Source organism: Cottoperca gobio, chromosome 9 (assembly GCF_900634415.1).
Source record: "Cottoperca gobio chromosome 9, fCotGob3.1, whole genome shotgun sequence".
NCBI classification, from domain to species: Eukaryota; Metazoa; Chordata; class Actinopteri; order Perciformes; family Bovichtidae; genus Cottoperca; species Cottoperca gobio.
This window is the reverse complement of record NC_041363.1, coordinates 26,211,105-26,283,193: the sequence shown is the minus strand read 5'-3', so window position 1 is coordinate 26,283,193 and position 72,089 is coordinate 26,211,105. Positions and strand designations below refer to the sequence as shown.

General features: G+C 41.3%; 3 protein-coding genes and 1 pseudogene across 5 annotated transcripts; 2 read left to right on the top strand and 2 right to left on the bottom strand.

Annotated features, from left to right (window-relative positions):
- Positions 1-208: 208 nt before the first annotated feature.
- LOC115013874 (latrophilin-like protein 1) lies at positions 209-5,006 on the bottom strand. Its single transcript, XM_029440426.1, has 6 exons — positions 4,870-5,006; positions 4,023-4,058; positions 3,654-3,704; positions 3,035-3,176; positions 1,473-1,627; positions 209-514 (listed from the first exon to the last, which is right to left on the bottom strand). The coding sequence occupies exons 1-6, from the start codon at positions 4,898-4,900 to the stop codon at positions 486-488; spliced, it is 444 nt and encodes a 147-aa protein (XP_029296286.1). The 5' UTR covers positions 4,901-5,006; the 3' UTR covers positions 209-485.
- Positions 5,007-13,386: 8,380 nt separating this feature from the next.
- On the bottom strand, positions 13,387-14,771 carry LOC115013943 (craniofacial development protein 2-like; annotated as a pseudogene).
- A 20,937-nt stretch (positions 14,772-35,708) lies between these two features.
- Positions 35,709-62,503, top strand: LOC115013672 (GTPase IMAP family member 8-like). Of its 2 annotated transcripts, XR_003832817.1 has the most exons (4): positions 35,709-35,722; positions 37,871-37,934; positions 40,395-40,448; positions 62,475-62,503. XR_003832817.1 is itself a non-coding variant. In XM_029440124.1 (3 exons), the coding sequence occupies exons 1-3, from the start codon at positions 37,916-37,918 to the stop codon at positions 43,333-43,335; spliced, it is 2,793 nt and encodes a 930-aa protein (XP_029295984.1). In that variant the 5' UTR covers positions 37,871-37,915; the 3' UTR covers positions 43,336-44,505. The 2 variants fall into 2 exon arrangements, 1 of the variants encoding a protein (XP_029295984.1); XM_029440124.1 differs by lacking the exons at positions 35,709-35,722; positions 62,475-62,503 and adding an exon at positions 40,616-44,505.
- On the top strand, positions 52,650-58,673 carry LOC115013673 (GTPase IMAP family member 8-like). Of its 2 annotated transcripts, none has more exons than XM_029440125.1 (3): positions 52,650-53,376; positions 55,226-55,285; positions 55,499-58,673. In XM_029440125.1, the coding sequence occupies exons 1-3, from the start codon at positions 53,358-53,360 to the stop codon at positions 57,895-57,897; spliced, it is 2,478 nt and encodes an 825-aa protein (XP_029295985.1). In that variant the 5' UTR covers positions 52,650-53,357; the 3' UTR covers positions 57,898-58,673. The 2 variants fall into 2 exon arrangements, with proteins under 2 accessions (XP_029295985.1, XP_029295986.1); XM_029440126.1 differs by lacking the exon at positions 52,650-53,376 and adding an exon at positions 55,023-55,038.
- Positions 62,504-72,089: the final 9,586 nt, after the last annotated feature.

Below are 72,089 nucleotides of genomic sequence, written 5' to 3'. Positions count from 1 at the left end.
AATACTCTGAATACTTCTTCCCCCACTAGAAACACATTGATCAAAGTTGCAATCTCCTCTCCCTGCAATGATCATTTTCGGTTCAATTAATAATCAATTATCCACGGATGTACAAGCTTGTGATGGGATGATTTTGTCAACTGAAGACGCAGCGTAATATACAGAAGAAAACTATTTATTTCACAAAATGCATCATTTAGGAGAAAAACATTGATTTTATTCATTTAAAATGCTTCTCGAGTAACTAAGATCAGATATATTTATTCAAACACTTTTGCCTTCTCTCAGAAACTGCGGGAAACTTGTATTTTAAGATCTAAAATATCAGATTGTTTCTGGTTGGTTAAACAGTAAAGAACAAGCAGATGTTGCTCAACAACATTTGGTTTTTAGTTCTGTGTCTAAACCCACTGATGTTATAAATGGAGGTGATGTGTCTTCATACTGTTCTGTGCACGGTGATGAACAATCACATTTTAAAAGCATCAGGCTTCATTGGTTGATTTATCTTCACCTGTAGAGAAAACAGAACCAGTGATGATTGTCAGGATCTTCATAGTTAGGAGAAACAAGGAAAAACAAAAACAAACACAGCACATGTAAGTAACGTGTATAAATAATACCACCGGGGGGCGCCAGAGTCAGAGAGTTCACATTTGTTGTATAACACCTTTCTACGACAGTGAGGTTCAATTTGGACTTTCTCTGAGATTACAACAAAAAGAGATCTGAACCAGAACCATACCTGTCAACATTGAAATGTCAAAATAAGGGACATTTTCTAGCGGACTCCGCCCATACCTTAACAGCTCTGAACCAGCCAGCCCCAACCCATATAATGTAAATGTAAACACATAAGGGACGAGTTCAGGAATTACATGTTTATTTAAAGTATGTATTACTTGTACAGACATGTTTATAAGATGTATGTATTTTAATTGCATATATACATTTTATTCAGTGTGGGAGTCCCTAGCATCTGCAAGGGACTTGTTGTAAACATAGGTTGCAGACTTTGCCTGCCTCAAGGCTAGCTGAAGGATACATTATTTTTGGCGCAAAGCATCGACATCTTTCCCTCAGTGTTGGTCACTTGGTCTGCCTCCGACACTTTACACTTTTTTAAATTAGGCCTATTTTTATTTTTGAAAGGTTAAAAATACGGGATAATCCCGGGAAAAACGGGAGGGTTGACAGGTATGAGCAGAACATCTGAGACCAGAACCAGAACATCTGACATTATGCACGTTGGGCATTCATCGAATATGTTGGCCATACGCTCTGATACGTTTTGTATAAGTACGTGATACGCTATCAATAGGCTCTGTATACATTCATATACGTTGTATATGCTAATTTCCATATATGCCAGCATAGGTTTCTGCCATACGGCACTGTGTGACAGGGCCTTTAGGATATGATAAAAGTGAGGACATGTGTGTGTGTGTGTGTGTGTATGTGTGTGTACTTACAGTCAGGTTTGGTTGGAGGCGGTGGTGGAGGTGGAGGAGGTGGTGGTGTGGCGCAGTTGTAGGCCACCTCCATGTACCTGGTCTGCTCCTTACAGGGATATTCACCAAACACCAGCTCAGTGACGGGGACCTTACAGGACCTCTTGTTACCACAGCTGGAGACACACACACACACACACACACACACACACACACACACACACACACACACACACACACACACACACACACACACATAGTATGAATCAGAGATGGACGGACTGCACAACACGGACTGTAACACGGCCACAGAAAAATGCTGAATAACGATGACGAGTCCGGCACAGTGAGCTGCTGAGGCCTGTGGTGCCACCATTAATATATCTGTTTTCTTTTCTTATCACTTACACATTAGTGAAGATATTAGGAATTTTTTACATTACCCTTTAAATCAGGGGTGTCAAACTCATTTCAGTTCAGGGGCCACATACAGCACAATTTGATCTCAAGTGGGCTGGACCAGTAAAATCATAACGACAACTCCAAATGTTTCCCTTCGTTTTAGTGCAAAAAAGTACAAGTACATTCTAAAAATGTTAAAACTTAATCTTTTTACAAATCATTAAGAACAACCTGAAATTTCTTAAGAAAACAAGGTGCAATTTCAACAATAGTATCAGTTCATCATTTACACATGTGTGTTACAACTTACTGATCACAGTGTATCTACAAAGGCTTTTACTTTATGATCAAAACAACTAATTTTTACACTTTGCAAAGTCATCCCGCGGGCCGGATTGGACCCTCTGGCGGGGCGGTTTTGGCCCACGGGCCGCATGTTTGCCACCCCTGCTTTAAACCTCTCTGAAATATGTTGTCTGCACTAGAGAGAGCCATGACATCCCTTCATGCATTTCTGTCAATCAATACAATCTCATACATTTTGTTTGGTCTTTCTGAAAGATAAAGTGTGTTCCTGCAGTTCACTTCATATATTCTCTGACAAATCAGCTCCATTACAGCAGCTGCTACTACAAATTGAAACCTTGATGATTTTAACTAAATGAAATAACGATCATTTTGTGAACAAACTAAAAACTAAAACTCCCATGAAAATTTAACAGCACAGGTACTTACATCATCTTAACTTCATCCAAATCCATAAATCTCACTATAAAAGTAAAAAAACCTCTACATCATTTGCTCCTCTCTGTCTGAAGTCTGAAAACTGTGACCCCTCTTCTTTATAGCCGTGATGTTTGGCATATAAAGGTCTAGGGCTTATGGCAAAGGCTCATTAAAGGCTGCTAAAATTTAATAAAAAATAAGATTATTATTTAAAAAAGGACTGCTGAAACTAGAAAATGACATATGGAAAGAACACACAAAGGCTCTATTTTAAGGCTGGACTTTTAGATATTAGCATTGTTCGAAATGTCAATAGGATGTTGACTGAGGTTAAACTACTGGACCAGAACCTGGAAGTTCTGGTTTCACGGCTCTTTGTTTTGTGGAGTTCTTCTGCCCTCAAGTGGACAAACTAATAGATAAATGATACAAAGATGAGAAGGAGTATTTCTTACAGATCCTCCACCACCATCTCAGCCCAGGGGAAGGAGCAGTAGGTGTCCGGGCCGTCGTCTGGGAAGGCTTTTCCCTCCCCACACCTCGTCCCCACCCCGACCTTATACAGGATGTGATCCAGCTTTATCTTAGCGCCAACATCTGGAAGAGAGGAGAAGGAGAAGAAAGACTAGTGTCACAACATGAACACCACATTTCATGAGCGGTCTGATTTAAAAGACTACATGTTACAGCCATGATTTATGAGCACCACCACTGTGGGGACAGGATGTCTCCACCAGTTTAACTGAATATTTTAGGCGCAAGTGCATTTAGGGAGCTTGCTGTTTAAATGGCTGATTCGGCAAGTTGGAGAAGTGAAGTGTTTTCTGCTGATGGAACGGATCATATGTTTGTGCTTCTGGGTCGGTGGACCTTCTGCCTCCGCCGTATCCCAATCCTCTGTCCCATCAACAACTCCAGTCTTTACCTGGGGGGCAATGCCTGTCCAAATGAGCTTTTGTGGCCCTATATTTTGCTCTAAGGTTAAAGTTAAAGTTAGGTGTAGGTCACAGTAACACTGAAGTGGGGACTATATGAACACAGAGTGTTTGAAGGCGTGTTTCTGTGTTTTCTTACCACATGAGATCTCAGCGGTTTCATTGAGACAGGCGTAGATCACTTCTCCCTCTGTCAGAACACACATAGGTCACAAACCATCGTCATCATCAGTGTTTCCTGGAGTCTAGCGCACTTTGTCGTTGTTCTCATTTTGTATTTAGAGTCAAACATCAGCAGTACAATGTAGAGAAATATTTTATTGTTTTGAGTTTAAATATCTGGTTTTAACAGCAAGTAGATTCATTTGTTATGAAACTCTGTAAGGAAGAACCTTAACACATACACACCAAACTTGTGGAGAAATAAAATACAAGTCATTCATTTAATTTAATTTAATGCTATGACATGACTAATAATTTCAGTTTCATGTTTCATTAAAAAACTTACCAGCAGCACGAGTGAAATACCAAGCGGCAGCAAGCACTTAAAAAACACAACACAAGTTTATTTGAGTTACAACTTTTATCAGTTCAACATTTACTGTAATTCACAACATGCATGTAAACAGGCATCACAAAGAACCAGTTTATAATAAATTAACCATGAAACGTTTCTGCTTTTGTGACATTTTGATGGCAAAATGAGATCAGAAAAAAAGTCAAAATGACGGCGGCCTTTAGTTGAGATGGTTATAAAAGCTGTTGTGAAGATCGGAATGTGGTCGGCACACATAATGTTTTCATAAAATCACAATCTGGGATCAGCTCACCTTCAGCTCATTTATTATAAATGTCAACATGGAAATGTAATTCAATGCCAAATAAAATTGAGTGCAAATAACAAAAGTCTTATAATACAAGTAATATCCTTTTAATTAGTATCAAATACTTTTTTGTAAAGTTTGATAAACATCTTATAGTTGAACATTTGACTAATCAGTAAATAACAAAGTGAAGACTCCATCAGAAAGTTTTAGTTTTAACCATGAAGTTAAAAGAAGAATGATATATTTTCATGATGATTTGTTATTTGTTTCCTGAGCCGTTTCTAGATTGCCCACAATTCCTGTTAATGTGTCACATTGTGGTACGACAGCATCCAGGGAATACATCTGCATTCTGACATTTATAATCTACTATACTACAACTATATTTTCCCAGCTTGAACACCCAAATGATTCCAAACACAGAACACATATACTGCATACTTGCTGAGATAGTATAAATGCCATGACTAAGAACCAAACAAACAGAAGCAGGGTTATAAAGCAGTATATTGCAGAGAGGATACTCACAGCCAAAGCTGACCAGCCTCAGTGGGACCATGTTGGCGTCTCTCAGCCTCCTCTTCAGTCTTCCACCTGCAGATAGTCTGACAGTGAAAGCAGAATCTGGATGTCCAGGTATTTATGTGTCCGTGCTGACAGCAGACATGCAGACGCCTGTCCCGCCGCTGCAGGCATGCAGGGCCTCCTGACCCAGATGTGATGAACATGTAAAACCCTGCGGAGCTGCAGGAGAGAGATCTATAAATCCACAGGTTTCAGGACCTTTAACACTTTAAATCCCAGCTGCACCTCATTCTCCTCCATGTTTCTCGTTAAGAAGCTCAAAGTTTAAAAGAAAAACATCTGGATCTGTTATCCAGGGGTGGAAACTGTGCAAGGTAACAGGCCCACATTTTACAAAGTGTGCATGTTTTAAGGACCCTATAGCCCTATTCATACCACAGTACATATACCAGGTGTAAATAGGCAGCTTTAATCTTTGATGCAGCTAAAAAAACAGACTACAGTGCACAAAGCCCTATTCCTAAAAACCTAGCTGAGTCTTATTGATCTAAAGCTCCCCGTCTCTGAATTTTTCAGCTATTCACAAAGATCTGCTGTTGCCCTCACTGACGTCTGTATTTTAAGGTGGGAGACAAGCAAGCCAATCAGAGCTTTGTAGGCGGGATTTAAAAAGATCATCTTCTTTTACTAGAAAAATAAGAACATTACAATGCTGACGATTGTGGACAAGATGTTTGCAGCTGTACAGGATGGTTGTAATTCGAGTCACAGAAATAATAACTCTTAAAGCAACATACTTATTTGACATTTTGAAAACATTTGGGAAAAACGTTACGTTACTGCTGCGAATAACTGCTGATTCATCAACTGAAAATGACGGGACGAATACATGACTGTATTAAAGCTGTTCATAATGATCCTTTTCATTATTCTGCTGATTGATTAACTGTCTGGTCTATAATTATTGTTAATCTATTAATTTCCGACCTCTTGATTATTATTTTATGTTTGAAAAAGAAAATGTCTGATTATTACCATACTCACATTGTGGACTGTATAATGTACATTACAGTAAACTAGAACATCTGACATTATGCACGTTGGGCATTCGTCGAATATGTTGGCCATACGCTCTGATACGTTTTGTATAAGTACGTGATACGCTATCAATAGGCTCTGTATACATCTGGTATACATATATATTACTTTCTATGATTTTGCCTCTCTACATTTGGAGGTGGTACTGCATTTTATAAATGCCCTTAAAAAATGAACACAGAATTAAATCAACTTGTCTCAACAACTGCCGGATAGTGCATTGCCTGACAGAAGAAAATTGTCGTCACTTTCACGATCTGCTTTTAAACTCGGAACAGTTTTGGGATTTTACAACTATGCACAACAACAAAATAAATATATTTTCTTTATATATATATATATATATATATATTTTTTTTTTTAACTGCTCAGGACCCACCACGACACCAAATGTCCCAACAGGCATCAGCAGCTTTTTGAAGAAGTCCAGGTGGCGGCCTGAGGCTCATAAATACCAGAGTTCAGTACAGCAGCTCCGGATCAGGAGGCCAACGTCATTATGATCTATCGTAACTGACAAGACGGATGTAGTTTTAATGATCAAGTTATGACCTGAGAGTTGTGCTGCATAGTGGTTGTTCCTGGGTTCAGTTATTTATGATCATGATGATTTATGATTTTTTAAAATTTGTATCTATGTATATATTCAGTTCAAGTCAAAAGTTTAAATATATGGCAAACGGACGTTTATATGAACAACATTTACAACAGTATCCAGGGGGTGGGTGAAGATCTGGTCAAGTTCCAGCACCATATACCAATAAAGCTGACCTCTGACCTGCAGTCTGACCTCTGAGTCTGTTCAGAGTCTCACTGGCCATTTTGTCCTCAGTCACAGAAGTGGCCGACGCCCTGCTTGGCTTCCAGCTGACTTTATACTGACATCATCATTTACCTTTGAAATGGTTCTTGATTTTATGTCAGAATACTAACAATTAATTTAACAAATCCCTTATAGCTGTTGAATCTCGGGGAAAGTATTCTCTGTGATCATTTGGTGTGAGTTTATTTTTGGTTGTCATAATATTAGGTTTTCAAACAGTTACAGTCACACTGCAGGTCACAGGTCTGAATTATTGCAGCTTGACTGCGTGTTGTTGCTTGACGTCTTCACATTCTCACTTTAATCATTACTCTATTTTCAACCATTTTCCAAAACCAGTGTCTGGAGTCTGGAGTTTGTCTGGAGCCGCAAAACATATTTGATAACACAGCTTATAGATTTAATATATAGTTAACTGTTGCTATGTTTAACTGTTTTAACAAAAGGAAAACACCAAACTCTTTTGAAGAGAAGGAAAAAATACAGTGGCATGTTCAGGCCTACTTTGAAATAAATGAAACACAGAACTATGCAGGTATATTTGAGTCCTCCCCATATTTGTTGAATAAAATAAAATGAATATAATATAAAAATACACAAAACAATAAAAAATACAATATACAAATGAAATGAATAAAAAAAGTATCCCACTTTGAAAAAAAACTGTATAGCTGCAGCCTAATATCTTAAAAAGAGTAAAAAATAGGCCAGTTTGTATTTAATTATGTTATGTGTGTTTTCATCCACATGGAGGTGGTGATCATTTATTTGGCTTTTCAACAATTCACAACAGCCTCCCAAATGTCCCACAAAATGTCTTTCAACATTACATATTCTGTTTGCTCATTTCTCGCCACATATCAAGCACACTGGTGAGCCAGCATTGTTGACAGGGAAAGCAAATGTATCTGTCCACGCAGAATTAAACAATTTCCCTCCAAAACTTATCTTTTTTTGGTTTTATCCATGGTTAGCATACCGAGTTAGGCGGGGGTCTGCAACTCAAGATAAGCCCCCTGCAGAGAAAGGCAGCGCGCCCGTAGACGCAGGAGAATGTGATGCATTTTTTAGTTGACGAAATATTCCAAAATATATTTTATTTCAGTGTCACAATATCACCTGGAACTCCAAGATAAGAGGTGTTCCCTTTGAAAGATTGTCCACTGTGCAACAAAAAATACATGTTCCATGTTTTATTTTTTGTCAAAGCTACAGGAGCCACTACAGAGGGGTTAAAGAGCCGCATGGGGCTCCTGAGCCGCAGGTTGCAGACCCCTGCTCTAGACCAATGTATTACTTTTTTTGAGACGTGAAACTTGATGCAGTTAACAGTTAACTTTTCTTTAGTTTAAACTATTTTTCCTGTGGCAATGCATTATGTTTCAATTAAAGGTGAACTTTAAATGTCACAACATAAAGTGTGAAAAGATATAACTTAGACAAAAAAAGCAGATATATTTAGCATATTGAAATTTCTGCTGGGACGTCAACGGGCCTTTTGATATTCATTATCAAATCCTCATACCTAAACAACAAACAGTGCCATTCACTGCTTTCTGGTCAACCACACCAAACTACTTGGCTACGGTTATATAAAGATGTCATGCTTAAAATACACTAACTTTCACTTTCGGAAAACGAAAATGTTGTTAAAAGTGTTTGACAGATTCTTTTAATGTTTCGGTTCTCTCGTAAAAACATTCTTATTGTTCAGGAAACTCCTTATTTAGTTATTCAAATGTGCCATCTAAACTCTTTCTGATTGGTTGGAATATTTCTGACTGATAAAAGCTGCACAGGCCTACAAACTTATTCCGTCGCACAAAATTAAATTTTACTTCTGGGTTAAAAAGCCATAAAATAGTTTTCAGTCCAAGTGATGTAATCCTCTCAGAGGGGGATTATGGAAGTGTGCATCTACTGATGGACGAGAGGCTCTCCTTAGCTCATCGGAGCTAGCTAACGTTACAGCTCAGCCGATGACGACGACATTAATGTTTACATCTCCCGTTGTCACGAAAATGAGCCTCTCATCCATGAGTCCAGTAGATGCAGGCTTACTTCTGCGCGGTGATACAATAAAAAGAAACTCCAATATGTAATTTGGATTTTGGGGTGAACTGTCCCTTTAACCACTCAGACACCAGGACACCTTGTAATCCACCTTTTGTGTATCTGTTTACACTGATTTGGATTTATGTTGAGATCTGTATACAGTACTGACTAAAACAACAAACGTTTGTCATGTAATAACAGCAGTTATGAAAGCATTATTTATGAAGGACTATACTTCTCAAAAGTTTTAATATAATTGTTACTGCACTTTTCTTTTTATGGATCATCTAACGTACTGGTCATAGATTGACATGTCTGTATAGGATGTCTCTCCTGATGACGCTGGCACTAAATGTTAAAATAACTTTGTTTTGCTGTAGAAAAAGGTCATCTCAGGTGAGCTCAGGTGCAGATATCTGCATGTCCACAGCATTAAAAAAAGAGGGTGTTTCTAAGAAAATCACACAGCAACAACTTCTGGTGAGTAGACGCATGATAAAATGCAAACTGGCCTTTCACTCATATCAGTTAGTTTTGAAATAGAGTCAGCAAAAGATGATCAAATTCAACGTAATCTCAAAAACTGAGATATGGTATATTGTTCTTGGTGTGATTTGGATGCTTAGTAGTTGAATGTAAAGGAGTATTAGAAATACAGGACAGCCTTTACAGGTGATTGATGCTGCCTTTCAACACGCCAAAATAACTGAAAGAGAATATTTGCTCCACGAAAAGACAAAGAAACTAAATAAACTTTTACTTTTAGAAGACAACATAACATAAAAACAGTTTCTCCACAGAACACATTGTGACACGTGATACAGTAGTTCTTTCTGTTCTCTATTATTGAGCCTTTGTCTTTGTTTCAGTCCCTTCACTTGCCTCTTTGGTCTACACCCCTCTGGGTGTGGTCTGCTGTACACCTGTGTTGAATTAGGTCACTGCTTTGATTGTCTTGTATGTAGTGACTGTTGAACTGTCACTGTGCATGCTCTTGCTCTTGATTCATGCAAGACAATTTTTTCTACGGACCGGTCATAACAAAACACACAATAAAGTGCCAAACATATCATTTATTTATTACATATATAAATGTAATTATTCCATTTTATATTATGCACTTTATTTCATTTATTTAAAATAAAGTACCCTGCAGACTAATGTAAATTAAAAGTTTACAATAAATATTACCAACACAAATGTATTATTTCTGTTTGGCCCAGTACCAAATGATCCGTGGCCCGGTGGTTGGGGACCCCGGCTCTAAAGAAGGCCTATGGCCATATTATTAAAGAATATTATTAGAGAAAAACTGGCTTTAACCGATAGATTTCATAAAACTTAACAAACTGGGTTTTGTTTATGAAACGGGAAGACTACCAAGAATGTGTAGCAAAGGGAGTAAACCAGTTGAAAGGCCACAGGGCCCATTGTTGATCTCATGCTTTCAAAATATGGCTCTGATAGTTTAAAACATTTACAAGAATGGTGTGATGAATGTGGTTTCCCGGCAGTAGGGTCGTTAATTACGGCACAGATAGGGAAACTTGGCATGATCTCCAATGTTATTTTATACTATTTTAATTCTGCTATTTTATACTATTTGTAATGCTACTTCACACTCATTTACATCAAATCAAATCAAATGAAATATTTATATATCCCAATATCACAAATTATACATTTGTCTCAGTGTGCTTTACAGACTGTACAGGTTACGACACCCTTTGTCCTTAGACCCTCGCATCGCACAAGGAAAAACTTCCTAAAAGGAACCCCATAATTAAAGGGGGGGAAATGGAAGAAACCTCAGGGAGAGCAACTGAGGAGGGATCCCTCTCCCAGGACGGACAGACGTGCAATAGATGCCGTGTGTACAGGATAAACAACATAGTACAAATACAACATTTGACAGAAATTATGTTGTGTTGAAAAAAAGAAAGTATGGATGAATCCAGGAAAAATGTCAAAAAGGCTTCCAGCAGGACCAGGGCAGCAAGCGCAGCCACGATTCCTGATCCTGACGTAAACTTTATCAGTGGCAACCTGCCACATGAGACACAGAAACTCTGGGGATGATACCCCGGATGCTGAGTTAGTAACATACATTTACATAAATGTATACAGATAGAGAGGGAGAAGAAGAGAGGGAGGGGAGGAGAGAAGAAGAGAAGGAGGAGAGGAGGGAGGTGTCCCCCGGCAGTCTAAGCCAAGAGCAGCATAACTAGGGGCTGATCCAAGCCAAGCCTGAGCCAGCCCTAACTATAAGCTTTATCAAAAAGGAAAGTCTTTAGCCTGCTCTTAAATGTGGAGAGGGTGTCTGCCTCCCGAACACAAACTGGAAGCTGGTTCCACTGGAGAGGAGCTTGATAGCTGAAGGCTCTGGCTCCCATTGTAGTCTTAGAGACTCTAGGAACTACAAGTAACCCAGTCTGGGAGCGCAATGCTCTAGTTGGTTTATAAGGTACTATGAGATCTTTAAGATAAGCTGGTGCCTGACCATTAATTGCTTTGTAAGTCAGGAGAGGGATTTTGAATCCTATTCTGTATTTTACCGGGAGCCAGTGCAGAGCAGCTAATACAGGAGTAATATGATCCCGTTTCCTTGTTCTTGTCAATACACGTGCCGCTGCATTTTGGATTAACTGAAGAGTCTTAAGCGACTTTTTGGGACAACCTGATAACAATGAGTTGCAGTAATCCAGCCTTGAAGTAACAAATGCATGGACTAGTTTGTCTGCATCATTTTGAGACAGGATGTGTCTTATTTTTGCAATGTTACGTAGATGAAAGAAGGCAGTCCTTGAGATTTGTTTTATGTGGGAGTTAAAAGACAGATCCTGATCAAAGATGACGCCAAGATTCCTTACGGTGGTGCTGGAGGCCAAATTAATGCCAACCTGACCTTCTATGTCATTAGAAAATGCGTTTCGGAGGCGTTTAGGGCCAAGTATAATAACTTCAGTTTTGTCTGTGTTTAACATCAAAAAGTTGCTAGACATCCAAGTTTTTATGTCCTTAAGGCATGCTTGAAGTTTAGCCAATTGATTGGTTTCGTCTGGTTTACTACTACTAGGTCTTCCTCAGACGGGCCCTCCATCGGTGCTTCCATTCATCCCGATCCTCCATGCATCTGGCTAGCTCGCAAGTATTTTCTGCTCCCGCATCTTTCCTGAGTACATCCATGTATGTTATTGCGGGACGCCCTCGTGATCGGTGCCCGTGTGTTGGCTCCCACAGCACAAGTTTGCTGGCTCTTGGTGTCTCTGGCAGAGACCTGCCAGCCTCATTCTCCTGACCGCTGTTTTCTCACCCACCCATAGCGCCCCCCATACAAGTGCGTGTTGGTGACATGCTCATCCTTGTTGATTGCAAGTATCACACGCAGCATTCTCGTGTAGCACCCATCTAGGGATTTCTGCAGGGTGGGCTTCAGGGTCCAGCATTCACTGCCATACAGGAGAACAGACTCCACTGTTGCATGGAAGAAGCTAAGTTTCATTTGTCGGGGGAGGTTGGAGTTCCACACACAAGTCATGCCGTTCAGGGCCCTCCATGCAAGCGCCTTCCTCACTTTAAGGTTTTGTTCGGACGAGTTGACCCACGAGCCCAGGTATTTGAAATCATTGACTTCCTTTAGAGCAGTGCTTCCTGTTGTTTTTAGAGGTGGATGGTCCGGGGGGATGCTATGTTATGAACTCAGTTTTCTTGGCATTTAGCTGAAGGTCAACCTTGGCGCACTCTGTCTCCACTCTGCCCAGGAGTTCCTGTGCTTGCTCTACGCGGTCAGAGAGTAGACTGATGTCATCCGCATAGTACAGATCCATTAGGACTAGAGCGGGGTGTCGTCTCGACCTCCTAGGTGTTATTGTGAGGTCAAGTTCTAGCTCCCATCCACTGATGGCCTTCCTGAGCGCATAGTCTAGGACTATGATGAAGAAGAAGGGGGCAAGGGTGTCCCCTTGCAACACCCCAGCCAGGATGTCTAACTCTTCACTGTTGCCATCTGGGGTTACCACCTTTCCTCTTGTACCCTTATATATGGTCCCTATGGCCCGGAGTAAATTGAAAGGGACACCTTAGGCCTTGAGTATCTTCATCATCACGCCTCTGTGTATTGAGTCAAATGCCTTTTTGAAATCGATGAAGCACAGTACTGCTGTCAGGTTGTTCTTCTTAACCTTCTCGATGATTCTCCTCAAGGCCAAGATCTGAGTCACAGTGGTCCTCTTCTCTCGGAAACCGTTTTGGTTCTCTCTCAGGTGGGGGTCGATGGCGCTCCGTATTCGGTTCAGTATCATGCGCTTGTACATTTTGCAATGACACAAGTCAGACTTATGCCACGGTAGTTGTCTGGCTTCGAGAGATCTCCGGACTTAGGCACTGGGATGATGTTAGAGAGAGACCACATATCAGGCTGGCTGTTTGTCACAAGGGCGCGGTTTCAGAACTCCAGGATGATGTCGTCAAGATCACAGTTCTTACAGACCTCTGGAGGGATGCCGTCCGGCCCAGCACTTTTTCGCCCGCAACCTGTCCCTCCTTTACCTTTTCCTACCACTCATCTCATTGATGACCCTCCATGCCTCCCCGTACTGCTGTTCACCATGCGCTGCCTCCACTCTCTGCACCTTCTCCATCAGCTCCTCCCCCCTGATCTTATCGTAGGTATCGAAAAGAAGCTGTTTGGCCATATTCAATACCATGCGATTCTCTGCAGTCGGCTCGTGCCCAAAGCCTTGGTGTGCTTCCTTCACTCCCTCACGTGCCACCATGACCTCCGGATGCCTGGACCTCTGGGATACTCCATTCCTCTCCATCACTGGAACACACATACTGGTCACCTCCACGTTCGCAGCAATGAACCGCCTGTACTTGGCATTAGGCTTCTCCTCCTCGCCCAGCAGCTGGAAGTGATTCCTTACCTCCACTGCGTACCTGGTTTGAAGGCCAGGGCTGGCCGAGAATGCCTTCCAGTCATACCGGGTCTTCAGGCTTGGTTTGGAGACTCTGAGACTCAGTCTCACCCTCATGGAGACCACTCGAGAGTTGAACGTGCTGCAAGGTTCAGCGTTCAAGATGGAGTTTCTCCACCTTCGCCTTACTAGTATGTAGTCCATTTGACGTTGCATACCGGTAGCCCGATTCTGGAAGGTCCATCTCTTGCCCATTCTTTTATGGAACATGGTGTTCGCAGCTAGTAGCTCGTGCTCCATAAGTAGGGCTGCAAGATGTTTGCCATTGCGGTTAGTGGAGTTGTGGTACGTGAGAGGTGCGTCCTCCGGTCCGAGCCTTGCATTGAAGTCACCCAGGATTGCAAAGAAGTTGTGAGCCAGGATATCACGGACCGCTGTTGCAAGGTCCTCATAGAACTTCTCCACCTCTTCAGCTTGTGCCACATTGGTGGGTGAGTACACGATTATGTTGTGATTGGGTTGCCATCAAAGTCAGCACTAAGGATCCTGTTGGTGTGATAGTGTACCCTAAGGAGAGCCTTACGCACTCGAGAACTCAGCAGTAACCCCACTCCGCCAGTGACAGCTTGTGCCTCGTTTCAACACGCTGATGAGGTGATGAACCAGCATTTCTCCACCCTGTGATACACGATCGCATCCTCAGCATGCACTCTTCTATGCTCTTGGATTCCCAGAATCTCCACTCCCCTTTCCTCGGCACAGTGTGCCAGCTCCTCCAGCTTCCGTTCTTCTCTAACTGTGTTTGCGATGAAGGTTCCCATGGTGAATGGTCTCCGGCAACGCAGGAGTGCTTTGGACCGTGTGCTGTGGTCGGATAGAACCCTCCCTTCCGGGTTTGAGACCCTATCGTCATACTGTCCTCCGGGGAGTGGACCAGCCCCACCGTATGCTGCTTGGTTCCTGCGGACTCCCGGCACTGGAAGTATAGGATTTGGAATGACTTTGTTCTCCATAATTTAGGCCTTACAATGCGCAAATATAAGAACTGTGGGGCGCAGCTCCTCACAGTCCTACTCTGGCCGTTTTGTGCATAAGCCCTTATCCGCCCTTCACTCCGATGCCTCCAGATGGTATACGGCTCGGAGCCAGGTATGAACAGCAACCTTGGTTTTTGTTCGAGTGTCCTTCTCCTCGATGGGTTGCCTTACATGGCTATGCCTTACATGGCTATGCATTCTATTGAGCCCCATCCGCCCACAATAGAATGCAGTTTAACGTCTTACCCAGGATCTAGGTTTAATTGATAGATATAATTGGGTATCATCCACATAACAATGAAAGTTTATAGAGTGATTCCTTATAATATGGCCCAAAGGAAGCATATATAAGGTGAATAGAATCGGTCCAAGTATAGAACCCTGCGGAACTCCAAGATTCATCATTAACACATACAAATTGAGATCGCTCAGATAAATAGGACTTGAACCAGCTTAGTGCGGTTCCTTTTATGCCAACACAATGTTCCAGTCTCTGTAATAGAATGTCATGATCAACAGTGTCGAAAGCAGCACTGAGGTCTAACAAGACAAGAACAGAGACAAGTCCTTTTTCTGATGCCAATAGAAGGTCATTGGTAACTTTCGCCAGTGCCGTCTCTGTGCTATGATGAACTCTAAATCCAGATTGAAAAACCTCAAATAAGCTATTATTATGTAAAAAAGCACACAACTGTTTTGCGACTGCTTTTTCAAGGAACTTAGCGAGAAAGGGAAGGTTAGATATCGGCCTATGGTTTTATTACAAAGGATTGTGGTACGTAGCCAGATAATAGAGGCAGGTTGATCATATTTAATAATGAGGTGTAAATTAAGGGTAACACTTCTTTAAACAGTTTAGTTGGAATCGGGTCTAAAAGACAGGTTGATGGCTTAGACAAGGTGTCACTAACAGGCGGATCGCGGTCCGAGTCCGGACCCAGACGCCGACCTATCCGGATTTTTCAAAAGCTATTTCATTTATTGCATTTATGCAACCCGAGAAGACCATTATACATATTTACAGTATTATATATTCAGTATCTGTATAGTTCAATGTTAAGTGACAATAAATATTGTCGAAATGTTTTTAAATTGTACTTTCTTTATTAGATTTGACAGTCAGTTGTTGATGACGTGCAGACGTTGATACAGCTACTAGGCTACTTCAATATATATCACACTAATTCATAACGCAAGTTAGACATGATGATGCTCCGGACCTTTGCTCGCGGAAATTTTCTCTAACTGGACCTCTTAGAATTTTAGTTGAATACCCCTGGCTTAGACAATGAGATTGTTGAAGTTAGTTGGTTAAGGTTGATTGGAGTAAAACAGTCTAGATATATTACAGGAGTTACTAATGTTTTTGAAATTCCGGAGGTTGAAGTTAAGTTATTACCAATTGAGGGCAGGAGGAGATTAATTTTGTCTCTAATAATTATAATTTTATTGTTAAAGCAGCTCATGAAGTTGTCACTACTGAGAGATATAGGAATAGAAGGCTCTGTAGAGGTGTGGCTCTCTGTCAGCCTGAAAAGTGCTGAAAAGAAACCTGGGGTTGTTCTTATTTTCTTCTATTAAGGAAGAGTAATAAGCTGCTCTGGCATTACGGAGAGCCTTCTTATACGTTTTAAGATGATCTAACCAGACTAAACGAGATTCTTCCAATTTAGTGGAACGCCATTTACTTTCAAGATTTCTCGACTTTTGTTTTAGTTTGCGGATTTGTAAATTAAGCCATGGAGTTTTATGATCTTCTTCTTTAGAGGAGCGACAGAGTCGAGTGTTATTTGCAGTGAGGCTGCAGCGCTATCAACAAGATGATTAATTTGGGACGGACTAAATTTAGCATTGGAGTCCTCCGTTATATTGATATTGAGTCCTGGTATTGAATTAAGTGCTGATGGAATCACTTCCTTAAATTTAGTCACAGCACTTTCAGATAGACATCGAGCGTAGGATATTTTGCCTACTGGCTTGTAGTCCAGTAACAGGACTTCAAAAGTTATTTAAAAAAATGGTCTGATAAAAGAGGATTATGTGGACACACTGATAAACTTTCAATTTCAACACCATATCCCAGAACAAGGTCCAGAGTGTGGTTTAAACAGTGAGTTGGTTCATGTACATTCTGACTGAACCCAAGTGAATCTAATATTGAGATAAATGCATTATTAAGGCTGTCACTATCAACATCCACATGAATATTAAAGTCACCTCCAATAATTACTTTATCTGTTTTAAGGACTAAACTTGAGAATTCAGATACGGACCAGGAGGGCAGTACACAGTAACAAATAAAACTAGCTTTATTGTTTTCCATGTTGGGTTTGAGAGCGTAAGAACAAGGCTTTCAAAAGAGTTAAAGTTTAATTTAGGTTTAGGATTGATCAAGAGGTTTGAGTCAAATATGGCCACAACTCCACCTCCTTGGCCAGTGCCTCGAGGAATGTGAGTATTAATATGACCAGGTGGAGTGGATTCATTTAGACTGACATATTCTTTATGTCTCAGCCAGGTTTCAGTGAGACAAAATAAATCAATCTTATTATCTTAAATCATTTACCAATCCAGCTTTTGTTGATAAAGATCTGATGTTTAAGAGCCCACATTAAATTTTTTGATTTAGTTGCACTTTTGCAGCGGTGGTGTTTATTTTAATTAGGTTTTCATGTATAACTCCTCTTCTGTTAACCGTAGATTTTATTAATTTCAGTGGTCGTGGGGCAGACACAGTCACTATGGGGATTTGAGTGGGTGACTGCCCGGAAAGAAGCACAGAGAAGTGTGTAAGATTGCAACTCTGTCTCCTGGTCTCAACTCTGGGTTGTCATGGATTAGGTCCACTAATAAACTTTGTAATATTATTGGATATGAGATCCACTCCATCCAAAGTAGGATGGATGCCGTCACTCCTATTCAGACCAGGTCTTCCACAGAAAGTCCGCCAATTGTCTATGAAGCCCACATCATTATCTGGAAACCACCATGAGAGCCAGCGACGGAATGATGACATGCGGATAAACATGTCAACATTCAAAAGATTTGGCAGAGGACCAGAGAAAACTACGGAGTCCGACATTGTTTTGGCAAATGTACACACCGACTCCACATTAACTTTAGTACACTCCAATTGACGCAATCACGTGTCATTACCGCCGATGTGAATAACAATCTTACTGTATTTACGTTTAGCCTTAGCCAGCAGTTTCAAATGTGCTTCTATGTCGCCCACTCTGGCCCCCGGAATGCACGTGACTGTCGTCGCTGGTGTCTCAAAATTAACGTATCTCAAAATTGAGCTACCAATAACCAGAGTTGGCTTCTCAGCTGGTTTGTCACTGAGTGGGGAGAACCTGTTAGAAACAGCAAGCGGTTGGTGGTGAACTTCTGATAACACTTCTTTTCGGACAGTCACCCAGTCTCCCGGCTGCTCGGGCCCCGCCGGGGGACAGCTAACAGGAGATACCACTGGTCGGCCCGCACCGGCTATAGGGGGCTTGCTAACAGCTACAATTGCTAACCGCTGACTAACCGTGGTGCGGAGCCGCTCATCTATCCCTCTAAAACTCGCCTCCAACCCTACGTATAAACTACATTTAATACACGTACCATTATCACTAAAGGAGGCAGAGCAATAGCTAAACATGAAACACACCGAGCAGGAGAGAGCATAACAGGAAGAGGAAGATGCCATCGCTAGCTGCCGAGCTACAGCAGCTAACGTTAGCAGAGCCGAAAGGAGCGTAAAGAATTGAGGATTTAGCGAGAGTCGCTAAGAGAAGGAGGATAAGGAGAGAGTTGTAAGTGCTTAGGAAGTACAAGTATAGGTTTAGATAGATGACAGGTAATTAGCCGATCAAGAATATAACATTAACTGAGTCAAGCTGGAGCTGCCGAAGTATGCTACCAGCAACACAGAAACAACCGGAAATGACGCGCTTACCGTACAACACTGATTATTGTACTGTAAATGCTCTTATTTTGTCTAATCTTGTACTAATTGTTATGTTTTTGCTGTGAAGCACTTTGGGCTGCAATTCTTGTATGAAAGCGTATTATTATTATTAGAGAGATTGGGGTAACTTATTTTACATTTATTCAATAACCTAATGGAGGGGTCGGGAACCTTTGGCTCTTTCGATGACACTATATGGCTCGCAGACAATTTTGAGCTGACATTTTTATTAATCAAGTAATAAATAATTATACTGTGTCATTTTAAAGTAAAACTTTTAGCAGCGGATTTTATTTTTTAGTTCTCCCCTCTCCTTTTCTCCGCCCTGTCTCTGACTGTGGGTGTATTCGCACATGTGTGTCAGCAGTGAAGCCCCTCCTTTTGCGAAACAGAGCAGAGGAGAAACTGCGCAAAGCAAGCAGCCAGGGGTGTCAAACTCAATCACAGAGAGGGCCAACATCAAAAACTGGGACTACGTCGAGGGCCAAACACGGTCCACATTTATTGAACAGGATACACATATCGGATAAAGTGCAAAAAGATATGGAACAGATTTAGGTTAACTGCAAATGGATTGCTTAGCAGTTAAATTTTTATTTCTGAGCTGCAAAGTCGGCAAATGCGGTCAGTTTATCAGCAAAATGCGCGATCGGGAACACAGCGGTGGAGATGGTTTGTCAGTGTTTGGAAACACGTAGTGACCAAAGTTTCCTTGCTGCATCAGAGTCTCCCACAGGCACAGCTTGGCTTGGAACGCTGTCACTGCATCACACAGCCCTGAAAATGAAGGTTTAACAGTGAGATGTAGGGGGTGCAGACAATGGTGGGGGAAACACTGATAGCGCTTTTAGTACTCGGAGACGTGTTATACTTAAAATATGCACGCATAAAGTTGCATTACATTTTATTAAATATATGTCTCACAAGGAAATACATTTAAAAATATTTGGTTTTATGGCTCTCCCAGTGACAGACTGCGGCAGTGACAGAGACAGACTATGGCAGTGACAAGTGACAGACTATGGCAGTGACAGTGACAGACTATGGCAGTGACAGTGACAGACTACAACAGTGACAGTAAGAGACTGTCAGGACAGACAGACGAGGACCCAGGGACGGCCCCAGAAGTCCCCAAGAAACACCACCAAGCCGGGCGGGAGGAGGGGGAGCCGGCGGAGGGTCAGAATTCCTCTGAGCGGTCAGAGTCCATATCCTCAGCGGCACAGTCTCCATCAGAAGACTCGACATCCGAGGGCCCCAGCTCAGAACCAGGTTCAGGATTAGACACCGGAGCAGGGGCAGCAGGGCCTGGAAGTGGATCTACATGCCAAGAAGCCCTGCGCCGACCCCGTCGGAGAGATGGCTGGTCAGGGTGTTGGCGATGGAATTCAGTGATGAGGGCCGGATCCACAATTCTTCCAGCGGGAACCTAAGCCCTCTCTTCAGGACCATAACCCTCCCAGTCCACCAGATATTGGATGCCCCTACCCCTTCGTCGAGAGCGGAGCAGTTGCCGGACCGTGTAGACGGGGCCACCATCGAGGAAGCGCGGAGGAGGAGGCGGTGCTGCTGGGACCAGTGGGCTCTCATGTACAGGTCTGAGCTTGGAGAAGGTGGGATGTACCTTCATGGTCTTGGGTAGCAGTAGTCGGACCGCCGTAGGGCTGATGACCCTCTGTATGGGAAAGGGTCCAATGAAGCGAGGCGCCAGTTTCTGCGAGTGGTATATCTCGAGCCGACAACCAGACCTTCTGTCCGACATGGTAAACTGGTGCTGGGGTCCTCCTCCGGTTGGCTCCGATAGCATAGCTTGCACTGGACTTCAGGAGTGTGGCGCGAGCCTGGGCCCATGTGCGGCGGCAGCGGTGGGCATAGGCGAGCGCAGAGGGACAGGTAGCATCTCCCTCCTGACTGGTAAACAGAGGTGGTTGATATCCATAAACACATTGAAAGGGGGAGAGTCCGGTGGCAGAACTGGTGAGTGAGTTGTGGGCATATTCTACCCAGAGAAGATGTTGGGCCCAAGCACGGGGGTTGCGTGAGGTCACACAGCTCAGTGCCTTCTCCAGCTCCTGGTTCATGCGCTCCGTTTGACCATTCAACTGTGGGTGGAATCCCGATGACAGACTGGCGGTGGCCCCAAGAAGGTTGCAGAATTCCTTCCAGAAGGCCGCAGAGAATTGAGGGCCTCGGTCTGACACAATATCCCTGGGCAGACCATGGACTCGAAACACATGTTCCAAGACCACCCAGGCGGTCTCCTTTGCAGTTGGCAGCTTTGGGAGGGGCACGAAGTGGGTAATTTTACTGAAGCGGTCAACGATGGTGAGGATGACAGTGTTTCCTTCAGATTGCGGAAGGCCCGTAACGAAGTCCAGGGAGATATGGGACCAGGGTCACTGGCAGAGGCTGGAGTAACCCAGCTGGGGGCTGACTGGGGGTCTTGTGCTGGTTGCAAGTGGGGCAAGCTCTAACAAACTCCTGGATATCTTTCCTCATCAACGGCCACCAGAAAAGTTGGGTGCGTGTGATTCCGGGGTGACAGGCCAGGCGAGAGTCGTGCCCCCACTGAATCACCTGAGACCTCAGATCTGCTGGGACAAAGAGACTGTTAGAGGGGCATGCACTGGGGCTCGCCTGGTTCCGGATGGCTTCTCTAACCTGCTCCTCAATGTCCCAGGTCAAGGCAGCAACAACACAGGGGCTTAGGAGGATGGTTGTCGGCACCTCATTGGATGCCTCATCCTTCTGAAACATCCTGGAGAGTGCGTCGGGCTTGATATTGCGGGAGCCAGGACGGTAGGAGAGCGTGAAGTTAAAACGGGTGAAGAATAATGACCACCGACGCTGGCGGGAGTTCAGCCTCCTGGCTGTCTGGATATACTCCAGGTTTTTATGGTCTGTGCAGACCACAAACAGAACTTTAGACCCCTCCAACCAGTGGCGCCACTCCTCGAGGGCGAGCTTGACGGCCAGTAGCTCGCGGTTGCCGATGTCGTAGTTGCATTCTGCTGGAGTCAGTCTACGGGAGTAAAAGGCACAGGGGTGCATCTTGCCATCCTCTGCTGCTCGTTGGGAAAGCACCGCTCCAACTCCTACATCCGAAGCATCCACCTCCACCACAAACTGCCGTCCAGCGTCAGGCATTTGGAGAATAGGGCCTGAGGTGAAACGAGCTTTGAGGGTCTTGAAGGCTTCGTCAGCGGCTGCTGTCCACTGAAACGGCTGTTTCACGCTGGTCAGCGCAGTGAGTGGTGCTGCCACTGTGCTGTAACCCCGGATGAATCTCCTATAAAAGTTGGCGAACCCCAGGAACTGCTGCAGTTTTTTTACGGGTCTCTGAACCGGCCACGACATCACAGCAGACACATTTGAACTGCTGCCTTCGGTCACCACATAACCCAGGAATGAGACAGACTTGGCGTGGAACTCGTACTTCTCTGCCTTCACGAAGAGAGAGTTCTCCAGCAACCGGCGTAGAACCAACTGGACATGGTGAGTGTGTTCTGTCTGAGTCTTTGAAAAGTTCAAAATGTCGTCAAGGTAAACGAAAACAAACTTATTGAGCATGTCTCTGAGGAAGTCGTTTACCAGCGCCTGGAACACTCCTGGGGCATTGGTGAGACCGAACGGTATGACAAGATATTCATAGTGTCCTGTTGGAGTGTTGAACGCAGTCTTCCACTCGTCACCCGCTCTCATCCGCACCAGATGGTAGGCATTCCGCAGGTCTAGCTTGGTGAACACTGTGGCCCCTTGCAGCAGTTCAAAGGCAGAGGAGAGTAGGGGTAGAGGATAACGATTCTTGACTGTAATGTCGTTCAAGCCCCGGTAATCGATGCACTGACGGAGAGAGCCATCCTTTTTTCCGACAAGAAGAAGAATCCCCCTCCCGCGGGGGAAGATGATGGACGGATTATGCCGGTGGCCAGTGAGTCGTTTATGTAGTCCTCCATGGCTTTTCTTTCTGGGGATGACAGCGAGTAGAGACGGCCCTTCGGGGGTGTGGTGCCAGGCAGAAGGTCGATGGCGCAGTCATATGGTCTGTGTGGTGGCAGAGACGTGGCCTTGGACTTGTTGAACACCTCTCTCAAGTTGTGATAACAGACAGGAACATTGGATATGTCGGGGGCAGTGCTGGAAGCTCCCCGGTCGATTGGCAAGATGGCTCCCTTTAAGCAGGTCCGATGGCAGCCCCTCCCCCACTCTCGTATTGTGCCTGTTTCCCAGTCAAGTTGGGGGTTATGAAGACGGAGCCACGGAAATCCAAGGATGAGTGGTTGGCCGGGTGAGGGTAGGAGGTGGAACTGGATGGACTCCTGGTGGTTTCCTGACAGAAGAATTGTCACAGGGGCCGTGATGTGAGTGACGGTGCCGAGACGGTGTCCATCCAGGGCTCGTGCAGGAACGGGTGGAGTGAGTTGTTGACGGTTCACGCCCAGTTGTCGCGCGAGCTCTGTGTCCATTATGTTTGTTTCGGCTCCGGAATCCACTAGGGCGGCCAGGGTGTGAGTTGTGTCGGAAAGTCGAAGGCGGAGCTGAAGCAGGGGTTTTCGGATGGGGGGGGAGACTGAAGATGTATTGAGCTCACCCGGATCTCCCCTACACCTGGTGAGCTGCGGCTTTTGACGGGCAGGTGGTGACACGATGACCCTCGCCACCGCAGTAGAGACAAAGGTTTGAGGCTAGACGGCGCTGTCGCTCCTCGGGGGTGAGGGAGACGCGACCAATCTCCATGGGCTCAGGTTGACTGAGTTGGCTTTGGGGCTTGACAGGCGGGGGGTGGAACGTGGAGGACTCCTCCCGAATGCGGATGGCTGGTTGACTCAGACGCCCTCTCTCCTCTGCGGGTCTGGATACGCCAATCAATGCGAACGGCAAGGGCAATGGCGTCATCAAGTGTCTTGGGCTGCTCATGAGAGACGAGCTCGTCTTTAATGTAGTCCGCCAGACTGTGGAGGAAGGCGTGCACCAGTGCCTCGGAGTCCCACGAGCTGCGACTTGCCAGGGTACGAAAGTCTATGGAGAAGTCTGCCACCGTCCGATTGCCCTGGCGGGTGGTCAGCAGTGCTTGTGATGCTTCGGTTGTTGTTGAACCTAAGTCAAAGACCTTTAACATCTCCTCTTCGAAGGCACAGGCTGGAGTCTGCCGGTCGAACTCTGCCGCTCCCCACAACCGAGCTCGGCCGGTGAGATGGGTAATGACGTAAACCACCCTGGCTCCCTTCGCCGAAAAGGTCCTGGGCTGTAATGCGAACTGCACTCAGCAGCTGGTCAGGATCTGCTTCGGGTCACCGTCAAAGCGTTCCGGATGGCCAATCCTCGGTTCTGGAGGCGGTACTGCAGCGTTGGGCCCTGAAGCAGCTGGAGAAGACACAACAGCGGGATGGAGTAGGGCAGACGGTACTGGAACAGACGAAGCAGGAGTGGCCGCATTGGTGAGTAGCAGCAGGACTTGGGCTAGTAGTTGTTGCAGCTGGTTAAATTGTTGTTGTTGGCTGAGTTGGAGCAGGGAAGCGATATCGCCGGTCATCCAATTGATGTCTCCCTCAGTGCGTTCCAGTCGCTGTAGGGCAGACATCTCAGTCTCTACCTGCATGCTGGTCTGGGCGTGCGCTGGGTCCATGATGGTCAGATCGTTCTGTCAGGACAGACAGACGAGGACCCAGGAGCACAATTTCGAGATCAAGGATTTATTGAAACACACACACACAACAGGACCGAATGAGGCACGGCAGTAGTACAGTTCAGGGATATTCAAAACTCGTAGTCGTAAGGCGGAAGGCAAGGCGGGTTTACCGGGGCTGGAGATCAGAGTAGTAGTAACAGATCAGGAGTCAGAGTTGCAGGCAGGCAGGCAGGCAGGCAGGCAGGCAGGCAGGCAGGCAGGCAGGCAGGCAGGCAGGCAGGCAGGCAGGCAGGCAGGCAGGCAGGCAGGCAGGCAGGCAGGCAGGCAGGCAGGCAGGCAGGCAGGCAGGGTTCCGATGCAGGCTTGCAGACAATCTGACAAGTGTGGACTGAAAAACAGGGCTTTCTATACAGGGCATGATGAGTGGCAAATGCAGTGCAGCTGGTAGGTTAACGAGGGTGGAGCAGAGCAGAGCAGAGCAGAGACAGGTGGAGGTAATCAGACAGAGTAGAGAGAGCAGGGAGCAGAGTGGCACATAATTGAAAACAATTAGTGGTGTTACCAGGCAGGTAGAGGGCTCATGACAGAAACTACAAGAGCCACAGTGATAGACTACAACAGTGACAGTGACAGACTACAACAGTGACAGACTACAACAGTGACAGACTACAACAGTGACAGAGACAGACTATGGCAGTGACAGTGACAGACTACAACAGTGACAGACTATAACAGTGACAGACTACAACAGTGACAGTGAGAGACTACAAGAGCCACAGTGATAGACTACAACAGCGACAGTGACAGACTACAACAGTGACAGTGACAGACTACAACAGCCACAGTGATAGACTACAACAGTGACAGTGACAGACTACAACAGCCACAGTGATAGACTACAACAGTGACAGAATACAAAAGTGACAGTGACAGACTACAACAGTGACAGACTACAACAGTGACAGAGACAGACTATGGCAGTGACAGTGACGGACTACAATAGTGACAGTGACAGACTACAACAGTGACAGAGACAGACTATGGCAGTGACGGTGACAGACTACAACAGTGACAGTGACAGACTATCAGAGACAGACTACAACAGTGACAGTAAGAGACTCCAACAGCCATAGTGATAGACTACAACAGTGACAGAGACAGACTACAACAGTGACAGTAAGAGACTCCAACAGCCATAGTGATAGACTACAACAGTGACAGAGACAGACTACAACAGTGACAGACTACAACAGTGACAGAGACAGACAATGGCAGTGACAGTGACAGACTACAACAGTGACAGACTACAACAGTGACAGAGACAGACTATGGCAGTGACGGTGACAGACTACAACAGTGACAGTGACAGACTACCAGAGACAGACTACAACAGTGACAGTAAGAGACTACAAGAGCCACAGTGATAGACTACAACAGTGACAGTGACAGACTACAACAGTGACAGAGACAGACTACAACAGTGACAGACTACAACAGTGACAGAGACAGACTATGGCAGTGACAGTGACAGACTACAACAGTGACAGACTATAACAGTGACAGACTACAACAGTGACAGTGAGAGACTACAAGAGCCACAGTGATAGACTACAACAGTGACAGAGACAGACTATGACAGTGATAGACTACAACAGTGACAGATGACAGAATACAACAGCCACAGTGACAGACTACAACAGTGACAGTGACAGACTCCAACAGCCACAGTGACAGACTCCAACAGCCATAGTGATAGACTACAACAGTGACAGAGAAAGACTACAACAGTGATAGACTACAACAGTGAGAGTGACAGACGACAACATTTTATCCTGCAAATGAAAGTGAAGCTAGTTCCTTAAGCAATTTGACTGTTAAGTGATAGGGACAGTACAAAAACACTGGATTTATAGTATTTTTGTCACGGTCATTGTTATTCGTATTTATATTTCCCATTTAGGTGATAAAGTTTATCATGATCTTGATGTCACTTTTATCTGAATTTTGGAACAATAAATTATGGGACATCTAGCTTTTCATAGCAGACGAGCAGGCCTCTTAATTTAATAATTTGCTTTAGGTATATACAGCGGAGTATCAGTGTAGCAGTGGAAAGTAATTCCATTACACCATTTGTGCTCCCTTCTCCTACAGGCCTGCTTAAGACCACAACTTCTCAAAATTCTTCAAACATGTGTGAATAAGGGCCAGCGGGTCTGTAGAGTACCAGGGTGGAGCCTGTTGCCCTGGAAATCAATAGTTATAGGAAAAGGTTTTAATACAAGAGCCTCAAATGAGTTTATTATAGGTTTGGAGTTTAAATTGAAAAAACAATTCTAGATTATGGCAACACCTCCATCTTGTTGAGCAGCCATGTTTCTCACAAACCAATCATTTCCAGAATATGATTATCGAATCATTTTTCAGAAGTGCTATGATAAAGAGTAATCTGATATTTATAAAAACACATTTATGGGTCTTTTTGGGAGCTGCAGTTTTCAGTATCAGGCCAATCTGCAGGGTATCATCACTGAAATGTACTGAGATCATGTATATAAACATTTTGGTGTGAATAAGTGAGATCCTTTAAAATGTCATTCTTCTTCCTGTAGGTTCTTTAAATGCTGCAGTTGGTCTTCAGTTGAGTGGAGATCAATATGGAGACTGCAGCATCAGGTGAGTCTGTTCTGGATGAAAGACTGTCTCTCTGTCCTTATTTATATAATATAAATATAATAAAAGCACTCTGTCCTCAGACCCTAAATTACATAAACCCACACAGCTGGGCCACTGTTCAATATGTACATCATATTTTATTACTGATATCTTACTGTGCAGTAAGTTTGTTACATACTCTAATAAAATCCGGATTTGACTGATTTTATAAATATTTCTTCCTTTGAAGAAATACTGAGACTTTTCTCATCCCTAAATGAAAGCATTGATCAACATCATCAACATACTCCTTAAATATTTACTTTCATTCAGTAGCTGGCGTTCTGTGCTCTGTAGCAGCACTGATGCAGTTTTTCAGTTTTAGAAGAAGTCCTTTATTAATCCCTCACAGGACCTATAGACACGTATAATCAGCTGCTCAGGAGGTAAACTGGCACCTCTCCAGCTACCAGTCCACACTCTGTACCGACTGATCCGTGCCACCGGCCCCGTCCCAATTCAAGTCCTGCCCCAATGTTAGTTCAAACTGTTCTCATATTTTTCTAAATGTTAGTTTTAATTGTGTTCTTTGTCAAAGGGTGCAGGGGCAATACATTCCCACTTGGTGGAGACAAAACATAAAAGTTTGGTGACTTCACAATACAAGCCTGTGTGTTGTTTGAATCACTTTTCTCTTCATCAGTTTCTGTCATGAGAAAGTGTTTTGCAGTAAAACATAAAATGTGTAATTCTGAAGGGATTTTTAATACATGGGTGTGTGATGTGATGTGTGATTGTCATGACTACATGTGAGGGATACCTTTTAATGTTACCTGATTATTTACACAACTGGAGCTGGGTCTCTATGATATTCAGTGTAATCCGGTCTGTAGGATCTTGTTGTATTGCAGCAGGTCTCAGGCAACTCTATGTGTCAATATGTCAAAGACCCTAGGGCAGGGGTGGGGAACCGCCGGTCACCGGGCCGAATACCATTTGATCCGGCCCTCGAGGTAATTCGTAAAACGCACGCAAAAAATAAATCCACTAGCAAAAAAAACAAGACAGCAATATTTTAAACGGGCTGACTATTTTTTCTGGCAAAGGTCAGGGTCCTTGAACACAACACGAGCGGATAGAGCTGAAAGGACGAGTGCGTTTGGATAAAGTTGACGCTCTTCGGTGGAGTTTGGCCCAACAAGCAGCTCTCTGCAGAGCAGAACATACAAACATGGACAGATAGAGAGGTAGACCACCACACCAAGAACAGACTGTTCCACCACTGCTGTGCAATCATCACTGCCATGTACAATACTCACTTTATATAATTTGTGCAATTATCACTGCCATGTACAATGCTCACTTTGTTTTCTATCAACCACTTTGTACTTATATTATTTTTTATTCTATTTAATTATTGTTTACTGCCTTTTTACTTCATATGTTCTTTTGCTGTGACAAGATACATTTCCCCGTTGTGGGACTAATAAAGGATTGTTTTCTGATAAAAACATAAAGATACATGGATAAAAAAGTTGCTTTTTCTGCACAGCATAAAAGAAAGGTGAAATGAATGGGCTGTGTCTTAATTTATTTTTACATGAGTTCAATAATTAGTATGGCCCTCGAAGGATGTTGTAAAAGAAAAATGGCCCTTGATAGGAAAAAGGTTCCCCACCCCTGGCCTACAGCTTTTGGACTGCATTCTCTCTTCGCTAAAGAACCAGCAAAGAATTTCACGGACACAAAAATATTCAGAGCACAGAGATGGCATCTTTTATGTAAGTGTGTGTAGCCGTATAATAAACGGGATTATGTGCAGCGAGTCGGTCATTGTTGCAAAATGAACCCGACAGGGTGAGCTGGTCTTGAATCACCTTGAAGAGGTTGATTTCACAATAATGACCGACTCGTTGCACAGAATCCCGTTTATTACACGGCTACTTACTAAATTAATCAATATATGGCACAAAATATTGAGAGAAAAAAATAAATATTCATAAAATATCCATCATGGTGTTTTCTGATGGATTGATGGCAAACTATTGTCTGTTTTTGGCCGCAGCTGACGTTACATTTACTGGATTGATATGATTGGACGTGGTCCTATGATCAGAGCGTCCTTAGCAACGGTCTGTTATACAGAAATAACATCACAGAATGTCCATGCATTTATTACTTTATGTATTTATTTAAGTATTTATTTATTCTTTTATATATTTATTTCAGTATTAATGTATCCATTCCTCTATATTTTTATTTATTTATTTATTTATGTATGTATATATTTATTTATATAAAAAATTCTAATTATGATGATTGAGACAAAATGATGTAATTTGGAGCTCATACAGTAACATGTATAATGTATCTTTATGTCATAGAGGCTAATTGATGACCATGTTCATTTTCTCTTTAGTTTGACATGTAAAATATAGTGTATATAGATCCTTTATCATATTTCACCATAGCCCCAGTTTGTTCCTCTCATGTATCACAACATTTAAATCACAGAGCTAAGCAGCATAAATACTCACCAGAGTCATTTATCAACATTATTAACAACAGTTTTTAAGATAACTCTTGAAAACTCTTGAAACTATCACGATAAAAGAAATCTTCAGCTTGCTAAACAATAAAACATATTTTTAACCTCTTCCCCAAAGATGCAGCTAGAAATAAAATTGTTTTGTACAGCATAAGAAATATATATAATGCATTTATGTGTAGGAAAAGACAAACATAATGGGAAACATTTATACAAATGTATTGGAAATGTTACTTCAGTAAAAGTCTGTAAGTATAATCAGGAGTTACTGTTAAACTATTGTATATCATATCATTAGATTATTATTACTCGTGCATTCATGTAAAAGCAGGATTTTATTTTTATAGTTGGTTGCTGTGGAGCTCATTTTGAACTATGAACTAATAATTATTTTCATTGTGGATTATGTTTAATTTCTCCTTTAAGCGATTGTTTGGTTTGTAAAAATAATATTTTCTGATTTATTAATGGACTAATCGTTTCAGCTGTACTGTATAAACTGTCGGGGAGTGTAATTTGCAACAAACTGTTATAAACTTTTCATGTCGTGTTCAAAATCTTAATTTGTAAAGTAACTAAAGCTGTCACATAAATGTAGTGCTATAAAAAGTACAATATTTCCCTCTGTGTTGTAACAAAGTAGAAGTATAAAGTGGCATGAAATGAAAAAAGTACCCCAAATGTGTACTTGTACAGTACTTGAGTAAATGTGCTTAGTTATTGGTTATGATGCTTGTTACGCCCCGGCTCGGCGAGGGAAAAGGGAGTAACATATGACCAGATGTTGATGCTAATATAAGATATATTTGTTAAATATGGTGGACAATTTGACAAACAATTGCTTTTAACGACACCACAAAGAACAAAAGGAGGGCTCTTAACACAAGAGCAAATAAGGCATCAAAGCCAAACTAACAAAACAAACTCGGGGTAAAAACTTCATAACAAAAGAACACAAGACAGCGCCGGGGCACCCTAACGTGCATAGCAGAAAAAGCTGCAAACTTCTCAACAATTAACCCCAAAGGTAAACCTAGTTCCAACACATAGGATACAGAACACAGAATTTTAACCGACAATATGTGATATACAGGATCTAGTATCCACACACATGAATACGAGGCATATGGCTGACAACACCAGCAGCCCCGACTGTAGAGCTGGCTGGGCCTTGGATTGGTGGACTCGGTCTTCATCAAGGTGGGAGGAGGAGGTGTCGCCGCAGCCAATCAAGGGGCGGCGGTCATACATCCAAATCTGCATACTTAAATAGGGAAAACAAGGTGCATGCATCCACAAAGTAATCCCCGCAGATAAATAAGGCCGTGGCCGTAACAATGCTTTATTGAACTATTCACATCCTATGTGTTGACCTTTGACCCATGCGAAGTCAGAACAATAGTGACATGTTTGATTTGAGTAAATCTTTTGTGTGTTATTAGTTCTGAGGCTGATATGAGCTCATATTTCCTGTCAGCTTCACCAAAGACCCTCAGATGTCACTGATCAGTCGTGTTCTGTAAGGAGCTCTATTTCACACCTTAAATGCATTTTGTAACATTTGTTATTGGAGGTGACATGTGAATATAATCCATTATAAATCTTGACTGAACATGTTCACATTTAAATCTTAAGTAGGAAGTTGTCCTGTGAAAATAACTAATGGAATGTTTTTCCTTATCTTAGTTATTTCCCGTCACTGCCGTGTGAGCGTCTCTGAAGCAGCTGCAGAATGTGGGCCGTCAGGTTCAGCGGACTTCAGGGTTGTGATGAACATTAATGAAGGCAGCAGGTATCACGATGTGTCTGCATACTGGGACCACATTGTGCAGCTTTACATGAGAAGTGAGTTTCACTCAGACAAATGCAAACCAGGTGATGAAGAGGAAGACGAAGGCCTGACCAGACCAGTTAGCTGAAGACACTTTAAACTGTTTAAGCAACGTGTTGCCCATTTAAATGTATTTTTTTCAAAGAGCAATTTGAATCAGTTTTGTGGTATAGATTATGTGTGAATTAGAATGTGTTAGTACATAAAGTGTTGAGATGTTTTAGAAGGTGCATGTCCTGCCCTCTGCTGTTTAACTCTAGTATTAAAGATGCAATGCTTTGGCAGATTTGAGATGCTTAATGTATCTTAGAAATGTTAACTGTCTGTACGTTAAGCAATGTCACACCCACTTTATTATAAAACCATAAAACCATAATTAGCATTTACATTGTTTTCCTAAGCATTAAACAAACAAGAAGTAACATATTAATCAGTGGACGCTGGAGGTTCCGGTGGACAGAGCCAGGCTGGCTGTCTCCTCATGTCTGCAGTCTTTGTACTGAGATAGCTCATGGAGATGTTGGCCTCCCTCCAACAATGATCATATGTATAAAAAGAAAATCACACAAGTAAAACATTTCAATCTAAGACATACAATAGTGCAGAAGTTAAAATATAGGGAAAACAATATAACATAAACTCTTAAATAAAAGAATATATATTTGAGGTAGAAACTATGATGTAAACAGGAATGTAATGCAGCAATGCTTTGTGTGTCCTCTGTTCGAGAAGTTCCCCACATGTCCATAATCCATAGCGGCTGTGCTGGCTCTGGATGCCTCTGGTCGGACCCCTGGAGAGAAAGAAGATCAGAAGCAACTGCAGTGAGCTCATGAGTGATGGAGCCATGTAGCGCGATGGCTTTCTGGTTGCCATTTTGAAAACATGCTTTTTGTTGGCAAACATTTTGCCATTTGAGAATTTATAGTCTGTTAAAAAATATTGATCAAAATGAAATAAGTGTACCTCTGAGGACTTTACATACTGTACAGCATACTTCACCCTCTATTACAGTCGGGACCCCCAGTGGGGATCTCCAAAGCAAAGCCTTCTTGATTTTAAGGGGTGTAAGACAACTTATAGTTGGCCTTTATCTCAGGATTTCATGCATTGCTTTGAAGAAGATAAATGAAATTGAAGATTATTATTTAAGATATTAAAAAGATAAGGGGACGGTGAACACCTGAACACGCTATATTCACAGAGCCTTTAAAATAACAAAATAATGAAAATAAACACAATACAGACAGAATTGTATTAAAAGATCCCAAGAATAACAGGAAAACTGATCTTTGATGTTATATTCACAGAAAATATTCTGTTCAAAATGCATCCAATTCATTCATTTTACACAAACTTCCTGCAGTTATTTGCGTTCACTATTTGGGTTATTTGTACAGTTTACAGTCTGTCTGCACTGTAATTGTTATGTATTGAATACAATATTAAATATCTATAAAATAAGTCACTTAGTCAGGGGTCGTCAGTTTGCTAAATGGAAAAAGGTTGGGAACCACTGCTCTATTAGACCCTCCATTCAAATAAGGAAATTGATCCACTTGTCTGATGTCAAGCTGATCAGCAACCCTCATGTTCAACACTGAGGAGTTCTGCTGCAGTTCCTTTAATGGCCACTACACGTTGCACCAACAGAACAGACTACTGAATGAATAACCCAACGTCTTAAGAAACACGTCATTCTGGAAGCAGAAGTCTAAATTTGTCACAAACTGGCTCTGGATAGACAATGTTTACCGGAGGCTTACAGTGACAGGACGGCCTGGATGGCCACATACACGGCAGGGTTTAATAATTTGTTGCTTATAGTTTTAAAATGTATCATTTTATTTTGTATTTTTCTTGTTCAAACGACGGTGCAGAAGATGTCCAGCTACAGTAACAGTCTGAACCTCCAACACTTCACTTTGCAGGCGACATAAAGCCTGAACCAGATGTTGCTCTGAGCTCCAGCTGTGTGACCTCAGGTGAACATCATGTAAATGTCCTCACCTTCTCCATGTCATCCCAGTTGGTGACGATGCCGTGCTCGATGGGGTACTTCAGGGTCAGGATGCCTCTCTTGCTCTGGGCCTCGTCTCCCACGTAGCTGTCCTTCTGTCCCATTCCAACCATCACTCCCTACACACACACACACACACGCACACACGCGTGCACGCACGCACGCACGCACGCACACACACACACACACACACACACACACACACACACACACACACACACACAGGTCAGGTACATATTTGGCCAAAAAAGAAGCTACATTTATAGCGGCACTTGTTACACTGAGTTTACCTGATGGTGGGATTTATAAGTCATGAAACACAGGAGACGGTCATGCTGATGATGGTACCTGGTGTCTGGGATGACCGACGATTGAGGGGAAGACAGCTCCACATACCGTACCGGAGCCATTGTCAACAACGAGGGCAGCAACATCATCGTCCGTTTCTCAAAGGAAACATTGAGGCAATTTTTTCTCCCATAAAAACATAAATAGCTTAGTCCTTATTTTTGTGTTTTTTTAGTATAATTTGTGTCTGTAGTCTCAGTAAAGTGATCATAGTTAATCACCTGAACAACTGACTAAAATCAAGCCTCTGTTGTTTAAAACTCCCTCTTTGTGTTACTATCCCTCCGTTTCATGTCAGCAAGGAAACAGTCTGTGGAATGTTGAACTAAGTGTCTAAGTACTAAGAACTAAGTATAAATTGACTGTTTATTTGAATAAAGCATATTTAAGGATATTTGAAGAGGTGGATATCATACCAGAAATTGCCAAACCAATAGCCAAGAATCTTTAAACAAAAAAAAAAACATTTTAATTTTGTGTTGTTCTGACTGTGGTTACATAAGAAATGTCTGTTTCTACTCCAATTTATTCACATGAATAACATCTGCTGGGATTTGACAAATAAACAGGAACAGCTTAAACTGTCAGACGATATTATTCATTAATAGTAATAATACACAATAAGTCAGATTTCTGTGACTATTGCACAATAAACTACTGAAATTCCATTAAATAATAAGAAATCCAAGTAAACACAACAAAACAAAAGTTATAAGTACATAACTTAAACGTTTTTTCACTGCATCAGTCCCACACGTTCAACATGAGGGAAAGACGCGAGGAGAAGGAAAGGGATAGATCATATCTGTTTCTCTCTAGTTGCATCTGAAGCTACGTCAGCTTCTGTTGACAGTGGCAAAGTAAAGCTGTTTAAACATTGTATTGTTTTTCCAGTGGAGTATGTGTGCATATAATGTGATGTACTGTCTAAATAATAACCATAGGGTTCACAGTTCCCACAGCTTGTGCAATTCTTCTTCAGCATTCTCTGTATGTCGTCTCTTAAGATGAACACTGTGACAAGCATCTACACTTAACAGATCAGTCAAACCCCAGTTTGCCCTGAGCATAAAGTCCAATCATATTCATGCAGCAGTACAGTGCACATATGATAACCTGAGAGTTATGCTTTTATGTTTTCAGGACTTTGACTGTACTAGCAGAGGGAGACTTTATTTTACTAAACACCGTTCGGTAAAATAAATTATGTTACCATTAAAAGGGCTGTAAATCACATAGAAATCAACAGTTTCTCAATTTGTTAGATACTTAAAGCTGTGCATTTAAAAAAAAAAAAAACCCAAAAGAAGATTATTTGGAAGACTTTCAAGTTCTGGTTTTCCTTTTAATGGCTGTAAGGGGCCAGAACATTTTCACTTAATGAGTTTGAAACATGAAAACCTAAAAGCTTAGAGGTGGTTTAAATGTTGCATAATAATGTTTAATATACAAGCCACACTGTACAGTTCACCACTGTAGGGTTTAAGAATAGCCTTTTATTTTAATCAATATTATTAATATTATTATTAATAATGTGAGTTAAATCAGACATCATCAGTGTTTCAACTGTGAGTTTATATTTGTTCTTTGCTTTAAAGTGTGAGCTGTAAAGATGATTTAAAAGACAGTAAGTGAGTCAATAAAAACAGCTCTGTTTGTTTATTATTTATCATTTGTGAAGAGATTAAAAAGTTTGATGCAATATTTAACTAATGTTGAACATTTTGTTGTAACATACAAATGACAAATATCCCCTTATATTTTAAATATACAACATAGAGCCTAATAAACATGAGCCTAAACATCAACGTGTGTTTAGAGTCAAGTTTGTTGACACTCAAACAAACAGGTTGTCTCGACACGATCACTTTTTTTTCCTCCTCATCAACTCTTTAACTTTCACTTTTACTCTTTGCGTCGCAGCAAGAAATCCAGCAGGTGAGTGAACTTGACAGAAACTAAAGAAGTAATTAAAGTGACTGCTTCGGTTTTGTTGATGTGTCAACAGAGTTGATAAAAGAACAATAATACATCTATGTGGGAACAGTGTAGGTTTACTGTGTCGTCAACTCACTATGTCGGTTGTGAGTGTTTGAAGCAGGTAATAAACGACACCCATCCGACAGTCTGACAGAAAACAGGATTCTAATGTGCTAATGTGTTTCTCTCGTTTAATCTCTAAAACTCTCACAAACGGAGATTTACTGACACGACTGTGACACATGTTTATGTCGACATTCAGCCGAAGTGAACTGTTGAGACGCCATTTAGATAAAACGAGACGAGGAAGAGGACATGTTGTTACAGGTTACATGTGCAGCAATATTACTCTCTCATTCAGACAGTTGTATTACTTTGAAAGAAGGAAATGTTCCGGCTACATCACAGAGAAAATGCACGTTTTATTTATATGTATATGTATATGTATATGTATATGTATATGTATATGTATATGTATATGTATATGTATATGTATATTATTATTATTATTATTATTATTATTATTATTATTATTATTAAGAACCGATTTGAGCTGTATTGTCCTACAGGAAGATAAAACATTCAGACATCTGAGAGGCATCTCAGCTAAAACAAGGAGAGCAAAAGATAAGTGTATAAACCAAAATTAACAATAACATACAACTTTTATTTACAAACCAAATTGTAACTGTAAGTGTGTTTACAGGGTTACAGTAGTGCAATGGCAACATATGGTTATTGCACAGGGATCGAGGGATTGTTTGCTGTCATTATCACATGTCTGAGTTACAGACATGTTTAAATACTTCTTTGTGTGTTAACCTTCTGTACTTTGTGGTGCTGGCATGAAAGTCTCAGAACAGCTGACATTAGTGCTGTATAACTACAGCATTAAGAATAACCTCAGAGTTACATCAACAGATTCATTTAGAAAAAGACAAATGTAATTTAACATGTTTACAGTGTACATGGGTTTCTATATTTCTGGTCACTCTGGTTTATCTTGTAATAAACCTACCTTGCCTGTTTGGTAACATACGCAACCATGTAGCGAATAGCTTCATTGGGTGTGACTCAGCTGTGTAAAGATGTGTGAAGCTGAAAACATCTTCAGTGACACTACTCACCATCGACAGGACAGGTTCCAGCTAAGCCATCGGGGCAGAGGAAGGATCCTGCAAAAGAAATTGAAAGCTAGTCTTTTGTTCCTTAAGTAATTAGACTGTTAAGTGATAGGGACCGTACAAAAACACTGGATTTATAGTATTTTTGTCACGGCTGCCTGGAATACTTGTATAGCACAGTATACGTATTTATATTTCCCATTTAGGTGATAAAGTTTATCATGATCTTGATGTCACTTTTATCTGAATTTTGGAACAATAAATTATGGGACATCTAGCTTTTCATAGCAGACGAGCTGGCCTCTTAATTTAATAATTTGCTTTAGGTATATACAGCGGAGTATCAGTGTAGCAGTGGAAAGTAATTCCATTACACCATTTGTGCTCCCTTCTCCTACAGGCCTGCTTAAGACCACAACTTCTCAAAATTCTTCAAACATGTGTGAATAAGGGCCAGCGGGTCTGTAGAGTACCAGGGTGGAGCCTGTTGCCCTGGAAATCAAATCAAATCAAATCAAATCAAATTTATTTGTATAGTCCAATATCACAAATTATACACTTGTCTCAGTGTGCTTTACAGACTGTGCAGGTTACGACATCCTCTGTCCTTAGACCCTCACCCATCAATAGTTATAGGAAAAGGTTTTAATACAAGAGCCTCAAATGAGTTTATTATAGGTTTGGAGTTTAAATTGAAAAAACAATTCTAGATTATGGCAACACCTCCATCTTGTTGAGCAGCCATGTTTCTCACAAACCAATCATTTCCAGAATATGATTATCGAATCATTTTTCAGAAGTGCTATGATAAAGAGTAATCTGATATTTATAAAAACACATTTATGGGTCTTTTTGGGAGCTGCAGTTTTTAGTATCAGGCCAATCTGCAGGGTATCATCACTGAAATGTACTGAGATCATGTATATAAACATTTTGGTGTGAATAAGTGAGATCCTTTAAAATGTCATTCTTCTTCCTGTAGGTTCTTTAAATGCTGCAGTTGGTCTTCAGTTGAGTGGAGATCAATATGGAGACTGCAGCATCAGGTGAGTCTGTTCTGGATGAAAGACTGTCTCTCTGTCCTTATTTATATAATATAAATATAATAAAAGCACTCTGTCCTCAGACCCTAAATTACATAAACCCACACAGCTGGGCCACTGTTCAATATGTACATCATATTTTATTACTGATATCTTACTGTGCAGTAAGTTTGTTACATACTCTAATAAAATCCGGATTTGACTGATTTTATAAATATTTCTTCCTTTGAAGAAATACTGAGACTTTTCTCATCCCTAAATGAAAGCATTGATCAACATCATCAACATACTCCTTAAATATTTACTTTCATTCAGTAGCTGGCGTTCTGTGCTCTGTAGCAGCACTGATGCAGTTTTTCAGTTTTAGAAGAAGTCCTTTATTAATCCCTCACAGGACCTATAGACACGTATAATCAGCTGCTCAGGAGGTAAACTGGCACCTCTCCAGCTACCAGTCCACACTCTGTACCGACTGATCCGTGCCACCGGCCCCGTCCCAATTCAAGTCCTGCCCCAATGTTAGTTCAAACTGTTCTCATATTTTTCTAAATGTTAGTTTTAATTGTGTTCTTTGTCAAAGGGTGCAGGGGCAATACATTCCCACTTGGTGGAGACAAAACATAAAAGTTTGGTGACAATACAAGCCTGTGTGTTGTTTGAATCACTTTTCTGTCATGAGAAAGTGTTTTGCAGTAAAACATAAAATGTGTAATTCTGAAGGGATTTTTAATACATGGGTGTGTGATGTGATGTGTGATTGTATTTGTGATAATAAACGTAATGAAAGATTATGATCAACCATGACTACATGTGAGGGATACCTTTTAATGTTACCTGATTATTTACACAACTGGAGCTGGGTCTCTATGATATTCAGTGTAATCCGGTCTGTAGGATCTTGTTGTATTGCAACAGGTCTCAGGCAGCTCTATGTGTCAATATGTCAAAGACCCTAGGGCAGGGGTGTCCAAACCTTTTCCACTGAGGGCCACATACAGGAAAATATAAGAAGGGCTGAACCAGGTGTACCAGCTTTGGATCAACTTTAATTGACTGAATTTATTGAAAAATGTAGCGTATTAACATGAATACTTGTAATATGTAATACTGTATAATATATGTTTTAACTCTCCTATGATGGGAACAGCGTTGCACTCAGTGGGAGCAGTGATGTTGCGCTTTGGACTGAAGGATGCTGCAGGTCAGGAGTAAGTTTGATGGTTGAGATACGAAGGACATCACAGAGATGCTGTCGCTCATTTTGGTTCTCAATCTGCTTTTGTTCAGAGAAAATGTTTGCTCACATGAGCCGAACAGACTCATCATTCTTTGTGCGTGGCGTCTCATCAGAGGAAACCTTTCCAAGCTGCTCGATTTCTTTCTCAATGATAGAAAAATCTTGAAAGCGCTGACTGAATTCTGTCATGAGAGACGTGATCACAGACACATATTCCCCCTTGTTATCAGAAAGCTTGGCGTTTGGAAAAGTACATTTGATTTCGGACAGCGTGGGGAAGTGCGCAACATTGAAGTTGTGTAGTTGTGTCTCAAAGAGACGGAGCTTCACATAGAATGCTTTCATGTGCACAGTCGGCTCTTGTTCAGTGTTGAGATGGCCAGTAAGATCAACAAAAAATGCCAGGTCTGCCAAACATGGAGACCTTCTCTTTCAAAAACAGGTTGATTTCTGATCTCAGGGAATAAAACCGTTGCAGCACAGAGCTGCGACTCAGCCAGCGCACATCAGAACTGTAGAGTGCGTCCCCGTATTCAGCATCGACATCAGATGCGAAAGCTTGAAATTCTCTGGTAAAGTCCTCGTGCTCTAATTATGTTGACAGTCTTCACAAGAGTGTTCATCACATCGCCAGGCTGGATTGTCTTGGCACAGAGAGCTCCTTGGTGGATGATACAGTGCATTTTAACAGCCTCCACTCTCTCGCACCTTGGCGCGCACCATAGAAGCCATTCCTTTGCGCTCACCTGTCTATAGTCCCTTCCGATCCAAGTGGAAACTATATCGGCTCTGATCACGTGGTGCGTCATCATCATCACGGGACAGAAATGTGTTGCTTGAGGCAGACGAAGAGTGTGAACTGTGAAGTCCCGTGTTGCTGCTCTTTTACATGGCAGCTGCTTGTTTATCGTAAAGCATCACGCTGCTGCCAGTGTTGGTGTTGTCTCTCTGTTCGGTTCTGGTCATATCCACTACATTTTGGATTGGGTCTAATTATTCATTAGGACGGGGTCAGACTGTCCTAGGGTCACTTTCAGGATCGGGTCTCTTTCTGGTTCATGTTGGGTTCTGGAAGGTTTTCCATGTGTCTGTTTCATATCTGTTCCAAAGTTTTAGAAGACTGCGTTGGACATTTGAAGGATGACAGATGACAGTTCTGTCATGAGAAGGTCTACTTTAGATTACAGGTGATGAAGTAAAATAATTCTGTGTCCTTCCCATCACAGATGATCCACATCCTCTGAAGCGCAGCAGCAGCTTTGGGCGGCTGCCACCTAACAGTGAGTCAAACTGAACAGTGTTATTCTGCTATTAAGAAAACTCAGTTTACAGTATTTCATAGGTACACTCTGTTGTAACTAAAAGCTTTAAGTTAAACAGCAATGAAACTATAAATAAATACATGAACGTCTACAGTTAGTTGTCTTTTCTGAATCTTTGTTCACAGTGTCTGAGCTGAGAGTGGTTCTGCTGGGGAACAGCTGGTCTGAGAGGAGTTCAGTGGGTAACTGGATCCTGGGAGAGACTGTGTTCAACACTGAGGAAGAACCAGACCGCTGTGTGAGAGTCAGAGGACAGGTGAAAAGAAAAGAAATAGTTCTGATCAACACCCCAGATCTGATGCACGCCAACATCTCTGAAGACAAACTGACAGAACATGTGAACAGCTGTGTGAGACTCTCTGCTCCTGGACCTCATGTGTTCCTGCTGCTTCTACAGTCTGAAGACTTCACTGAAGAAAAGAACACAAAGCTTTGCAGAACCCTTGAAAAGTTCAGTGATCGATGGTTTGATCATTCACTGATTCTGATATCAGCACCCAGAGAGGAGAGCTCAGGTGTCATGGAAGAATACATGGAACACCCTCCTTTACAAGAAGTGATCAGAAGATGTAGCTTCAGATACCTGAAGAGGAAGAACCTTCAACGTCCAGAGCTGTTAACACGCTTGGGTCAAACTGCAAAGGAGCACAACAGAGAGCCTGTGAGCTGTGATGCATTTGAGGATCCAGGTTTGATCATGATGTCAAAGTGTGAACCCATCAAACCAGCTTTAAACCTGGTTCTGTGTGGGAGAAGAGGAGCAAGGAAGACTTCAGCAGCCAAGGCCATTTTAGGTGAGACAGAGTTTCATTCAGCCTCCAACTCATCAGAGTGTGTTAAACATCAGGGAGAGGTGTGTGGACGCTGGCTCTCCCTGGTGGAGCTGCCTGCCCTGTTTGAAAAACCTCAGGAGGAAGTGATGGAGGAATCATTCAGGTGCATCTCCCTCTGTGATCCCGAGGGTGTCCATGCCTTCATCCTGGTCCTTCCTGTGGGTCCCCTCACTGATGAAGACAAGGGAGAGTTAGAGACCATCCAGAACACATTCAGCTCTCGAGTCAATGACTTCACCATGATTCTGTTCACTGTGGAGTCAGACCCTACAGCTCCAGATGTTGATAACTTTGTAAAAGAAAACAAGGACATCCAGGAGCTCCGTCAGAGCTGTGGAGGAAGATATGTTGTTCTCAATATCAAGGACCAGCAGCAGATCCCACAACTGCTGGATGCTGTGGAAGAGATGAGAGTTGAAGAAAGCTTCACACTAAAGATGTTCACCAAGGCTCAGATGAAGAAGGTTGTAGAGCAGGATAACACTAACACAAGAATTAAAGCTGAACTGAGGGATCTAAAACAAAAAAGTGAAAAGAGAACTGATGACAACATTCAGAACAGAGAGTGTCTCAGGATGGTGCTGATTGGGAAGACCGGCAATGGGAAGAGTGCAACTGCAAACACCATTCTGGGACAAAAACGTTTTAAATCTACTGCCAGCTCAAAGTCTGTGACAAAGTTTTGCCAGAAGGCAACAGGAGAGATTGATGGACGTCCTGTCGCTGTGGTCGACACCCCCGGCTTGTTTGACACGACTCTGTCCAACGATGATGTTCAACAGGAGCTTGTGAAATGCATCAGCATGTTGTCTCCTGGACCTCATGGGATCTTACTGGTGCTGCAGATCGGCCGCTTTACACAAGAGGAAAGAAACTCTGTGGAACTGATCAAAAAGGTTTTTGGGAAGAAGTCTGGAAATTTCATCATCATTATATTCACCAGAGGAGAAGAACTGAAAGATACAACAATTGAGAGTTACATAGACGACTGTGATGACTTTTTAAAAAAACTGATCAATGACTGTGGAGGGAGATACCAGGTGTTCAATAACAACAATCAGACCGACCGCACGCAAGTCAGAGAGTTGATTAAGAAGTCCAACAACATGCTGAAGGAAAATGGCGGCAGCTGCTACACCTCAGAGATGTTCGAGGAGGCAGAGGCAGCCATACAGAAGGAAGTGGAGAGGATCCTGAAGGAGAAGGAAGAAGAAATGAAGAGACGGATGGAGGAGCTGCAAAGACAACACAATGAGGAAATTGAAGCTGTGAAGAGAAGAATGGAACAACAGAAAACAGAAATTGAACAGAAGCGAACCAAACAGCTGAAAGAAATGGAGGAAAACATCATCAAGGAGCGTGAGGAGAAAAGGAAGGAATGGGAAATGAGAGAAAAAGAGTTCATGAAGAAGAAAAGTAAGGAAGAAAATAAAATAAAGGACTGGGAGCAAAAAGTTGACAAAGAGATGGAGCAGAGTAAAGAAGACATGAGAAAGCAAAAAGAGGACTGGGAGAAGGAGAGAAAAGACTGGTGGGAGAAACAATATCAGGAAAACAAACAGAGACGACATGAGGAGCAAACAAGACTCACAAAGCTGCAAGAAGAATACGATCAGGAAAGAGAAAAACATGATCGCAAAAGAAAAAAAGAAGATCGAAACAGAAGAGAACAGGAAGAGCAGGAGAGAAAAGAACTAGAGGAAAACTATGAGAAAAAAAAGGAGGAAATGAAGAAGAACTATGAAGAGGAGGCCAGAAAACAAGCAGAGGAATTAAACGAGTTCAGAAAGAAATACAACAAAGACTTTACAGCCTTGGTGGAGAAGCACATGGAAGAAATAAAGGAAAATAAGCTTAAGCATGTAAGAGAAATAAAAGAGACAGAAGAAAGTCTGTCACAAAACCTCTCGAGCCTCAAAGAAAAAGAACAAACAGAGAACATGGAGAAAAGGCATGAAATAGAAATAAATGAACTAAATCAGAAATACAAAGACAAGTGTATCATCCTCTGATTGTCTGAGCCACTCATGATCATGATGATGTCAGCAGATCATCACTTCTCATCATTTAACAGCAGGTGTCTGGCTGTTAATGCTCAACAGTGTCCACTAACAGCACCAACTCTGATATTTTCACTTTGTAAATATTGGAATAATCCATCCCATTGTTTTCTTTCCATTTCCTAACTAGCTGAAGCAGAACTCTTTACTTTTTCACTGTCAAGAAATCCACCAACCCTCATGCTACAGATTCTCTTTGTCAGCAGTCTGTCTTATGGACTTAAGGTTCAAGTAGAATGACCCCAGCAGTGTACAGATCAGTTGGGTGTAGGTGCAGCTTTAGTTTAACATGGCCTGCGTACATTTAGGAGATACATGTAGTAAGTCCATCCTGTGGTAATCTTCCTTTACACTGGGTGGTGTAGGGGGGCAGGAAGGCATGTAGGTGAGCTCAGCAGGACGCGTGGAAGTGATGCCGGGATGAGCACACAGTTTTTGAACGATATTATTGTTTGTATATTATTACAGTAAAGACTTTTGCAAGTTACAGAAGTCGTCTGTATCGAGTTCTCTGCTTTCTACTCAGTGTAGAAATCACTCAGTGGCTTCATGTAGTCATCACAGGAAGTGTGTTCATGTTTCACACAAGTTCATGGACTTTGTGCTAATAATTAATTAATTAATTACTTAATGGCTAATTAGAAACTTTGAAATGTCAGTAATCAGCCAGTCACTGCCACTACTTCACATGTACTTGTATGTGTCATACTTTGTTTGTTTTAAATATATATCTTACAATATTTAGAGCATGTGCTGCCACAGCAGACTCCCTGTCTATGAGCTGCAGCCTGAAAGTACATCATATATGATTCTTATTCCTCGTATAATCATATCATTCCTTTTAATATCATAATGTGTAGAGTGTATTATTGGTTCAATACATAAATAAGTGTTCTTTCATGGTGTGCATGTTACTGCAATGTGTATATATATATATATATATATATATATATATGTATTTTTTTGTGGGGGGAGAATATTTTGTTTACTTGCAATGTAACTTACACATTTATACATCTACACACACATACACACACACACACACACTCGTTCACACTCGTTGTTCCCCGTCGTGGGACAAATAAAGGTTTTCTGATTCTGATTCTGACTGACACACACACACACACACACACACACACACACACACACACACACACACACACACACACACACACACACACACACACACACACTGTAAATACTACATTGCTTGACTGTCAAGCTGCAGCACACGTGTCCCACATACCTGATTAAACGCATTGAGAGGAATACCTGGCTCCTGAGTCCTGACTGACACAGAAACACTCACAGAACTCACACTGAATTCATTCTTGACTTTAACGGCAGCAGCTGATAAAATAATCTCACTACAAAGTGTTGAGTTTGTCCTCTGGAGCTTTGGATCGGAGCACATTATCTTCCTCAGCAGATGTTTCCCAGCTGTCATGGAGTTGTAGATGTAAAGCTCTGAATGTGTTCATCACTTATCAATAATAATATATAATATATATTTGTCTACATACTTTTCCTTTTAGTATTTTTATTATGTTTTGATGCAAATACTTTTGTACTTTTACTAAGTAGGGTTTTGAATGCAGAACCTTTAGTATTTCTACACTATGATTTTACTTTGAATTATCAGTGACTAATAAAACATTAAGTTAACAGTGGTGATGGTAAACAGAATCTTTTAATCTGCTACATATTTAATATTGTTTTATTGTGATCTGAATAAGAAAAAGTATTCAAATCTAAATCCAGTTTATCGTCACGGTTTCACAGGAAGTTGCTTTGGTTATAATAATATAATATAATAATAAATAAACATAAAGTCAAGAAACAAAGAGGGAGTAGTTTTAAAGTGAAAGAGCTGAACAGTTTACAAGTAGTAGTTTTGTGTAAACATGTAACATATTGTGCAGAGGATGTGCAACAGTTCACATGAATATTATTATGTCCAGAGATAAAAGTCCAAAAGGTGTGTGTTAATGTAACGCATAGAGATATCATATCACATGAATTCAAATGATGCTCTCAAAGCCAACGCACTGAAGTCTTCTTCAGGGCTTTTCTTTGTCTTCACTTTCACTCTCGATCGTCTTGCTCTGGTGGCAAGCGACAGAAGTCAACGTCGCACCAGTTTCATCTCCACTTCAGAGCTTCAGCTCTGCCCCATGAGGACAAAGAGGACAGACCACCTTCTCAGGGCTTCCTTCATAGAATATATCACATATTGTGAATTTAGTTTAAAGTCATGATCACCATTTAAAACAGTAGTAACATCCCTGTGCCTGCAGAGTGTGCATGCTGCAGGCTCTGAGACAAACAGTACCAGGGACAAGGGGCAGCCTCGTCTGGTGGTGAAGATGAAAAGGGTTGAGATTAAGCTCTCGCTCTTAACTGATTAAAAAGGTTCATGATACCGTGCTCTAATCCACTGCAAGCACCTCGGATCAAAACCTCCGTAAAGAATATAAAACAGGTATGACCACTCGATCCGGTCAAATACTTTCTCCAACACCCAGTGATACTGCTCCCACTGGAGAGAGCAGCCTTATGCAGCGTTTGCAGAATCCTCCTCTGTTATTGGATGAAAGCCGTCCTGGGATGAAGCTTACTCCAGATGAATTACAGTGGACACACATTTTTATAAATGATTTTCTAACATGTTTGCACAGAGTTTGTCATCATTATGAGCACATTTAAAGGCCTGTAGCTGTTCACATACAAATGTTCTTTCCCAGGTTTGAGCAGCAATGATTTGATGGCTGTGGGCATTGTTGGTGTCTTACATTGCTTCTGTAGCATCATTATATATAAACTAAGTAACAGCAGCAAACACATTTATGAACTCCTGCTGATTTTGATAAGGATTAAATATTGCTGTGATGATCACACTCTTGCACAGCGATGAGAGAAACATTGTAAAAGGTATCACTGATAATATCCTGATCACTTATGATGTTTGATGCTTTTAGACATACTTACATAATAATAATAATAATAATAATAATAATAATAATACACTATTTTGATCATCTATTACAAGTATAAGTATGTTTTTAATCATAAATGTCAAACATTTCCTGCTCGTAGAACTGACTGTTTCCTTGTCTTGCTTTGTTCTTTGTATTAAACAGAATCTCTTTAGATTTCAGTTTGTTGGTCGAACAACACGACATTTGAAGACGTCGCTAAGGACTTTTTTGTGTGATTTTTAAAAATCTATTGTGTAACATTTAACAAACCTAACAATGATAAAATAATCTGCAGATTAGTTGATCATGTGAATGATCAGTAGCTGCAGACCTACATGATTTGATCTTAAATGTGCTTTATAAAGAAAGTTACTCTCTTATTTTGTGTTAAAATAAAACCCAGGGCCTCAGTTTATTGAGCTGAAAACAAGGCTGCGAGTTAAGCAGCTGTCATTGTGGAAACACTGAGACTAATGCCAAACATTTCACAAACACACGTTTTACATTTCTGAATGAGTCGACCTTTCTTTCTGTGCAGACATTAGTTTCAGCCCATTGCCATGTAAATAGGCTTGTGGAGACTTGAAACCTGCATTTAATATTCTGAGTTTATCCATCTCCGATTCTCAGAAACTGTCATATCTATGTGGGGAGAAAGTTCAGAGTGCAGAGTCAGCTACAAAACATGTGGACATTTGTCCTACATTAAGAGAAACAAGCTCTGTAATAAATGTTTCTAAGTAATTATAAAAAGTACTATAGCTACTTGTGTTGTGAATAGTTATTTAATGCCTTTATTATATTGTATTTCATATTTTAGCATACTATTGAATTTGTATTTGATTTCTGATCACCTGTCAATCATACTATAGGCCTACTGACAGACATCTGTGGAACACGTTAAACATTTATTCTTACAGTTAGTTCTATATGCTGCTCAGAATAATCTGTCAGCGGCTCTTCTGGCAACAGAATCTTTTCTGTCTCTCCACTCTCCAGTGGCACAGTCCCACTCTGAACTGGTGTCTATCAGCAAAACTCTGTTAAAGAAAACTAAGGAAAATAACAATGCTGCTCTAATTACTGACCGTGCAGATACAATTACGTTCACCATCATTTTCTGAATCTGTCCAAACACCCCCTGTAATCCGACAGATACATAATCCACCAAAGAGCATGTGTTAAATTATTATTTTAATTATATCCAGGTATTCACCCCTCTTCTTATCGGACATTATCGTTTCTGATTAACGTAAAATGGAGAGAAGTGAAATGCAGTCCGGCGAGAGTGACTTATTTTCACTAACACCACTTCGACACAACACTTTCTACAGTTACTGTGGTGTATTTCTGAGTTTAGCAGCTTTCCCTCATCAACTTCTCACAGAACTTCATCTGAATTTATTATCATTTTGATTTGAAAGTCTTCTGCAGTAACACTCTCTGCCTGAACGGTTAGTTATGCGCTGTGGGGGGGGGGGTCAGTTATTTTTACTGAAGGTGAGGAGGTAGGTGATGATGGCACTCAGCAGCACCATCATCAGCACCACCACACGTGACCATCTGTCATTAGAGCTTGGACCACACTGGCCCTGTTCAGACCTTGCATTAATGTGTCTTTAGTGATCCAAGTGGACAGCTATAAGCTCGTCTCTTCACACGTGACATTAGAATGTGTCTCGAGTGATCACCTGTGTACCAGGATGGTGCTGATTGGAAACACTGGCAGCTGGACAAGTGCAACTGGAAACAGCATTGTGGGCAGAAACTTTTCATCGAAGCCAGGACCAAGTGTTGTGAGAAAGAAACAGGAGAGATTGGTGGACAACCTGTTGTGGTCAACAGCCCCGGTTTGTTTGACAACCCTGTGTTTTCATAGGTGGAGCTCTAACACCAACGACTGTGATGAAGCTTCTTCTGCAGATCTTAACTCTGAATAATTTACTGTTTTCCATTTTCTCTTAATGACTTTGAATGCATTTGTGAGTGAAAACCTAAAAGCTTAGAGATGTTTAATGGTAATGGTTAATGGTAATAGTTTAAATGTTGCAGAATGTTATTGAATAAACCGGCCACACTGTACAGTTCACCACTGTAGGGTTTAAGAATAGCCTTTTATTATTATTATTATTATTGATCAGTTTTTCAACTGTGAGTTTATATTTGTTCTTTGCTTTAAAGTGTGAGCTGTAAAGATGATTTAAAAGACAGTAAGTGAGTCAATAAAAACAGCTCTGTTTGTTTATTATTTATCATTTGTGAAGAGATTAAAAAGTTTGATGCAATATTTAACTAATGTTGAACATTTTGTTGTAACATACAAATGACAAATATCCCCTTATATTTTAAATATACAATAGAGCCTAATAAACATGAGCCTAAACATCAACGTGTGTTTAGAGTCAAGTTTGTTGACACTCAAACAAACAGGTTGTCTCGACACGATCACTTTTTTTCCCTCCTCATCAACTCTTTAACTTTCACTTTTACTCTTTGCGTCGCAGCAAGAAATCCAGCAGGTGAGTGAACTTGACAGAAACTAAAGAAGTAATTAAAGTGACTGCTTCGGTTTTGTTGATGTGTCAACAGAGTTGATAAAAGAACAATAATACATCTATGTGGGAACAGTGTAGGTTTACTGTGTCGTCAACTCACTATGTCGGTTGTGAGTGTTTGAAGCAGGTAATAAACGACACCCATCCGACAGTCTGACAGAAAACAGGATTCTAATGTGCTAATGTGTTTCTCTCGTTTAATCTCTAAAACTCTCACAAACGGAGATTTACTGACACGACTGTGACACATGTTTATGTCGACATTCAGCCGAAGTGAACTGTTGAGACGCCATTTAGATAAAACGAGACGAGGAAGAGGACATGTTGTTACAGGTTACATGTGCAGCAATATTACTCTCTCATTCAGACAGTTGTATTACTTTGAAAGAAGGAAATGTTCCGGCTACATCACAGAGAAAATGCATGTTTTATATATATCAAGACCTTTAGCCTATTTAACACAGAAGCCATATCATCTATTTTAATATATTTTGGGGGTTGCACATGTTTATATATATATTATTATTGTGATTGTGATTCTTCAAACCGATGCATAATAATTTACATTGCCCTTCTTTATAGCAGAGCCACCTGTAAGGCACATTGTGAACACACTAAAACAAGCCACATTGTTAAAGTAACATCCATATGAGGCAGTGGAGGATGTAAACTGAAGCATACAACAATAGGATTGAATTATTGTACTTTAGTGTGTTCATACAGTACAGTTTAATATCCAACTAGGACTGGAGAAACTCTTAATTAAGATCAGTTTCTGTTCACGTCTCTCTACCTTCACATGTCACGCTGCTGCTCAACAGGTTCAATCCTTTCAGAGATAAGCGCGAACAATACCGACAACCATTTTGTTGAGTTGCGTCTTAGCAAAATGCTCTGTATGTCTGTCTGCTTCCACCTCTCATCAGCAGTGATGCAGTGTCCGTCAGGCTTTTGATGCGAAAGGTAAAAACCGTATGTCGGTCAAAAAGAGTGAGGCTGTCATGCGGCGTCGCTGCCGTTAACAATGTGGGACCAATAGAGAGTTGTACCTCTTGGATCAGACGACAGAGCCTCTGTGTTACTTTACAGGCACAGGCGCGACTCATAACTTGGCTACAGCGCTTCGGGGCCATATTTCGCTCTGAGTCTGCTTTGTCGGCAAGCCATTGACGACGGCTGGGTAGATCATATAATCATAATAATACATTGTATTTATTGAAGACTTTTCATGCTACTTAAAGACACTTTACATTTGCAGGTTAAAATGATATAGAACAGACAAACACGCTCACTCTGCCTGCAGCGAGAGGAAGCTGCACACACTCACTGGACACATCGACACAGCTTATGAATATGGCTCTTATTATTATTATTATTTTTTATTTTTTATTATTAATAATAATAATAATAATAATAATAATAATAATAATATTATTATTATTATTATTATTATTATTATTATTATTATTATTATTATCATCTGTGTTTTTGTGAGAGGTGTTAATGTGTTTTCACTCGTTTAATCTCTAAAACTCTCAGAAACGGAGATTTACTGACACGACTGTGACACATATTTATGTCAACATTCAGCTGGAGTGAACTGTCGAGACGCTATTTACAAAGGGAGTCAAAGGGAGTAAACCAGTTGAAAGGCCACAGGGGCCCATTGTTGATTTCATGCTTTCAAAATATGGCTGATGATAGTTTTCCCGGCACAGATAGGGAAACTTGCCATGATTTCCAATGCTATTTTATACCATCTTTATTCTGCTATTTCATACTATTCTTTAATGCTACTTACTATTTGTAATGATATTTCACACTCATTTACAGTACAACACTGTGATTATTGTACTGTAAATGCTCTTATTCTGTCTAATTTTGTACTATTTTTTATGTTTTTGCTGTGAAGCACTTTGGGCTGCAATTATTGTATGAAAGGTGCTATACAAATAAAGCTTATTATTATTATTATTATTATTATATTTAGATAAAACGAGACATGCTTACATGTGCAGCAATATTACTCTCTCGTTCAGACAGTTGTAGTGTGAAATGTTCTGGCTACATCACAGAGAAAAGGCATGTTTTATTTATATGTATATTATTATTAGTAAGAACCAAAATGAGCTGTAATGTCCTACAGGAAGATAAAACATTCAGACATCCCAGCTAAAACAAGGAGAGCTAGATATACGTGTATAAACGAAAATGAACAATAACATCAACTTCTATTTACAGGTCAAATTGTACCTGTAAAGTGTGTTTACAGGGTTACAGTAGTGCGTCACGTGTCTGATTTAAGTGTGAGTGACGTGTCTCCTCTTTGAATCAGTTATCACTGTGAAGTTTCTACTTTTCTTTATCGGGGGAAATAGCACAACAACGATTTCTGGTGAATAGATTCAAGATAAATGCCAACAAATATAAATATACACTGAGTGATGGTTTGAATAGAAAAACAGCTGAACTGTGTTATGTTTGTTTTGAGATAAATACTTCTTTGTGTGTTAACCTTCTGTACTTTGTGGTGCTGGTATGAAAGTCTCAGAACAGCTGACATTAGTGCTGTATAACTACAGCATCAAGAATAACATCAGAGTTACATCAACAGATTCATTTAGAAAAAGACAAAATGTAATTTAACATGTTTACAGTGTACATGGGTTTCTATATTTGTTGTGTGTTGCTGTGTTCAGGGGTTGTTGGCTCACTGAAGCTGCCAGTGTTTGCTCCTTTAAAATCCGTAACTCACCCATCATCTTATCCAGCGTGTCAATCTTAATGGTATCTTCATAATAAGCACTCTGGGCTTGAGGCGTCCAGGTGTATGACCTCTGGTAACCTTGAGGGGCATCTATGTGCTGTGTTTGTCATGCTGTAGAGACTGGCTCTTTGCAGCCTGCAGTGTACAAAGATGAAGATGATTCCCAAGGTCGATGGTTAGGTGAAGAGTCGACTCACTTGCTCTTACAGGTGGCTGCTCATCCTGCGGATGATAATCAGGCTCCTGATTCTTATTAGGAGAAAGGCGCCATTCATCTAAGGAGAAATCCCATCTGACCTGAGTTACTGGGCTACAGGACCTGGATGACTGCTGATAGACATGCTCCTGGTTTACTCAGGTGGTCCTCTTCTAGACCTGTTGCATACTGTGCTGTGTGTGGATAACTAGGAGTTGCAGTGGCTTGCCTGTGGCCCACAAAACTCACTTCACAGTCACTAAGATAGGGAGGTTGAACCTGCCGCTTTGGACGTGTTGATTCTGATATGGCTCCACTGCATGTGAAACTAGGCTGCATCATGGAATCCAAGAAAAACGTCCCCTCCAGCTCGAAGAACCAAATATTGAATAGGCATTCACTTAAGACTGTATAGATGTTGGTTTACAAGTAGCGATGTTCACCTAGTGTCACGGTGGGGAAAAGGTGAGGACTCAAATGCAAGACGGCAGACGAGGAGATTAACAAGAGGGTTTTATTCCAAAAAGCTTACAAAATCGCAAAAAATAAAACACAAACCGGGACGACACAGGGAGCACGAGGAAGCACAAGGAGACATCTGCAAGGGTGACACTTAGATGACAAACTGACAAGGAACACTGGGAAAGACAGGGATATATACACACAGACACTAAACGAGGGGAACGAGACACAGCTGGGGAGAGAAGCTAAAACACAAGGACAAGGTGAACGGACACAGGAGGAACAAATCAACAATCACAGAGGGAAAACACACAGACAGGAAGTACAACTAGACATGACATAAGGGGGAGTGAACACTTCAAAATAAAACAGGATATACAAAAATCACGATCATGACACCTAGGAGTGTTCGCCAGCACTGTATTACAACCAGTTAGGCTTAAATGTGTCCAGTTGAAGGATGTGTGGTCTATAACAAGAACAAATACAAAGGTGCAGAAATATAATGAGAATCCAAGTACCAAGTATATTTAACTTAAATAGCTTAAGCAATAGGAATCAATTATCCATGATCTTGTGACCAAAGCGCATATGCTTCATTAGCCTAATCAACAACTACAACAACAGTAAAGTTAGAATAAAATAGTAACAAATATTTACAGGAAATAAATCACACAGACTGCCAGATTACAATACAAACAGACTTCCATGTCATCAGAATGCTAACATTATCAAATTCCAACAGTTTCACTGGAAAGAAGCAGCTAAACTAGCATCAGCATGAGCAAACTTTAGCACATGTAGCTTAGCTTAGCATCAATAAAAAAGTAACTTGTTTTACTCACTGTCCATCAGAGACACACACAATTCACACCACTGGGATGCAGTTAAGTCCACTTTTTCCAACGTGCCTCGTGCCTATTCAACAAAGAAGACACCATAACACTTTATGCTCTCCTCTCCCCAGGTTCTCAAACCAAGCAGTTGGTCTCTGATGTTTCCAGCAGAGTGACATTATGGCGACTGCAGCAACAGGTGAGTTCATTCAGACTTTATTAGGGTGGATAACACACTGTCTGCTCACACCATCCACCATACAAGAACTGTAGACTTGTTATTATTATTATAACCATCATTACTATAGTATAACTAACTAACTGAGTCATCCCTAAAAGCAGTATTTCTCAAAGAGGTCACTGGTGAGTGACCAGCACCCCACCCCCTCGCACGAGTTAGGTGGTCCATGAGTGTTTATTTATTGGTTAAGTCAGGGGTCGAGAACCTATGGCCCGCAAGCCATATATGGCTCTTTCGATAACATATGGCTTGCAGAGCTGATATTGATATAACGTGATTAACAAGTAATAAATTATTATACTGTGTAATTTAAAGTAAAACATTTAGCAGCAGATTTTGTTTTAGTTCTCCCTTCTCCTTTCCTCCGCTCCGTTTCTGACTGTAACTGTGTGCGCATGTGTGTGTGTGTGTGTGTGTGTGTGTGTGTGTGTGTAGGGGGTGGAGCCCTGCCCTTCGCGAAGCAGCTGAGGAGAAACTGTGCAAAGCAAGCAATAGACCAGGGGTGTCAAACTCAATCACAGAGAGGGCCAAAATTAAGGCATCGTTTCGGGGGTGAAGCTTGGAAACGGCAGCGCCCACAGAGTCATACTTTGCCTTGAGTGTGTCGTTACACTGGAGGTCAATCAGCTCCATTTGGATGTTCACATGTGCTGTTTCCACGTCAACTGCAAACGGATTGCTGAGCAGTTCGTGTGCAGTCGGGAACATAGCGGTGGAGATGGTTTATCAGTGTTTGGAAGCACGTAGTGACCAAAGTTTCCATCTGCATCCGTGTTTCCCTCAGGCAGCTTGGTTTGGAAAGCTCTCACAGCATCATACATGTCCGTGATCGCCACTTTTCATCCCAGAGATCTGTGGTGTGTTTCCCTTTGCTTCCAAATACTGGCAGATTTTCTCACCCAACTCGAAAAATCTATTCAGCTCTTTCCCTCGACTCAGAATGTATCTCCTCAAAAAAAGACTTACAGTGGCTCTTATAAAGTTTCCTGTCTGTGTTACGGTGCTTATTACATGTTCCATCTCCAGAGCTTTACAACAAAGTGCTTCCTGGTGTATGATGCAGTGATACACCGTCAACTGCATCTTCTCCCGCATCCTCTCCACGTATCCTCTCTTACCACAGACAATGGTAGGGGAAATACTGATAGCGCTTTTAGTACTCGGACACGTGATATACTTAAAATTCTATTTTATTAAATATATGGCTTTCAAAGAAATACATTTAAAAATATTTGGCTTTTATGGCTCTCCCAGCCAAAAAGGTTCCCGACCCCTGGGTTAAGTGGTCCTTGGTCTGAAAAGGTTTGAGAAACACTGCCTTAAAGCATAGGTCTTCAACAGGGGGTCCTGCTTTGCGCATTCACATTCCCTCCTCCGCTGTACTCCGCGAAGGGCGACCACACACACCTACAGTCAGAGACAGAGTGGAGGAAAGGAGAGGAGTGAAATAAAATTAATTTGCGTCACCCCCTCCCCCCCCTGTACCTCACCCAGATCCCCCCGTTGCACGGACCTCTTCAAGCCTCTTCTATACAATATATACAGTAGGGTGTCCCTGCTCCACGCTACACCAGTTTGGGGGTCCTTGGTCTGAAAAACTTTGAAGACTCCTGCCTTAAAGTATTCAGGAAATATCCAGTGTGAACTTTGAAAAATATTTATTTTCCTTCAGTTGAGCTTTGTGCTGACTCGCTGCTGCAGTTTATTTTTATTTTTCACAATATGATATCAGGAAACTGTTAATAAAACACTGACAAACACCTTTTAATTAAAGATACATTTGAATTAATTATGTTCTGTGTTGTAGTGTCAGATGATCTGCAGCCTGTGAAGCGAAGGCACAGCTTAGAATGGCTGCCACCAACCAGTGAGTTACAATTTTGTACGAGTTTGTAGGTGGTGGGTACAAACATCTTTATTTTATAAATAAATGTATAAATTGAAGGAGGAATTTGAAGTTTCAATATAACAACTGACTTTTTAAGAAGCTCGGACTTCCTCATTGGTTAAAATTCTATTTTATTGTATTAATTCAGTCTTTGGTTGAAGAGTTTTAGTTTTTCTGAATCTTTGTTCACAGTGTCTGAGCTGAGAGTGGTTCTGCTGGGGAACAGCTGGTCTGAGAGGAGTTCAGTGGGGAACTGGATCCTGGGAGAGACTGTGTTCAACACTGAGGAAGAACCAGACCGCTGTGTGAGAGTCAGAGGACAGGTGAAAGGAAAAGAAATAGTTCTGATCAACACCCCAGATCTGATGCACGCCAACATCTCTGAAGACAAACTGACAGAACATGTGAACAGCTGTGTGAGACTCTCTGCTCCTGGACCTCATGTGTTCCTGCTGCTTCTACAGTCTGAAGACTTCACTGAAGAAAAGAACACAAAGCTTTGCAGAACCCTTGAAAAGTTCAATGATCGATGGTTTGATCATTCACTGATTCTGATATCAGCACCCAGAGAGGAGAGCTCAGGTTTCATGGAAGAATACATGGAACACCCTCCTTTACAAGAAGTGATCAGAAGATGTAGCTTTAGATACCTGAAGAGGAAGAACCTTCAACGTCCAGAGCTGTTAACACGCTTGGGTCAAACTGTAAAGGAGCACAACAGAGAGCCTGTGAGCTGTGATGCATTTGAGGATCCAGGTTTGATCATGATGTCAAAGTGTGAACCTATCAAACCAGCTTTAAACCTGGTTCTGTGTGGGAGAAGAGGAGCAAGGAAGACTTCAGCAGCCAAGGCCATTTTAGGTGAGACAGAGTTTCATTCAGCCTCCAACTCATCAGAGTGTGTTAAACATCAGGGAGAGGTGTGTGGACGCTGGCTGTCCCTGGTGGAGCTGCCTGCCCTGTTTGAAAAACCTCAGGAGGAAGTGATGGAGGAATCATTCAGGTGCATCTCCCTCTGTGATCCTGAGGGTGTCCATGCCTTCATCCTGGTCCTACCTGTGGGTCCCCTCACTGATGAAGACAAGGGAGAGTTAGAGACCATCCAGAACACATTGAGCTCTCGAGTCAGTGACTTCACCATGATTCTGTTCACTGTGGAGTCAGACCCTACAGCTCCAGATGTTGATAACTTTGTAAAAGAAAACAAGGACATCCAGGAGCTCCATCAGAGCTGTGGAGGAAGATATGTTGTTCTCAACATCAAGGACCAGCAGCAGATCCCACAACTGTTGGATGCTGTGGAAGAGATGAGAGTTGAAGAAAGCTTCACACTAAAGATGTTCACCAAGGCTCAGATGAAGAAGGTTGTAGAGCAGGATAACACTAACACAAGACTTAAAGCTGAACTTCAGGATGTTAAAAAGAAAAGTGAGAATGGAGAAGATCATGAAAGTCAGAACAGAGAGTGTCTCAGGATGGTGCTGATTGGGAAGACTCGCAGTGGGAAGAGTGCAACTGGAAACACCATTCTGGGCCAAGAACGTTTTAAATCCAGCAAGAAGTCTGTGACCACGACTTGCCAGAAGGCAACAGGAGAGATTGATGGACGGCCTGTTATCGTCGTCGACACCCCCGACTTGAGTGACGATGAATTCCAACAAGAGATTAAAAAATGCATCAGCATGTTGTCTCCTGGACCTCATGTGATCTTACTGGTGCTGCAGATCGGCCGCTTTACACAAGAGGAAAGAAACTCTGTGGAACTGATCAAGAAATATTTTGGCAAGAAGTCTGGAGATTTCATCATCATTATATTCACCAGAGGAGAAGAACTGGACGATGAGTCATTCGAGAGTCAAGTGGAAGCTTGTGGTGGCTTTGTTAAACAACTGATAAATGACTGTGGAGGGAGATTCCAGGTCTTCAATAACAAAGACGACACAAAACACACACAAGTCAGAGAGCTGCTGACCAAGATTGAGACCATGGTGAATGAAAATGGCGGCTGCTGCGACACTGAGGTGTTTGACAACACAGAGGGATACACAAAAACACAAGTGGAGAAGCTTTTGAGAGCGAAGGAAGAAGAGACGAAGGACCTCCGGAGAAAACATGACAAAGATTTAAAAACACTGACAAGCAAAATCCAAGAAGAGAGAAAACTGAGAGAAAAACTGCTGAAGGACAAAGACCAAAGCATTAACAAGGAGCGTGAGGAGAGAAAGAAAGAACGGGAGGAAGTTGAAAGGAAACGGAAAAAACACGAAGAAACTCTGCGACAGGACTGCAAAAGAAAACTGGAAGCTTCAGAGAAAATAGTTCATTCAGAAAGAGAGCAAAATGAAAGTTCTGCAAAGAAACATGAGCTGCTAAGAAAAGAGATGAAGAGAGATCGAGACGCCTGGGATAAAGAGAGGAAGGACATCTGGGAACGAAGACATCAGGAGGACAAAGACAGTCTGGAGGAAGAGAAAACAAAGTTTAAAAAGCTCCAAGAGGAGTACCATTGGAAGAGAAGAAAATATTCATATTCTGTAGTGCTGCTGTTGTTGTTTGTATTGTTTCTATTATGTTATATATTTCTCAGATAGGCACACACATAATCAAAGCCTCCACACAGAACAGGAGGACTGGTCATCTGAAAACTGATGACTTTGTAAAACAACTGTTAAATGACTGTGGAGGGAGACACCAGGTCTTAATAACAAAAGGTTACATTATTTGATATTCCAAAAGGAAGAGGAAGCCATAAGAAGTGCATCCAGAAACATTTTGGCAAGAAGTCTGGAGATTTCATCGTTGTATAGGATAATGGTGGCTGCATCGGACCTGGCCTGACAGAGCCTTCTCCATCGCTGGCCCCTCCCTCTGGAACTCACTCCCCAAACACATCCGTGACTGTACCGATCTCTCCATGTTCAAATGTCAAATCAATACTCACCTCTTCAGATCTGCTTTTAATGTATAATTACTTCTATGTATTTTAAATGTTGATTTTTTTAATGTAATTTTGAATCTTATATGTATCTGTAAAGCGTCTTTGAGACTTGGAAAGACAAACTTGGAAAAATCAATCTCCAATGAAAAACCTTTTTTGTTTGTTGTATATAAATATATAATATTTGCCTTACAACTGTGACAAAACTGTTACAGGTTAGGGTAAGGGTCAGTGACCAAACAGATATTTTTCAAGTACAGCCTACTTACACACCTGTCAATATACTTTTTATAATCTATTATCTTATTTTAATCCTTCTACATTTTCTTTTCAAAACATTTTTTTCACACAGCCTTAAGAGTCTGCCGCACTGCATTTCTCTGTACATTTTAAATGAGCATGTGACAAATAAAAGCACTAAATCTTAAATCTTGACTGTCTTTTCTCTCTCCATCTGCTATTGAAATAACTCTGACAAAATCTGCATGAATTTGCAGATTTCCTTGCCTAAGAACATCTTCCATGTATTGGATAATCCAGAGAGAAAGGACAAGGAAGTGAACAAGTGTTACAAAGAAGCTGTTTTACTGCCTCAACGCTCCCTGTAGGTAACTGTGGGTACTGAAGCTTCTTAAAGGATACATACAGGACTGTCTCAGAAAATTAGAATATTGTGATAAAGTTCTTTATTTTCTGTAATGCAATTAAAAAAACAAAAATGTCATGCATTCTGGATTCATTACAAATCAACTGAAATATTGCAAGCCTTTTATTATTTTAATATTGCCGATTATGGCATACAGCTTAAGAAAACTCAAATATCCTATCTCTAAATATTAGAATATCATGAAAAAGTATACTAGTAGGGTGTTCAACGAATCACTTGAATCGTCTAATTAACTCGAAACACCGGCAAAGGTTTCCTGAGCCTTGAAAAACACTCAGCTTGGTTCAGTAAACTAAATCACAAGTATGGGGAAGACTACTGATCTGACTGCTGTCCAGAGGACCATCATTGACACCCTCCATCAGGAGGGTAAGACACAAAAAGAAATTTCTCAAAGAGCAAGCTGTTCACAGAGTGCAGTTTCAAAGCACATCCACAAAAGGTCTGTTGGAAGGGGGAAATGTGGCAGGAAACGCTGCACAACCAAGAGAGATGACCGCAGCCTTAACAGCATTGTGAAGAAGAGTCGCTTCCAGAATTTGGGGGAGCTTCAAAGACAGTGGACTGAAGCTGGAGTCCAGGTATCAAAAGCCACTGTTCACAGACGTGTCCGGGAAATGGGCTACAATAGCCGTATTCCCATGGTCAAGCCACTTCTGAACTCAAGACAACGGAAGAAGCATCTGACTTGGGCTATGGAAAAGAAGCACTGGACAGTTGCAGAGTGGTCCAAAGTCCTCTTTTCAGACGAAAGCAAGTTTTGTATTTCATTTGGAAGTCAAGGCGCCAGAGTCTAGAGAAAGGCTGGAGAGGAGCAAAATCCAAGTTGCTTGAAATCCAGTGTGAAGTTCCCACAGTCAGCGATGGTTTGGGGAGCCATGTCAGCTGCTGGTGTTGGTCCACTGTGTTTCATCAAGCCCAGAGTAAATGCAGCTGTGTACCAAGAGATTTTAGAGCACTACATGCTTCCGTCTGCTGAAAAGCTCTATGGAGATGAGGAATTCATTTTCCAGCATGATCTGGCACCTGCCCACAGTGCCAAAACCACCAGTAACTGGTGTACTGACCATGGCATTACTGTCCTCGATTGGCCTGCCAATTCCCCTGACCTGAACCCCATAGAGAATATGTGGGGTATTGTGAAGAAGAAGCTGAAAGACACCAGACCCAACAATGCTAATGAGCTAAAGGCCGCTATTGAAGCATCCTGGGCATCCATAACACCTCAGCAATGCCACAGGCTGATTGCCTCCATGCCACGCCGCATTGATGCAGTAATCCGTGCAAAAGGAGTCCCAACCAAGTACTGAGTGCATTAATGGACATTTTCAAATGTTTGATTTTGTTTTGCTGTTATAAATCTTTTTTTTTACTTGGTCTGAGGAACTATTCTAATTTTTTGAGATAGGATTTTTTAGTTTTCTTAAGCTGTAAGCCATAATCAGCAATATTAAAATAATAAAAGGCTTGCAATATTTCAGTTGATTTGTAATGAATCCAGAATGCATGACATTTTTGTTTTTTTAATTGCATTACAGAAAATAAAGAACTTTATCACAATATTCTAATTTTCTGAGACAGTCCTGTATATATCTCAAGTAGATATTTACACAGTCTGCTTGAATTTACATTTACAACATTTTGTACATGTTTATTCCCGGTCCTGCTGGACACCGGGAAGCCTTTTTGACATTTTCCTGGATTCATCCATACTTTTTCTTTTTTCAACACAACATAATTTCTGTCAAATGTTGTATTTGTACTATGTTGTTTATCCTATACACACGACATCTATTGCACGTCTGTCTGTCCTGGGAGAGGGATCCCTCCTCAGTTGCTCTCCCTGAGGTTTCTTCCCTTTCTCCCCCTTTAATTGTTGGTTTCCTTTAGGAAGATTTTCCTTGTGCGATGCGAAGGTCTAAGTACAGAGGGTGTCGTATCCTGTACAATCTGTAAAGCACACTCAGACAAATGTGTAATTTGTGATATTGGGCTGTATAAATACATTTGATTTGATTTGATTGCCGTATTTGAATATAACTGTGATGTATATGATTACAGTCCAAAAACATGCAGGTGTGAGGTTGATTGTTGACTCTATGTGATTTGAAGCATGAATGTTCTCTGAGTGTCAGCCCTGTGGTTGTCACACACTCACACACTCACACACACACACACACACACACACACACACACACACACACACACACACACACACACACACACACACACAGGTCAGGTACATATATGGCCAAAAAAGAAGCTACATTTATAGCAGCTCAGAGAGGTATTTGCTCTGCACCCTCCATGCGTTCTAAATTTGCCATCGCAATTCCACAATTCATACATATTTTTAAAAGCTTTTTTAGTCTGATGCTTTGATTAATTTTAATACAGACTGTTCAGCAAAAGGATAACCAAAAAAACTAAAGAATATCATATTTAAGGTCAACATTTAGTTATTCATTTAAATATTGGATTGTTTTCTCTTAGTCAGATCCCATTTTCAATACAATTGTGGTCTTACCTTTAATTGTAAATTAAGTCCATGCGCCCCATCACTTTTTGTAAAAGTCCTCCTTGTCTTCCTGTTTTGATTGAATGTCCAAGTTTTGAGAATTGTTTAAGTTTAGATATATAATCTTCCATTTTTGGCCGTCAGTCGGAGAAATACATCAGCAAGACTAAATATGTTACACACATGCATTACATACATTAACTGGACTATGGAAAGTGAGGACGCATAATAAAAGTGTCTGTAAACATTATATTGGCGACATACAGAGAGATAGCAACAGGTACGCACCAAATGCATGCGCTCAACCCAGTTTGCGAGGGATTGCGCAATCCGAGGGGAGGCTCAGCTCGTCGCTGCCGCAGCTCCCTTCTCTTCTATGTACGCAAATTCAGAGATTTTGACTATAAAAATGATCGAAATTATTGGAATCATACAGAAAATGCATTTATAGCACAGAGCAGTGGACAAATATTAACATTTATTTTTATTTTATTGTTATTTGTTTTTTTTACTTTTCATGATGACATGCCTCCCCTGACCGCATAAAATGGTTGTCCATTAAGCACAGCCTTGAACGGGATAAGTGATTTAGAGAATCAAATCAGAGTAGATAATAATTGCATCTGTCTATTAATCCTGGTTGTACACAGCAACAATCACTGTAACAAGCAGGCTTATTACAGGTTACATGTGTATGAAAGAATGAATGCATATCTACATTTTCTGTATCTCTACAGAGCCAGATGAGCAACCTGTGACTCGCAGCAGCAGCTTTGAATTCCTGCCACCCCACAGTAAATTAATCTGACGTCAGTCCGAATAGTTTTTCTGAATATTAACATCTAGAACTAAAGCATTTTGTAGGTGGTGGACCCAAACTCACATTTAATTTAATTTAAATATTTGCTAGTTCACTGCATGCTCTATGTTGATAATGGGTGATTCTCTTAAGTTCACCTTTCAAGAAGTTGCGCCTTTCTTGCTGCTTGCCAATTGTTTTAAATGTACACTTATTGTCTTTACTAAGTCCTTGTTTTCTTTCCAGTGTCTGAGCTGAGAGTGGTTCTGCTGGGGCACAGCTGGTCTGAGAGGAGTTCAGTGCGGAATTTGATACTGGGAAAGACTGTGTTCAACACTGAGGAAGAAAAATACTGCTATGTGAGAGAAAGTGGATGGTTCAATGAGAAATACATAGTTCTCATCAACACTCCAGATATGTTGTTCTCCAGGAACCTCCAATCTAAAACTAAACTATGTAGACTGAATGTATAAATATGTCAGTTACTCTCTGATCCTGGACCTCATGTGTTCCTGCTGGTTCTACAGCCTGAAGATTTCACTTGGATAAATGAACTGAATGAGACTCTGAGTCCTTCCACTCTTGAGTGATGGATCATTTGATCGTTCAGTGGTACTGATATCAACATCCGGAGAGGAGAGTTCAGGTTTCATCGAAAAATATATGCGACATCCACCCTTAAATGAAATAATCAGGAGATGTAGATACAGGTTTCTGTGGAGAAACTTCCAGAGCTGTTAACAAGGTTGGGTCAAATTGTGAAAGAGAACAATTGAGCGAATGTTGGCCCATATGTATCAATAGGCAGGGGGGCAAACTTGTCACTATTTGGAAATAAGTCATTTGTGTGATTTGAGTAGATCCGATGACGGTTTAAAATTTAGGGGTGGGTCTCCGGCCTCTTGGGCCTCGGCCTTGCTTTCCTATGTCACTCTCTCCCTGGTGCTTCCAGGCGGGGTCTGGTAAAATACAGAATAGAATTCAAAATCCTTCTCCTGACTTACAAAGCAATTAATGGTCAGGCTCCAGCATATCTTAAAGATCTCATAGTACCTTATAAACCAACCAGAGCATTGCGCTCCCAGACTGCAGGGTTATTTGTAGTTCCTAGAGTCTCTAAGAGCACAATGGGAGCCAGAGCCTTCAGCTATCAAGCTTCTCTCCAGTAGAACCAGCTTCCAGTTTGTGTTCGGGAGGCAGACACCCTCTCCACATTTAAGAGCAGGCTAAAGACTTTCCTTTTTGATAAAGCTTATAGTTAGGGCTGGCTCAGGTTTGCCTTGGATCAGCCCCTAGTTCTGCTGCTATAGGCTTAGACTGCCGGGGGACACCTCCCTGCTCTCCTCCTTCTCTTCCTCTCTCCTCCCCTCCCTCTCTCTTCTTCTCCCTGTCTATCTGTATGCATTTATGTAAATGTATGTCACTAACTCAGCATCCAGGGCATCATCCCCGGAGTTTCTGTGTCTTTCATGCGGCAGGTTGACACTGATGAAGTTTACGTTAGGATCAGGAATCGTGGCTGCGCCTACTGCCCTGGTCCTGCTGGACACCGGGAAGCCTTTTTAACATTTTCCTGGATTCATCCATACTTTTTCTTTTTTCAACACAACATAATTTCTGTTTATCCTGTACACACGACATCTATTGCACGTCTGTCCATCCTGGGAGAGGGATCCCTCCTCAGTTGCTCTCCCTGAGGTTTCTTCCAATTTTTCCCCTTTAATTGTGGGGTTTCTTTTAGGAAGTTTTTCCTTGTGCGATGCGAGGGTCTAAGGACAGAGGGTGTCGTATACATGGAATCGGAGTTTCGGGCTTCCGGTGGAATCGCAATGCATGCTGGTGTGGCGGGCCTAGAAAAGTGAGCACCAACTCTACAAGGGCCGCCATATTGGATTTCTTCTCTACGTGTTTACATTGTATTTAGCTTATTCTTCAAGCGTGTTTTTACTTTTGGGGTTTGACTTGTAAACAAACCTACTACTCCACAATGAGTTCTGAACTCCTTTCTTATGATGAGGTTCAGATGTGGAAAGTCGAAGCTTTGAAAGAATTTTGCCGCAAGCGGAATTTAAAGGTTTCAGGAACAAAACTAGAGCTTATTGCCAGGGTGTTTGCTGCATCAGAGATGGTCATTGAGGAGCAACCAACAGCTAATGAAAGAATTTCAATCACAGAAAAAGAAAAGACTAAGCTTTTGGTTATGCTGAGTGGCGTTTCAGTGCCTGATCCCTTGACATTGCAGGATGGCTGGGTCAATGAAAACAACAGCATGACTTCTTGGCCGCCGATATACCTGGGCGATATAACATTATTTTTAATGTCTGACCACCCAGGGAACGATGTCGAGTTTCATAAACAAACTTTGAACGAATACAAAGAAGGCAAAGCATTTAGACTGTTTGACTCTGGCTGGTTGAAACATATCTTTCAATCCTCCCACAGATTCTGAGTATTGCATGTACTCATTCAATGAACATTTCCCATACGCCACATTCGGCAGTCAAGAAAACTGGCGATATCATAAGTGCTTATTGCAGTTGTGTTGCAGGGTAAGCTATTATAAATATATACCTAACTTGGGTTTGTTAATTATTATAAAACTCAATATATAGAAAGTACATTTGTCACACATACCCCAGGTCGAGTTCAGGATCAGGGAATTCATTTGTTGGTTTTCCTTGCATGAAATGCTCACTGCAAATCCGCAAATATTTCTTGGGCTCCCAAGACTTCCCATTGTAATCCTGTCTCTTTACAGCTTTGGTCCATGCTAGCCTTCTATCATTGTTCTTTAGTTCTGTTGGAAATGGAAATAGTTGGAACGGGGGCTTGCAGTCGCAATTTTTCATCAAACGAGTGCAATCGTGAAGCTCACAATGAGATTCTGCCCATTTATTTATTTATTTCCCACTGTTTGAACATCCTTTAACCACACAATTTCAGTGTCCAAATCCCATAACTAGAAGAGCGATGATTACACACTAAAAACTAGCCAAATACAATGTAAGCACGCGGAGAAGAAATCCAATATGGCGGCCCTTGTAGAGTTGGTGCTCACTTTTCGATTTCACCAGAAGCCTGAAACTCCAATTCCATGTATGCTGTACAGTCTGTAAAGCACACTGAGACAAATATATAATGTATAATTTGTGATATTGGGCTATATAAATAAATTTGATTTGATTTGATTTGATAAAATAGAAATACTGAAGTAAAGTGCAAGTACCTTTAAAATGTTACCTATATAGCCTACAGTACTTGATTAAATGTACTAAGTTATATTCCACTACGGTGGCCCTGAAGGTCAAAACAAAAAAACATTTTTACAAAATACAAAAACATTTCACAAAACACAAAAAACATAAACTCTAACAGGAAAAGGTAAGCACCTATTGGACAAGGATTCCTCGTTGCTGATTGGATGCGACAAACTGAAATATTTCTTCTTCATGTCTTATGCTGGACTGATCAGTTCTGTTTGCTGAGTAGTCAGTCTGTTCTGGCAGACTGGAAACGTTGTGGCACATTACTACTTATCACGTCATCCGACTTACCGACTAACATCAATTGTTCACCTTCCACAGCACTCCCCCCAACTCTTACTTCTTTCTCCACTCTCTCTTCGAATGAAGTTCTATCACTCATTACCTTTGCCCATCCTACCACCTGCCCTCTGGACCCTATCCCCTCTCACCTTCTCCAGTCTATTGCTCCTGACCTCCTTCCTTTTCTCACCCATCTCATCAACACCTCCTTGCTTTCCCAACAACCTTAAGGAGGCATGAGTGAACCCTCTCTTAAAGAAACCCTCACTCGATCCTTCTGAAGTCAACAACTACAGACTTGTGTCTCTTCTTTCTTTTCTTTCCCAAAAAACTTGAGCGTGCAGTCTTTAATCAACTCTCATCTTACTTTCACTAGAACAACCTTCTTGATCCGCACCAATCTGGTTTCAAGGCAGGCCACTCAACTGAGACTGCCCTCCTCGCTGTCACTGAGGAACTTCACGCTGCTAGAGTTGCCTCCCTCTCCTCTGTTGTCATCCTTCTGGACCTCTCTGCTGCGTTTGACACAGTGAACCACCAGATCCTCCTCTACACCCTCCAAGAACTGGGAGTCTCAGGCTCTGCTCTCTCCCTGCTCGAATCCTACCTAAAGGACTGCACCTACAGGGTAACTTAGAGAGGGGCTCTGTCCGACCCCTGTCAACTCACCACCGGGGTACCTCAGGGCTCCGTCCTGGGGCCTCTCCTCTTTTCACTGTACACCAACTCAATTGGCTCTGTCATTCACTCTCACGGTTTCTCCTACCACAGCTACGCAGATGATACTCAGCTGATTCTGTCTTTTCCCAGATCTGAAACCCAGGTGGAGGCACGGATCTCGGCTTGTCTGGCTGATATCTCTCGGTGGATGGCCGCACATTACTTGAAACTCAACCTTAACAAGACCGAGATCCTTTTCCTTCCGAGTAAGGGCTGTCCCATCCAAGACCTTACTATCAACATCGGCACCTCTGTTGTTTCCCCGACTCCGACTGCAAGGAATCTGGGTGTGATAATGGACAACCAACTGTCCTTCGGTCCCAACATCGCTGCAACATCCTGCTCCTGCAGATGCACTCTGTACAACATCAGGAGGATACGTCCCCTATTGACTCAGAAGGCGACGCAGGTTCTTGTTCAGGCTCTAGTCATCTCACGCCTTGACTACTGCAACTCCCTCCTCGCTGGACTGCCTGTGTGTGCCATTCAACCTCTACAGCTGATCCAGAATGCAGCAGCCCGACTGGTCTTCAATCTACCCAAGTTCTCCCACACTACACCGCTTCTCCGCTCCCTTCACTGTCTACCAGTGGCGGCCCGAATCTGCTTCAAGACTCTTGTGCTGGCCTACCGTGCTGTGAATGGATCAGCCCCTTCCTACATCCAGGCCATGGTCGAACCATACACCCCAGCTCGTTCACTTCGCTCTGCGTCGACCAATCGGCTCGCCACTCCTTCACTACGAGTGGGACCCAGATTCCCCTAAAAACAAAACCCGCCTGTTTGCTATCCTGGCTCCTAAATGGTGGAACGACCTCCCCATTGATGTCAGAACAGCAGACAGTCTTCACACCTTCCGTCGCAGACTGAAAACTCACCTGTTTCGACTTCACCTCGGCGAATGAAGAAAACAAAATAACTGTACTTTGTATGTGACACATGTTGGTTTGGCTTATTTATAGCTAATAGTTGAATTTGTATTCTAATGTTTCTGTATATTGCACTTATGTAGCACTTCAAACTGGCTTATTTGAAGACAGTGTTCACTTAAACGATTGTACCTATTTGAAGCTATTGTACTTACAAGATTCTTGCTGTTCAGAGTTGTATCCACATGATTGTTTGCACTTTTTGTACGTCGCTTTGGACAAAAGCGTCAGCTAAATGAACTGTAATGTAATGTAATGTAACAGGATGATAAGATAATATAAAGTAGTGATATGCAAAAATTAACAAACAAATCTTCTTAGTGTCCAGTATGTACCGGGTCAGCCTGTCGAACGTCCCAGTGGCCATGAATTCCTCACTGCCCACTGGCTGCCTGCTACTGGACGAGTCTGATCACACTTACTTTTACAAATAAACAGAGAGCGTAATGTTTCTTCCAGGCACTGTGTCTGCATGTCCGCCGGTGTAGATGAAAACAAGATCTAAAAGAAATTTAACATTTTCATAAGAACCCAAATAAATCAACTTTGATTAACTTCAAGGAACTTTTATTTTGTGTTGTGTTGCCCCTGAGGACAAACGCTGTAGTGTTTTCATGAGCAGCACAACCTCATGACATAAAGATCCGGCTTGATGGTATTTTTAATAGCCTACTATTTTTCTTTTATTAATCACAGCTGTTTGCAGGATGCAGAGCAATAAAGTAATGTATCTATTTGTTATGTATGATTAATAACTGTAATATGATGATGGTGAAACAAAGTAAACTTAGTTTTAGCCAACAACGTACATTTATATATTGTTTTAAAACCTTGTCTCACATTGTAGTTCATAACTAAAATAGAGATATTACAAAGCAGTCTAGGAGGAACTGCATTTCTCTCCATCTGTTGAATGACACACCGTGGTTGACTCTTGACCCATGTTTTCCCACATTCTCTATCTCTTTTCTTCTAGTTGTTTTGTTCGGTCAATTCTTTTCTTTTGATCATTGCTGATCCTGCCCCAGTAACAGCCCTGAAAACAAAAATATAATGTCAAAAAGAAAATTCTCTAAAGAAAATTCTCGTCCTGCTTTCTTTAAACTGGCTGATGTACTACTCACTGCTAAACGTTGTCTGGGAAAATGTAAATAGGCTCTTTCGGTCTCTGTGCCATAAATCATTTAATTTCATTCAAAACCCTGAATGAAAGCAATCTGCAGTTATTGGAGATGGAGGGATCGAGATCAGTTTTAATTTGCTTTGTTTGTATAGTTTTGTACGTTAAAGAATTAATATAAATAAAACATATGAACATCAGTAGACAGATAAATGAATATGTTAAGTTTAAAAATGTTATTAAATCTTTACACATCTTTTCAAACACATCTGAAAATGTTCTGAGCCGATTCGTTACTTTCACTTTCATCACTTTGGATCGTTGCCGCAGCACAACATTCAGCAGGTGAGGAAACTCTTAATTGTCAAAATGAACTAATTGCTGTGATACCAATAGTCATATGGTTCATGGATTAACGTTTAAGGTTGATTAGCCCTCATAACACCGCAAGTCTGTACATTGAGACCAATAATTGGACTTTTACCATTGATGAGTGTCAGGTGAGTTTCGGCTGTTCACGTAGATGAATACAATAATCTGTGATACCCGCAGGTCAAATGTCCCACATCTGATTGTCAAATTCGAGGCACATTGAAACGTGAGGAGAATCTTTTTTTTTCTTTCTCGTTTGTTCGTTTATATATTTATTTTTGTGTCACTCACTCTGTCAAGCGTCTTTAATGTATTGTATTATTATTAGTATTATTATTATTATTATTATTATTATTATTAATAATAATAATAATGTATAATAATAATAAATAATAAATAAATACATAATAATAATAGTTAACTTTATTTATATAATGTAGCACTTTTTAAAACAAAGTTACAAAGTTCTTTACAAAATATAATGGTAAACAAATAATTATAAAAAATATTTAAAACATTAAGCAGTGGAGCTACATATGAGAAAAGTTACAATAAGTAAAATAAAACGATATAAAACATTTAAAATGATCAATAGAATAAGAGTCAAGAGAATGCCTTTGTATATTAATGGGCTTTAAGAGATGACTTAACAGATACAAATTGAAATCAGACCACAAACCCTGTGACGGTTCATGATGAGTATTCAAGGTTTAGTCACAGGCCGTGCAAAGCATCAAGCTTTGGAAGCTGGACCTAAAGTTGGTCCAACATCCTCTGAAAGGTTGTTGCAGTTCTGTGGAGTCAGTAACTCCATGTTTAGTTTGCACTCTGGGGACAGTTGATGTCAAGCAGCAGTACAGAGAGAGTGTGTTTGTAGTGACTGGATTGTAAATATTACAGCCATGTTCTGTGTCTGTTTCGTAGTTTGTTTATTGGATTACATTCAAAGTGGCAGAAACGAGAAAACGACCCGCACCACCTCGCGTAGAACTATAAACTCCCTGTTTCTGCTGGTACACAGGTCCAGCAGCTGTGACTGCAGGGCTGGGGCTGGTTCTGGCTGAGCTCAAGTCTCTTTGGCCGCTGACTGGAGCTCCGTCTGACGGAGGTGGACACCTTTTCCATGAACTGATTATATTTCACACAACCAAATCTGATGATCTCGTTTACGATTGATGTATGATCTTAAAATATATATACAAACATCACTTTGAATAAATACAACTCTGAACTGAATTCAAACTGCCAAACTACTGGTATGAATACATACATGTTACCTAAACTACACACAGTGCAGGAGGAAGTATTTAGAGCTCGCCTGTGACTGTTATACTATTATATATTATATAATAATTCATTTTAATTAATGTAAAAAAAAAATATTTAACGCAGTAAAAGTACAATATTCTATTTCCCTCTGAGATGTAGTAGAGGTGAAGTAGAAAGTGGCATGAATAGAAAATACTGAAGTAAAGTATCTCATTGTAAATGTACTCACCAGTAGTTACAATCCAACACCACTGGACCACTGACCTCTCCTCAGAGGATGTGCTTTATTATTACAAATCATTTACAATCTCTTTAGTAAGACGTCATTTGAGTATGAACCACGGAGGCTCACAAAATAACATAATCATTTGATTAAATTCTGCTTGCAACGGCACACTTACCTCACATATATGTACATATGCATGTTTGAAAAAATGAGGTACACACGTGAATGTACAAATATGTGTGTTAACCATCAACCACAAAAACACACAGATGCATACAAGTGACTGAACCAATAAAAAAACTGGGTAAAGCTATTTTACGAAATAAAATCTCAGTTCTTATGTTAAAGTTGATCTCCAGTTAAATTAGTCTCTGATGACGTCATGGCGACCGCAGCACCTGGTGAGTCCAGTCAGACATTATTACTCTGAACTCTTCTCTCACTGTCCACATATTACACACGTGATGAAACAAACTATGTCTGTCTATGTTTCCTAATCAAGGTTTGTTTAAATAAACTTTACATCGTACATTTGGATTTACTATTTTGTTCTCCATGAACTCATCCATATAGTATAACTTACTTGCATACGGAGATATGGCTCTGGGCATGCTTCAGCTGCTAATAGCCTGCTAATTTAGGGTGGCGATGGCCTAGTTGTCTGGCTTCCAAACAGAACACCGGAGGTATTGTGAGTTCAATACCAGGGCTGACACCATTGTGCCCCTGAGCAAGGCACTTAACCCTGAGTCTCTCTCCCGGATACTGTCCCTATAGTTAGTTCACTGTAAGTCGCTCTGTATAAGTAATGTAATGTAATGTAATGTAATGTAATGTAGATGTAGTAAACTTATAAAGCTAGGGCTAACTGAAGCTAACCTCTCCAGGCCAGAAGCTAAGTAATATGCTGTTATCATCAAGATAAGTGTTGTGTAGATAAAACCAACATAACAAGGATCATTTATTGTCCTTGTACAACACAGGGTTAATAAGAAAAACATGTAAGAACTAATAATTAGTTATAACAAGTAAGCAGCATTATAGATAGAAAGTATTTTGTTGATGATATATATGTTTTATGTTGATTTCTAACTGATATTGATCATGCTGGTTCTGTTGAATTGTAGACTTATCAGTTTGACGTAGGCTTGGGCGATATGATGAGATTATCCCTCAACAACCTATTGGTTGGCCACGATTATGGTCCTCACGTGTCCTTGATAACAGAATGATATTAAACGCCTGTTATGATTTTTCCACTTTATTCAGTCGCTCTCTTTCTCTTTTTTTCGCTGTGATTCACCAACTTTACTTGGGCGGGCCGCTAAGGTATATTAACGACTGCCCATTTTAGCATTTCTTTTTTTTATGCAGATAATTTAACTGTGAATCGGTCTTAAACAAGACTCACACAACAATCTTCCGTTATTTAATCCCGTAATTAAACCTCATCTTTCACTGTACTGTTTAGATTTTAGAACAGGCACAACATTTGTGTAGTATTTTTATAGGTCTCTGACACATCAAGCTGACAGTTGGCGAGTGGGTCTTGATGCCAATAGTTTATCTGGAGTTTTCAGAACCACTGAATGAAATGATGCAATATCTCACATACGTATGTATATTTTGATGATTGAAATGACAAACTTCAACTTGAATTGGCTCTGGCTGTAACTTCAG

What these genes read in the sequence shown, in the direction of transcription:
- LOC115013874 (XM_029440426.1), bottom strand. Translation starts at nt 4,900, where the DNA reads ATGGTCCCACTGAGGCTGGTCAGCTTTGGCT. An exon ending in AACCGCTGAGATCTCATGTG is followed by an intron (nt 3,177 to 3,653) that starts GTAAGAAAACAC and finishes CCTCTCTTCCAG; the next exon opens with ATGTTGGCGCTAAGATAAAG. An exon ending in GAGATGGTGGTGGAGGATCT is followed by an intron (nt 1,628 to 3,034) that starts GTAAGAAATACT and finishes GTGTGTCTCCAG; the next exon opens with CTGTGGTAACAAGAGGTCCT.
- LOC115013672 (XM_029440124.1), top strand. An exon ending in TGGGCGGCTGCCACCTAACA is followed by an intron (nt 40,449 to 40,615) that starts GTGAGTCAAACT and finishes CTTTGTTCACAG; the next exon opens with TGTCTGAGCTGAGAGTGGTT.
- LOC115013673 (XM_029440125.1), top strand. An exon ending in AGAATGGCTGCCACCAACCA is followed by an intron (nt 55,286 to 55,498) that starts GTGAGTTACAAT and finishes CTTTGTTCACAG; the next exon opens with TGTCTGAGCTGAGAGTGGTT.